The sequence below is a fragment of the Neofelis nebulosa genome, chromosome 2 (assembly GCF_028018385.1).
Source record: "Neofelis nebulosa isolate mNeoNeb1 chromosome 2, mNeoNeb1.pri, whole genome shotgun sequence".
NCBI classification, from domain to species: domain Eukaryota; kingdom Metazoa; phylum Chordata; class Mammalia; order Carnivora; family Felidae; genus Neofelis; species Neofelis nebulosa.
The window spans coordinates 98339089-98411177 of NC_080783.1; the positions used below are offsets into that span (position 1 = coordinate 98339089).

At 37.1% G+C, this 72089-nt stretch overlaps 1 protein-coding gene and 2 long non-coding RNA genes across 3 annotated transcripts; 2 read left to right on the top strand and 1 right to left on the bottom strand.

Annotated features, from left to right (window-relative positions):
* The first annotated feature begins 1350 nt into the window (after positions 1-1350).
* LOC131503793 (uncharacterized) lies at positions 1351-5811 on the top strand. Its single transcript, XR_009257609.1, has 2 exons — positions 1351-1465; positions 5573-5811. It is a non-coding gene; the product is annotated as an uncharacterized LOC131503793 (long non-coding RNA).
* A 2309-nt stretch (positions 5812-8120) lies between these two features.
* SLC35F5 (solute carrier family 35 member F5) lies at positions 8121-45167 on the bottom strand. Its single transcript, XM_058715475.1, has 16 exons — positions 44882-45167; positions 43909-43999; positions 43619-43760; positions 39827-39970; positions 36946-37008; positions 34490-34571; positions 33514-33704; positions 28285-28366; positions 27593-27680; positions 25785-25849; positions 23753-23857; positions 20449-20608; positions 15992-16082; positions 11823-11977; positions 11213-11306; positions 8121-8986 (listed from the first exon to the last, which is right to left on the bottom strand). The coding sequence occupies exons 1-15, from the start codon at positions 44919-44921 to the stop codon at positions 11231-11233; spliced, it is 1575 nt and encodes a 524-aa protein (XP_058571458.1). The 5' UTR covers positions 44922-45167; the 3' UTR covers positions 8121-8986; positions 11213-11230.
* A 19765-nt stretch (positions 45168-64932) lies between these two features.
* On the top strand, positions 64933-68435 carry LOC131503795 (uncharacterized). The gene is made up of 2 exons (XR_009257610.1): positions 64933-65055; positions 67740-68435. It is a non-coding gene; the product is annotated as an uncharacterized LOC131503795 (long non-coding RNA).
* Positions 68436-72089: the final 3654 nt, after the last annotated feature.

Below are 72089 nucleotides of genomic sequence, written 5' to 3' on the forward strand. Positions count from 1 at the left end.
AGCATCATGAGATCATGACCTGAGCCAAAATCAAGGTTCAGATGCTCAACCAACTGAGTGCCACCCAGGCTCCCCAGAAAACAGAAGTTTTAAGCACTGAGAGCAAGATTTTTTTCAATGTTTACTTTTGAGAGAGCATGTGTCCACCAGTGAGGGAAGGGCAGAGAGAGGAAGAGAGACCCTCAAGCAGGCTCCATGCTGTCAGCAGAGCCCAACATGGGGCTCCAACCCACGGACTGTGAGATCCTGACCTGAGCCCAAATCAAGAGTTTGGACACTTAACTGACTGAGCCATCCAGGTGCCCCCTAAGACCTAGAACACTATCTCCCTAAGATTCTATTTTTGTCTTTCATAAGTCTTCTAATAAATTAAGAAATTATTCTTCTTCTTTCCCAACACTTTCATGAATACACAGTCCTGAATGCTTTAGTTCTTCCTCTCAGGCACTACAAAATTTTTTCATGTGCTATTTTCATATTTGTTTTTTAAAAAAGCAAACCTGTTACTCGCCTTTCCTTTAGCCCAGTGTGAAGAGAGAGGGAAAAGGGAAAGGCAGGAAGTGGGAAGTAAGTGGAGGAAGAGGGAAGGGTATGAGAAATAAAAGATGCCAGGGCAGGCATCTTCCCTCAACTCCTCTTCATGGAGTGGACTTGAGATGGTAAAGCCAGCAGAGGCTCCCAGGTATTTCCTGTACTGTGCCATCTTCACGTGCTATTATTCTGTTGTTTAACAATAAGTGTTTTCCATAAAATCTGGCCTCCAAATCCAAGCTAACCACTCAATGCTTGCACCTATGAATGATCTCCTCTCCAACGCTGAGGCATGCACACCCAAAGGCTCCATTTCCCAGCTCTTTTGGTTGCTGGCTTCCAGTCACATCCTGCCCATGGGTGTGAATGGCATAAAGAAAAGAGAAGCCAGAGCATTTCTTTGCCTCCTTTGCCTTCAGTGGCATCACCTGTAAGGCCCCTGCTCTTTGCTGTGGTTTTGCTGTGATTGGGCTTCCTCTGGGCAGCCCTGGCCTCAGGCTTTGCCTCATCAGCCTAGGGCCAGCCTGGAATCCTGCTCTTGCTAATTTCTGAGTTACCTGGGTCTTTTGCTTGTCCTCTCAGCGCCTTTAATACCTGAGCTATCAATTCTGTTTTAAATTCTGTTTAAAATACTCAAGGGTAGTTTTTGTTTTATTGGTGGAACCCTGACTCTGTTACACTCAATAAAATAGCTGTTCTAACTATGGAAAAAAAAACTCACTGGAAGGGCTTATTCATGGGATGGAATGTAGATCTCTCCTACAGGGAACCTTCCTAAAAGTGATTTGATTAAAAAATTTCACCTTTTATGTTGGCTTTAGACCTCACCGTAAGATGCCACTCACTGTGCTTCATGTTTGGTCTCTCCACGCTGAACCGAGTTCCACAGGGAGATCTGCTTGATCAAATACCTGAGACACATTTAGAGATTCAGGTATGAAAGAATGATGGAGTGGAAATGTTTTAATAAAAGGAAGCTTTAGAAATCAAATGCTTGTTTGCACAAGACAGACCTGAACTTTTTATGTATTTTTACTGAAATAGAAAATAGATACTATAAGTGTAAATGATTTTACAAAAAAATGAATTAAAAGAAATCATTCATATTTTACATTAGACTATTTGTAGTCTATAATCTTCCCCAAATAATATAGCATAAAAATAAGCAGTGTTTCAAATGGCCTTCAAAACCAGGATAGTTTTGGCCCAAAATTATACCAGAATTAGTAACATAATAATTAGATTTGATTTTATAATTATGTTTAAATTTAAAAATACTCCAGGATCTTAAAATATTATTAAATAGATGAATAAAATTATCAAGTTTATAATAACAAATTTCAGGTAAAAATCTGCATTAAATTATCCGCACCAAGAAAAACATACCTACAAAAGTATGTCCTTAATTTATCATAAACATTTCATCTTTCTAAAGTACTCTTTCATTACATCTGGCCTTCCGGGTCTGGTAATTGAAGCTGACTTTTATAGAAAATTACTTCTATACTACTACTTCCCAGGGAGTATTTGAACACTGCTCCCGATTACTTAATACAGACCTATCATATAAAATTAAAACGCTGCCACTTTATCAGAATGATGCACTCTTGCCTTATATAAAAATATAAATCACAGTATGCTGACACTCAATAACTTCAGCTTTAATTTACCTGCCTAAGGGGATTAAGAATATACTATAAAATTTTAGTATGGGAAGTATCACGGATGTAAAACAAATCTGCACAAGAATTTGCCAGAATTACTATAAAGAAAACTAAATAAGTACACATACCTGGCTTCACACAAGAATCTGAATATTAACACCAATCTGAATATTAAGACCCACTTTAGAGTATACTAGTTGAACTTGACCTTACATTGTATCTTGACATCTTTTTGCCATTATCTCATATTTCATGTCATATAATAAAAGGCATTAGCATTTTCAATGCCATGTCTACATTCTGTCTAGCCTCTTTCACTCAGGTTTTCAAAAGTAGGTATTTCAAATGCAGCTGCAGTATCCACTGTGTGGGGAAAACCTCCCAACCCATGCCGCCCTTGGGGCTCATCCTGCAGACGCCCAGCAGTCAGTTGTTTAAGAAGACCATTCTGGACGGATGCAAATGCTTTATTCAAGTTCCACTGATGTCTCCAAACCCCAACCAATTAGTTACACAAGCTTTTTATTACATGTACTCATCTCCATATTTATGGTATAGCAGATTAAGATGGTGGGGAGAAAGCAAAAGGACCCTGGCTGTGATTATTTTAACAAGATGGAATTAAAAGATGCAAAAATCTAACAGTACCTTACGCTGGTATTATTAGCATCCCAATTTTTAAGATTATAAATTCACAATACTGAATACACTAGTGACTACTTTTAAATAAAACATTGAATAATTTCATGCTATAAAAATCATGTGCTCACAATTTTAGCTTGGATTTGTTTCGCAGCTTATTTAATGCCATCTAGAAGCCAAGCAAGTAATGAAAACTACATATTTTAAACATGTGTTAGAGGAGGCAATGTAGTGAGACTCTAATAAAGGCCGGTCACTTAGAAAAGTTAGCACATTTATCTGATATACTCAGGCTCCATAAAACAGTCTTGGATGCAGACTGTGCTGGAATTTAACTTCTGCAATGTTGCTTTATAAATCTGACTGAAAGCTTTTTAGAGTCCACTTGCTAAGCCCTAACAAAAGCAAAACAGAACTATGGTCTAAGCAGTATTACTGCTATTACTACTCCCTCAAGCACCACACACACTTACGTTGTTTGGCATTCTCGCTTGAACTAGAGAACTTTTAGAATCACAGGATTTGGGACCTGGGGAGGAACTTAGAGGGCATTGATGTCACTCCTCAGTGTTCACTTGAGAAGAGTGATGGGGCACTAATCAAGGAAGTCAGCATTTATGAAGCACCCAGGCACATGGGGCTGGGCACTTCTGACTTCACTATCATATTTCAGATTAAATAATTGCCCCCAAATTAGATTGCTAATAGGAACAGGGAGAATCCAACTTCAGAGTTAATGCCCTTTCCTCAGGGTATCTACAAAGTGTGGTCTTGGGACCAGTACCAGGGCATTCCTTGGAAACTTGTTAGAAATGCAAATTCCCAGGCCTTCTCCCAGACCTACTGAATGGGCCCTGGTGGGGGGAGGGGGGGCATCCAGCAAGCCCTGCAGGTGATGCTGATGCACGTGCAGTGAGAGCCACGGCTCTCTAGCATGTTGTCTCTTATAAGCTTTCCTTGTAGAATGTATATTAAAGTATAATCTTACACTAAGCTACCACACACAAAATGTATTACTATACTTTATACCAGAGTAAGACAAGGATAGCCTTCAATAAAATTCTGTTTTGATGTTACATGGTTTAACTGACACTGATTTTTTTCCTAAGAAAAAAATGTGAAAGCTATTTCAAATAAGCAAATACTGGTAGTAAGACTCTAAAGAACTGTTTTGACCTTGTGTCAAAAAGTAAGACTCTTGAAACAAATCTGCCTGCCTTTCAAGGACCCGCTGAAATTAATAAGTACTCTTGCCTGACTGATCTTATTTAATTACTTGCTCTCATTAAAACTAATTATAGAAAAGCCAAGTAAAGGGGTGACTGGATGGCTCAGTTGGTTAAGTGTCCAACTCTTGATCTTGGTTCAGGTCAGGATCTCACAGTTTGTGAGATGGAGCCCCCATCGGGCTCTGTACTGACAGTGTGGAGCCTACCTGGGATTCTCTCTCTTCCTCTCTCTCTCTCTCTCTCTCTCTGCCACTCCCCTGCTAGTGTTCTCTCTCTCTCTCTCTCTCTCTCTCTCTCTCTCTCTCTCTCTCAAAATAAATAAACACTTAAAAAAAATAAGAGAGAGAGAGAGAGAGAGAAACCAAGTAAAGAAATACTGAAGGCTTAGTATATAGGATCTAAGTTAAAGTTAATAAAAGTTAACTCTTAAAAATGAAACAATATGTAAAATTAAAAACTAAAAAGTTCATGATATTCCTTGTTAAAAGTTTCTTTAAAAGTTCCAATTTTGAAATATTTCTTTTCCAACTTTGAAATATCATGAAGGAAATGTCTTCATGTGAGTACTTCCCCACTGCAAATTCCCAACTCAAAAATAAATTCGCATTCATCTTACTGAAAACTCAAAATGTTCTCATTAGATATTTTTAGCATTTCAGCAAATATGCCTAACCAGAGGACTAGTTTCCCCACGTAACTTTTCCTTAAATATATGTCAATGATTTCATTGAGATTCTAATAACATATGTTGCACATGAACAATTTTACCAGAAAACACTGTTTTAAATGCAATGACATTAAAGTGGTGCTTAGTTTTTAAAATAGATAAACCACAATTTTTCTAGATAACCAAAAATCAGAATGAAAATAAGGTAATCTACATAAGACTTAAAGTTAAAATAAACATTTCAATTATCATGCAATCATTATGTCTGACAGCAAAACAGAAAAGCTTCATGTCAATGTAACAGTGAATTCCCAAGTCATTATTTGCTTCTAATTTATAATGAACTCATCTGTGTCCCCAGTTTATTTAAAGATTTAAAGGGAGATTACCTGTGTAAATACAGTACATGAACTACAAAACAAAATTTGTGTACACCGATAAAGCTGATAATATTGAAATAAGGAAATGGGGGGAGGGGAGTGTCTAAAAATTGCAAGTCTATGCAAAAAGTATATCTCAATTTATCTAAATGAAACTTTTGGTACATATTAAAATAGAACCCTAACTTCAAATTCTGTAAACTGAAAATCTCGTATTAGTCACATCACCATTATAAAATAGAAATTAAATCTGCAGATGTCACAAATACTAATTATTTCTGTGAATTCTTCCTAAAATATTATTCAGTAATAAAGAATATTTCAAAAGGAAAGTAGGGAGAAATGAAGAATTATAACAACTAGAATTGCTTAAAATAAAAATAACATTTCATTTATTTGCTAATATGATTCTGGAAAAAAATATTTTCTAATTAATTCCTACTTTATTCTTCTTTCCAGATACTTTGTTTCTTCAACCAGCACACTGAAGATTAGTGCTTACATACCTTACCACACTGACATCCGAAAACCCTTAGCTTCCAGAGAAGTAATACCTTGCAACCGCAAATCAGCTCTGCATGAACGACCATAATGGGATATTAGCATTCTTCGTGCAACAAGGCAGTATTCCTTTGAGAACATTAACATTTAACCTTGTGAGTTCACTTCTACAGAAACAATAAACTTTATTCATCAGCTACCAGAGGAAAATCAGTTTAATGTAAGGAATTAACTAGGCCAGGCTGATAGAAGCCAATATATCAACTTCTTAAAAATTCAAAATTTATTTCAAGTATAGGTGTATCACCTACAGCTAATGGCTTCTATGAGCTCCAACAAGCATTCATCGAAGCACTTGTATGGCTGCTTCATTTTTCAGTTTTGTTTCAATTCAGAGTCTGATGTTCATCAAACATAAGGTCATAATTTGAAACATTTAAGAGTGGGATTTAAATTACATATAGGAAGAAAAGTCCAAGACTGAAAGAAGGAATCAGAAATCCCTATTTTGTCTTTTACTTTAATTTTTCTTATTTTAGAGAGAGAGCATGTGAGCAGGGAAGGGGCGGGGGTGGGGGGGGGAGAAAGACAGAGAGAGATAGAGAGAGAGAGAAGAGAGGGAGAGAGGGAATGAATCCCAAGGAGGTTCCACACTCAGTGCAGAGCCGGGGACGAGGGGCTCAATCCCACAAACCTTGAGATAACAACTTGAGCTGAAATCTAGAGTCAAACATTCAACCGACTGAGCCATCCAGGCGCCCCTGCTCCATATGGTCTTTGGATTCAGAAAAATAGAACTGTGGACCAGTACTGCTCTAACAGAGGGAGAGCAGGAGCAGTTACTAGAATGTAACCCTGCCAACATTTGCAGAGGCCTGCAATTAGGCTGCTGCAACCTGAGGGCCTTGGACCTACATGTCTGGGAAATCACAGAATGGAAGTAATCCACAACTTTATTTTTTGAGCAGATGAACCCTTGACTACAAAGGTGCAGAAAGGAAGTCCCCAACTGCTCACTCTTTGTGGCTGCAGTATTCAAACAAAAAAATCATTCAGACAACACCTGAGAGAAAAGGTAATAGGTAGATGAGTGAAGCAGCAATAATTCGTACTTTCAGTTAACTGATTTAATGATGCTTCCTTCTAAAGAGGTTGTTCTTAAATTACAAAAAACAAAACAAAACAAAAAACAAAACATAGTAGCCTAGTGGAAGTCTAACCAGCATGCTAACTAAGGCTTATTACTGAGTCCTTGAGTGACAACACATGATCTGTAAGACATGTGAACACAGAGCATAAGAAAACCCAAAAAATTCTAAGTTCAACCTCATTTCCTACCATTTTTACAGAATAATTTAAATTTTGAATTCTGCCTTCACTGTTTCAATGATTTTACCCTGTAATTTGTTGAAGGTATTGGTGACAAAACAGAAAAAAACAGAAAGTAAAGGTATCTAGATAATAAACCTCAACTGAAGCTTGAGCAATTGAAATGTTACTTCATTAATTTCTTTTTAAGAAAAAACTCCTTAGCCTGGCTGGCTTGGTCAGTAAAGCATCCAACTCTTGATGTCAGGGTCATGAGTTCAAGCCCCATGTTGGGCATGGAGCCTACTTAAAAAAAATAGGCAGGGGCACCTGGGTGCCTCAGTTGGTTGAGTGTCCACCTTCGGCCATCTCAGGACACGATCTCGCAGTTCATGAGTTCGAGCCTACATCAGACTCACTGCTTGTCAGCCTGTCAGCACAAAGCCCACTTAGGATCCTCTGTCCCCCTCTCCCCGCCCTCCCCCACTTGCACTCTCCCAAAACTAAATAAATATTTTTTTCAAAAATTCATTATAGGTCCATATTCTTTACAATGCCTTTACCCTGGGTCACAGTAACAAAATCAATACTACTTTTAGCTTTACAAGAATTATTGGTGGCACTAAATAGGAGAACAACCATTTGTTTTTTAAATTTAACGTCATAAACAATCTTTTAAGCTAATATAAAAGATCTCAGGACAAGCAAAAAGATGGTTAAACTCCATTTTAGACTTATGGTAACACCAAAACAACTTTAAAAGTGTGAATAACACAAACTGAAGCCAAACACTGCAAAGAGAATTTTAAAAATCAGATCTGTTAGGAAATTTTGAAGAGAAATGAGCTATTTTCACAAAACTTGAAAAGGAAATGGGTGATTCATCAAAAGTCTAGATGAATCCTGAGACACCTGTTCATTCACTGACGTCTGCAGTGAACAGGGGCAGTTGCAAAGTAAGTACATATAAAACTCAAATTTAAGAGTTGTAATTAGGAGTATTTTATATTTAACTTAAGCTTGGTAGCGGAAAAATTCAAATGGAATTTTTAAAGTATTTTTTTTTTACCTTCTTAACAAACAAGGTAAAATGTTTAACCATTAAACATTTATTTCGGAAAACTAGAATTAATTAAGAGACATCCAGTTCTAGAGTAATTTGGCACATATATGAAAAAAAAAATCAGAAACCAATTCATAGATCTGTAGCACGCAAGTACATATATATAAACATTTTATTTCAATAATACTCTTCATCACTTCAATTTAAATCATTCCATTATGAAAATGTCTTAATTGAAGAGAGAATATTTCTTCAAAACTCTAAATTAAGCAGAGCTTTATCAATTAAATTTACAGCAATACAGCCTTTAGAAATACATAATTCTTCATTTTACAATAATACTTCCCCTTTAAAAATTTGTCATAGTTTGTCACAGATTTAAAATACAAGGCACCTAATGCTATGAAAGGGTAATACAGCATATGTAGTGTGAGTGAACCAGATTTTTCTCAGAGATTGATTCTCTTTAAAGTCCCACTAAATTTGCATGGACACACTTGCATAAAATTAAACATTTTTCTGTGTTGTTAATTTGCAATATTCTACGAAACTTAAAAGTATAATCCATACCTATTATAGGCAGCTTATTTTATCATTTTATCTGTAAGAAACACTGATCTATATACTTAAATGATTTCTTGAAAACATTTTCATAATATAGCCCAGTGTTTAACAAATAATGTGAAAATAAAGTCTCCAGAACATCAGAATTTTATTCCTTGATTAGTTTAAATTATCTCATCAGCTGAATTCCTTGAGATGTGTAAGGCAGGTTGGTCTTTTAGCGGGACTGTGGACTGGAACTTCCTATAACTGTGGTGATATGTACACAGCTACATAGCAAAGTACTTCATTATGAAATGAAGAAAACAGGTATGAGGAAAATATATTTTAGAGTTCCAAAGAACTGAAACTATTATTTTTCAGACTAGGCACTGAAACATTTTCTACAAAAACTTGCCAGGGATTGTCTCTTCGCTGCATAATGTTCCATTATCAAGCTAAAAATAAAAACAAACAAACACAAAATCATCATTAGATTATAACTGTCATAGCTTTAATTTTTACAGTTTATACTGTAAAAAGCAAATTATCTTAACATTGAAATATATAACAAACACAGTTTATTACACTTAACAACTGGATACTGGAACTGGAGGTGAGCACTAAAAGCGCATGGGAGTGAGTTCCACAGCAGTGTCTAAGGCCAACACTGCTTACAGATCATGTGGTGACAGTTTGACTCATGGCATACCCACCATTACCCCGATGCAACAAAGACTCCTGCCACACCTTTCCCTTACACTCTGCCGAGGTCCGTCTTCACTATCTCCTCTTACCCAGTTCTCACTCCCAAATTTACTGAGTCCTTGCCTGGGGTGGGGTGGGGGGGCATGAGTGTGACCTTGGGAATAATGCACACACAGTAGGGAAAGAGTGCATACGTTACAGCACTACAAAGCTTTAAAAAATAACTATATGTACTTTTTAAAATTTAAAGATGGTAAGTAAACATATTTGGTTCTACTTTGCTGCCAAAACCTCAGTAAAAAGAAAATAAAGGGATTTTTCTTAAGGAAAAAGTCACATGGACAAAGGGAAGAGCAGAGACTAGAAAACAACAGCGAAGCAGGTATCTCTAAAAGGAGGAGTGAAGAAACAGCTAAAACAGAAAGACTGGCACGGTTTATAGAAAAAGCAGTTAGACATTCAAATGTCCTGCCTTACTTTTTACAGCTGGTCAAGTGCCCCTTCTCTATCCCCAGAGAAAATGTGAGGTGTATTCTCTAAAAGTGTAACAAAGGGTCTCTGGACTGTGGAAATGCCAAGCACAATCCACCATGACTCAGGTAAAAGTAACATTTACATCACCATGACCATGCAAACGCTGCTTACAAATCTATCCATAATTATACAATAAGTACACTGGGATGGGGAGGTGGTGGAAAAGCAGGCAAGTGGGGTGGGGAGAGAGGAGGATGAAACTTGAATGTAATCTATCCTCATCTACCAAAGTGGGAACATCAACTGAAGATGCCTAAAACAGAGAAATCAAGAAACAGAAGTATAAGTGTGGTACTTGAAGACAGTGTGTGAGGTGGGGTGGGGGGAGGGGGGAAAGAGGGGGGTCAAAACAACTGACGAGTTTAACGTTGACTTCTTAGAGCTGGACGAGAGCAGAAGCAGGTGGGCAGGGCAGGCGGCAGCTGCTCTGTACGAGCAATCTCGTAGAACTAGAACTCGAACTCTCTCAACTATGTGCATGGGTGACCATCGTAACAGTAAAAGCTGGAATACAAAATGACCAAAGGAAAACACAAGACCAAGACACTTAGCCCTAGGTTAGAGGTGAATCTGCCACAAAGATGATGACACTTAACCTTCAAAGGCCAATTTGAGTGCAAGGAGTTGACAGGAGTTGTTAAATGTTCTAAGTGAGGAGGGGAAGCCCAGCTGAGTCAGGAAACATTTCAATATAAACTGCCTCAGGTTATCTTAAGAAGAAAGGGACCTGAATCTGCAGAATTTCAGTAATTTACTGTGATTTCTCATTCTAAATAAGTACATAACTACTTTTATAGCTGCCAAAAATATATGTTAGATGTATTTCAAGCATTGATGCAGCGAAAGATAAAAATACCACGTACTCATCTGTCTTGTCAGAAATATAAAAGATAGTATTTCTTACAATTTTTTAAAAATGGGGAAATGTTCTTGAAACATTAATTGAAAAAGCATAGTCAGAGAATCAGGATATACACTATGCCAGTTGTAGACAACACACACAGACATACAGAGAAAAGACTGGATATACACCAAATTAATATATTTTTTCTTACTTTTATACTAGAGGAAAAACATTTTTCTAACATGTATTATTAAATAAAATTATGATCCTTAGCGTGAATAAAAGTAATAGTTGAACTTGGGATCACTTAATTTGAGTCAGGCACTATTGCACACTTTAAATCTTACCAAGTATTTAATATTCCCAGTAATCTTATGAGAGAGGAGGGACTACCACAACCCCACTTCACAAATAAGAAAACTGAGGCACAGACAGGTGAAGAACCTTGTATAAGGTCACACAGCTAGTGCACAGAAAAGCTAGAATTGGAACCCAGGCAGTATGGGTCCAGAGCTTGACTCCCTTACCCTCTAGACAGTATTTGAGATTACAGGAATAAAGAACCTTATTCAGCACGAATACTAGCTAACATACAAACCTGGACTACAGACAACAGCTAACTAGCTCCGTCCTCCTGAGAAACACCGTGCATAGGAATGAGACTCTCGCACTGTTCACTGTCTTCTGGAACCCTTAAAAAAAATGTTTTTAAGGCAATAGTTAAGGAAAGCTTTTGAATGGAAAGGAGCCCTTAAAAATTATCTATTCTACTGGCTGAAGCTGTGAGGTCAACACTAAGACTAAGGCAAGACTTCCCAACAACATGCCCCAAGTTCTTTTTATAGTAGGATGTAAAAATCTTTCTCTCTTAAAAAAGAAAGATATTTGGAGCAGTGTTATCCTATTTTATTTAAATTTTGTTCACACCAATGAAAGTTTTCTACATTTAAATTCATCACAGCAAAACAGTAAGCACTTTGGTTTTACCTATAAATCAAAATATTTTTTAAAGTAGTTGTGAAGAAACTATCTTACCACACAAAGGATCTAAACAACTTATTTTAATTTTATGTGGCATAGTACATATAAAATTATAATCTTTCAGTAATTCTTCACAAAGTGTCTACAAATTAGTCCAGCATGATACGATTTCCAGTTTAATTAGCAAGGATTATATTTTCAAAAACTTATACTGGAACCAAATATACCTCTGAATACGATGTTTTCTGCATATAAAGGCAAAAATTCTTCTGATTCCCACCATCACAGGATCCCAATTATTATAATGGCAGAGGAGAGTTACAATAAAAAATGAAAAAAATACAGGGATCGCGCCTGCAAAAAATAACCAAGAAAACTGCACCTAAAAATAAAAGATAGAAAAATAAAAACAATCCACCATTATCATTAAGACAACTTTATTCTTTAAAATAAGTTTTCCATTTATGAAAATCTGCAGGAATAAGTCAAAACACCAAGAAGATAATACTTAGCATTAATAATATATTAAGTATATTATTAAATATGAGGATTCAGAACTTCAGCATATGATTCCACTTGCTTAAATTACCAACAAAAACATGTCTTGCTTGGAAAATGGCCTAGGAAAGGCAGAAGGCATGCTTTTCCTGTATTAGGCATAGCACATCTGAGAGCAGAATTACAAACCATTTAGCTTTGTCTTCCACAACACATTGCCCATTTTTTTCCTGTACTGATTACTGCCGATCCTCAAGTAGATCCTCCCTTCAGTTTTGAAGTCACCTTCAAAAACTCACATTTTTATTTTTACTTTTTTATTTTACAGATAGAGGGGGAGAGAGAGAGAGAGAGAGCGAGCACAAGCAGGGTAGAGTGGCACAGGGAGAAAGAGAATCCAGGTTCAGTGTGGAACCTGACATGGGGGGTCAATCCCATGACACTGGGATCATGACCTGAGCTGAAATCAAGAGTTAGACACTCAAGCGAGCCAGCCAGGTGCTCCAAAAACTCACATTTTAAAAAACTATGCTATAATATGTTGTGATACATTGTGCTATGTTACCATTCCTTCCCAAAGACAGCACCAAAAACCCTTAAGTGCAACTTGTGCAAACCTTTAATTAAGTTTGCAACAGGGGCACCTGGGTGGCTCTGTCAGTTAAGTGTCCGACTTCTGCTCAGGTCATCATCTCACAGCTCGTGGGTTCGAGCCCCACGTTGAGCTCTGTGCTAACAGCTCAGAGCCTGTAGCCTGTTTTGGATTCTATGTCTCCCTCTCTCTCTGTCCCTCTGCTGCTCACTCTCAGTCTCTCTCTCAAAATAAATAAACATTAAAAAATTTTTTTTAAAAATTTGCAACAAATTCTCCTGCTTACTCTTAAAATAATTTGATTATGTAGTAACAAATGAAAAAAATTCCAAAAGGAAATCATGGCTTAAGTACACTAAAGACAACAAACAAGAACACTTTTACTAAGAAAGTGAGCCAGAGAAGACAGCAGCAAGCAGGGCCTCAGGGGTGAAAAGCCCATCAGATATCATCAAGGTTGAGCCTCCAATCCATCATTTTATCAGGGTTGTCAAGAAAATTGAAGATAATGAGATGCCATAAAGTGAAGAAAAATCTTTCCCTTCATTAGTTTACCTCTATCATCTAGATTCAACTAAGAATCAAAACCAATTGTCAAAGAAGGCTGCACTGATTGAGACTCAGCTGCAACCCAGTGGTGTGATTTGCTTTCAACATATTGATGAAAATAGTAACTCCTATCTTTAAAATAAGAAAAACTGTGCTTGTTCTCTGTAAGTATTAAAAAAAAAAAAAGTGCAGTTTAGAATCATAAGCAAGACTCCCTCTGGTGGGAAACATATACTACTCCAGTTCACAGCACAATTAGAGCAAAGGGGTTTTGTGAGAATATTTTTTATGAGGGACTCACAATGCATAATGCAAGAATAATCACTGACAACTTTTAATATGCATGTCCTGCTTGCAGATACACACACAGGCTGTGAGCCTAAGAATACCCAGGAAAGAGCAGTCAGTAAGAGATACTAAAAAGCCTTCACAATGCTATCAAATTTTTGGCAAAACATATTCTTGGAATATTTGCCAGAATATTAATAATCTAGAAAAGCCACGACGTATTTAAATGACCCAAGACCAGAAAAAGTATGAAAACTTATGACTAATGAAAGTTAAAGATATAGATATAGTAGATAAGAGTGATTTCATGAATATTCAGCTAAAACCCTATTTTACAACTGAGTAAAAGTAAACTTTGTAAAGGTGGGTAGAACCCTACTTGACCTTTAAAAGCAAAGTTCACCTGTAACAATGCAGTTATTTATGTGTTGCCACATAATAAAAAAGTTCTGATTTTATTTCCAACAAGCTATGAAGACAGCATTTTAAAATGAAGACACTGAGGGGTGCCCGGGTGACTCAAGTCAGTTGAGTGTCCAACTTCGGCTCAGGTCATGATCTCGTGGTTTGTGAGTTCAAGCCCCACGTTGGGCTCTGTGCTGACAGCTCAGAGCCTGAAGCCTGCTTAGGATTCTGTGTTTCCCTCTCTCTCTGCTCCTCCCCTGCTTGCCCTCTCTCTTTCTCAAAAATAAATAACAACATTAAAAAATTAAAAATAAATAAAATAAAATGAAGACAATGACAAAAAATTGTCTACATTACTGTCTAAACCTGACCATATCTGGATATAAATGTGAATACTAGCAGAGATGCTTCCTATCATACAAAATATCAATTATAAATAGGTTTAAATAATTTATTTTAAGCACAATAAAAAATATTGATAAATGCTGAAATTTCAGAAACTATATATAAATAGTTGCTTATTAGAATTAAAAAAAAAAAAACATGAAAGTAGAGTTCTCCTGTTTCTATTACAGTTCTGGGACATCCTGCCACTTTTTCTAGAAAGTATCTTCCTACCCTTGATTCTCACTGGAGGCCCAGCCAACTCATTTAACTGGCTGTCCAATTCGAGATGTGAAGACAATCGAGAAAAGACTGGTTATGTTTTTCTAATCAATCAATCAATCATTTATCTTCATTTTCCTTATGTTTTGCCCTCATCTTAAAATATCTGAATCCATAAATTACATACTCATTAAATAAAATTAGATCCCCTGTGACAGTGTTTTAAAAATCCTAAAATTAACCTTCAATTTTTATTTTTCAAATCAGCAAAAGCTGATATTTTCAAAATATCAGTACAGAAAAGCTCATTTACATAGTAGTCTACCAAAATCCTCTTATACAGCACTCCCTTAGTTTCACTAGAGCAATTTTGGTTGATATTCAAGATCCTGAGATGTGGAAGGACCTGGATATTATTTAAACCTATAAAGAATCTAATGATGTATAACTTTAGTGTTATGTATGTTACAATATTCTTGCTCTTTGAAAATGCACGATATAGAAGATAACCTAAATTAAGGAGAAACTCTGTTAATAACCATGACAAATAAGCAAGAATTTACTGAGCCATGAAACAAAGTATCAGCAACAGAACCGTTTTTTAAATAAAGAAAATACATATCACTGAGAGTTTTTTGCCTTTATCCTAAAAACTGCACAAAGATCTAAAAAAAAAATATCTTTAAAACTTTGATTATAATTTCTACACATTATAAGCCTTAGGGCTTTCAAGTATTCCCTCTTCAAATTGTATTAAACCAAACCACACACACACACACACACACGCAATTTTGTTACTTAATACCTGGAGTTCAAAGTTTTACAAACACTGAACTGATAAATGACTACACTACACCTTTTAGTTGAATATATATGGCATGCCTTTCTCCCCCTTACCCCCAAAAGCACTAAAGAAACTCCTCCCTTCGGGCTGTTACAAGGTATTCTCTTTTCTGTGATGTTATCATTGCCAATGTTCATCATAAAAGTCCCTGCATCCAGACCAGGACATCACAGAAGAGGAACAGAGCACTTGCCCCTCCTGAACCAGACAGAAATGAGCATTTGCTGAGAAACATTATTCCTGTTGCTCAGACTGATAATAGTATCACACTATTAAAGAAACTTTGGAATTTATCTTAGAAATCAAAACACCACTAATTATATAATAAGATATATCCCATTTTCTATTCTATACCACTGACTTACCAAAGAAAACATGCAATAATCAGCTCTAAAACTGGAGAACTACATATAAAGATACTGTTTGTTCTTCACTAAGAAATTAAGAAAAAAAAAATTGAAAAGCTAAAAATGCAAGAGATTATCCATTTCTTTGGTACTTTTTATATATCTCTATGTAGTAAAGCACCTTGGGACATTTAATCATGTGCCCTAACTTTCACTGTCTCTGTTTTAAAACTACATCTAAAATATCTAATAAATAGTGTGTCTTACCTTTCGCATACACATGTCAGCTATTATGGACAGAGGTATTGTAAGGCTTAGTGCAAGTGTGCCTATCAACGATGAGGTAAGAAAGCAGCCCCTAAAAAGGAAAAAGAAGAAAATACATGTTTCCATATTAGAAAAGTAAAACAACCAAACGAAATATGGACGTGAGAGATCAGGAGCAAAAACAAAAGCTTAGGACAGACTCAGACACAATAAAGCAACTAGAAAGATTCTTAAAGTTTACCTTCAAATACTAAAAATCCAAATACGTAAGAATAAAACTTTCAAAGTACTTTATGGCGTTTTCCAGATCTGCTTACAGATATTATTCAATTTGGATGCATAGCTTCTATTTCATTAACATTTTTAATAAAATTGCTGAAAGAGTTCTCATAGTTTTGTAATGATGATACTTAGCTAACAAAGGAAACAGCTTTATTAAACTGCAGAACAGGGGGCGCCTGGGTGGCGCAGTCGGTTAAGCGTCCGACTTCAGCCAGGTCATTCATGATCTCGCGGTCCGTGAGTTCGAGCCCCGCGTCAGGCTCTGGGCTGATGGCTCAGAGCCTGGAGCCTGTTTCTGATTCTGTGTCTCCCTTTCTCTCTGCCCCTCCCCCGTTCATGCTATGTCTCTCTCTGTCCCAAAAATAAATAAAAAAAAAACAAAAAAAAACGTTGAAAAAAAACCTGCAGGACAACACTTCACACCACAGACTTCTAAGAAAGTGATAAGCCAACACGTGAGTCTTTCACCAAACCAAAAATATCTCACCCTCATGAAAACTAAAATAGTCTTCTGACCTGTGTTGTTCTTTTGGTTTGGCTCAGCATTGAAAAGGACTGGTTATTTTTTTTTTTTTAATTTTTTTTTTTTAACGTTTATTTATTTTTGGGACAGAGAGAGACCGAGCATGAACGGGGGAGGGGCAGAGAGAGAGGGAGACACAGAAGCGGAAACAGGCTCCAGGCTCTGAGCCATCAGCCCAGAGCCTGACGCAGGGCTCGAACTCACGGACCGCGAGATCGTGACCTGGCTGAAGTCGGACGCTTAACCGACTGCGCCACCCAGGCGCCCCTAGAGGCTATACCATTAGTTCTTAATGCAGGAAAGAGAACTCAAGTACTATTGGTTCCCACTACTTATGAGCTAGCTGCTCTGTGAAAAGACAGTTCAGGAGGTCAATTTTTTCTTTTTTAATGCAGCATATGTACTTAGAGATTTGTAACACAAAGTACCATCATAAAGAGTCTGAGATGAAGTATTAAAAAGGAAACTATTTGGGGTGCCTGGGTGGCTAAGTTGGTTAAACATCTGAATCTTGATTTCAGCTGATGTCATGACCTCACTGTCATGAGATCAAGCTTAGCACAGAGCACGGAGCCTGCTTAGGATTCTCTCTGTCTCCCACTGCCCCTCCACCGCCTGTGCTTGCATGTGTATGCTCTCTCTCTCAAAATAAATATAGAAAAAGAAAACTATTTGACTTATACTGCCTTTTCCTAATTTGGCTGATGGTTGAATCCTTTTATCATCTTTTATCATTTCAGGGGCACACTCTGGGAAATGCTGAGACAGAGAACTAGGTGCTACCATTCAACATCTAATACAAATGGTACAGTATATGCGCTTTACAGTACACCTCAATTTTTAAAAAATAAACAATGAGGGACAAGAACACATCTTTAATTTACAAAAAAAAGTTCACAACCATACTTTTAAATCTGTAGTTTACTACTCAGCCCTTGATTATGTACACTGAAGCTTACTGTTCCATTTAGAGTTAAACATACAATAACCCTGCTTCTCCCAAAGAAGGGAATCATTATACATGCAAATTATGACTTCTGAGAAATGTCTATTTTCTTATAATTTAAAAAAAGGTAAAATATAGAGAGATATGTTTCTTATACTTGTTTTGTTGCCAAGAACACCCAGAGTATAAGGGATATGTTTGTTTCTTCACTGACTGGTTTGCTGCTACTGAGTTATCATTAGTACTCTAAACACTCAAGTATTAGAGTGTATCTGAAAAATAAACCTTCTTGAGATCCTGAAAAATCCATTCTAGGTAAGGATAAATATAGCTTTTATCATAATATATGACTTTGTATAGTTTAACTATTCAACAATACTCATATATTCATATATCAATACTCATATATACACAGCTGGGAATATAAGTTGTGTTTCCTCTGTGGAGAATGACATTGCAATTCTCTATCAAAATCTAAAGTCCCTATAATTGACTCAGTCTTTTCCACTTACAGATATTTACCCTATAGAATGCTTACATATATACCCAAAGACATATAGGAGAATATTCAATGCTATTTTATTTACAAAGTAAAGGAATGGAAACTTAAAATGCCTCTCAATAAGGAACCAGTAACATACATTATATTCTACTTATTATGTTACATAATGGATTGAAACATAATGTATTAGAACTATACACAGGCTTTAAAAAATGAACTGAACCCAAGTGCTGATATGTGAAGATTTATAAGATAATCTGTGAAAAAAAACCAAAGTACAGAACACTATCTATAGTATGCTCCCATTTGTGTCTTAAAAATAAAACAATTTGTTGGACTGGGGGGTGGTAATTAGGAGACTGACACACCCTTCTGCATGTACAGAAAAAATTGTAGAAGGCTTAGAAGTTAACAGTGGTTGTCTATGAAAGAAAGGAATGGAGATTTGGAGTGAAAAAGAGATAATAGGATTTCCTTTTCATTGTACACCCTTTTGTATACCTTTGCATGAATTACTCTTTTCATTCTAAAAAAGTTATATTAAAAAAATTTCAAAACATGTTATTATTTATTTAAATGTAAAGTTTCTCCAAGGGAGCAACTAAAAAACTCACATAGAGAAATTACATGTCATGCTTGATCATCCTCCAGAACCTACATCAAATTCTGCTAAACATAATAAAACTCTATTGTATATGTTTATTAAAAATAAAGCTCTCAATAAAGAATGAGCATTTTAATACTTACAGGTGGCACAGTCCATGTTTACTATGAGTCTTAATGTAATAAGCATCATACTAAACGCTTTCTCTAGCCAACACCCAAAGAAAAATTTAATTATTGCTTTGAAATATATTCATTTGCTTTGAAATTTTCTAACTTAAACTAAACTTAAAGAACTAGAAAACATGAACTTGTATTGAAATATAGTTAAGTACACATAATTATTTAAATTGCAGTAAAAAATGGCTGAAGATCAACAATTCTTCACGACTCAACTGAGTTCAATCAAAACTCTACCAGAGTAAGTAATTCTACCTGTCCAGACCCAAGAGTAGAGAGAGGCAAGAGAAATGAGACAAAAGAAATACCAAAATTGATAGAAAAGAATAGGATGAAAGAGAGTATATGATATATAATCTAGGAAATAAAATACATAACTCTCTTTGATGCGCACCTAAAATACATGCAATGAAAGACGGAAGAATGAATGAGTAAATGGATTCTGATATCAAAGAGTTTTAGATCAGCAAAGGAATTTAAATACATAAATTACTACAAATGAAAGTTAATCTTTCAGTACTACAAATGAAAGGGAGTGTGGGAGACTATCAAGAAAACAGAGAAATTTCCTTAATTGAGGAAGGGGGAAAGTACAGGCAAAGCATTAAGGAAATCCATGGAAAAGGCTACTTTTGTTGTAGTCTTTTGCAAGGGAAAACTAGTTAGTAGTCTTAACTAGCATATAATAAAAAATTCCTTTTAGGAGTTTAGGTACAATTTGTGGTGTTGTGTTTTTTGTTTTTTTTTTCATTTCCTATTAGATGGAAACAGGACTAAGTGTCAAGCTCTATATCTGAAAGATTTCTTAAACACCACACATAATATTATCTTCAAACTATTTTAGGATCATTATGACATATCAACATACTTGGTATTATAACATTTCAAAGCATGTTATCATTCCAAGTTAATTGAGGTTTAGGGTTACACATCTGGCTCACTTACACGAAAAGCCTTAAGAATAAAAAAACAAAAAGCATCTATGAACAACCAGACATTCCAGTCTCCTAAATAAGCAAAGCTCCCTAGATTCTCACTCAGAACTCATGTTATTCATATTTAGAATATAAACCTCGTAAGTTTAGATGTCCATTAGGTAACGGCACCTTTCATTTATATAACATTCTACCTTTAAAACACTTTTACAAATGTAGATCATTTATGTTCATCAGAAATTTATTCAACAAATATTTGTTGAGCTCATTCTATGTGCAAGGTAATACTCTACACAATGGGTGCACAGAAGTTAAAAGACAAAGTTCTTGCTCTAGTAGAGTTACTTTATTAAATTGTGAAGTGTGCGGGGTGGGAAGGTGCACAGGAGGAACCATCAAAAGACAGAAGAAATATAAAATACTTAATCTATCCCAAAGTCCATAAACTGGTAACTAATAAATGATAGTGTAATAAATAGTACATACCACAACCACAGGAACTCTGAGAGAACCGTTCCAATAAGGCCATTAATGATAATGCACATTAATACTACTTTATTGGGAAACTCAAAGTCCTCAAATCCAGTATAATGAAGTAAAAAGAAACCTGGCCATAAGAGCAGCAGATTAAACAGACCTACAAAACCTAAATATGTATAAAAGAGACAAAAGTTAGTAATTGTGATTTATTTAAAATTTTCAAACTTATAACTCTATAATTAGAGAACATTAGATTTTACACAAAGAGTTCTAACTGGTTTTCTTAACTGGAACTTGTGTTTCTTTGGTTCATATCTATGGACAACTCAACACCAGAAAAAACTACACTAGCAGCTGGTGATCACTGAATCTTCAAGGTTCAACTATTCACTGCATGGAGCAATTCCTATGGAATAAACTACTTAATTCAGAAAGAAAGGTTGCTAACCTTAGCTACCAATAATTTAGTGTCTTCAAACTTAAAGAAGCAATTGGTATATGGTGTGTATATGGATATTCAGCCTAAATTATGAGGAAGTTGATGGCTGCTCCCTGATTCAACTCATATTTATGTATAAAACACCTGTGGCATGCTCGGAATAATGAAGGAAGTTTCCAAAACAATACATTCTTGGTTCTTGCCTATAAACTAGTTGGTGAGAGAACATACCTACATAAATAGCTACTCAACATATGAACTAAGGACAGACTGACTACTCATAAAGGAAGGCTGTAACATTTAGTGGTTGACTGTATGTGCTCTGCAGTCTAATTGCTCTGGGTTCCAATCCCAGCTCCACCATTCACTAGTAGTGTAAACTTTGTGCAAGATGCAGAACCTCTTTGAAGCCTCAGTTTTCCAATCCATGAGTATAAAATCATATCTAAATAGGTTAGTGGGAGAATTAGATTAACACTTACAAAATACAGCATAGTACTAGCATAAAGTAAAAAGTTAGTAAAAGGTGAGCTATTATTGTTATTATAGAAATGCAAGTTTATGAGTCCCTATGAATACAAAGACTGTAAAGAAAAAAATTACAATTTTATAGTAATTTTTATCGCACTTTCTATACAGTTTAACATTGCAGATCCACTATGAGATTCATTAGATAACTATAGAGCTTTCTTCAAAGTTAAGTTATAGTAAATATATATTTCATATTTGTTGCTAAATAATAGGCTAGTATTTCGGATGCCTAGTTAAATCTTTACAGGACTGGAGCACCTAGTCTCTATCTGCTCCTAAAGATTCACAGTTACCTGCCTCCTCTGAAGAATGGTCTCGGAGAGCAAACAAGCCAAATTTTCCCAAGAAGTGATCACCCCACACCGTCTGCATCCCACAACTAACCCATAGAGGATGCACAAGGCTCCTCTCATGGCTGAAATCCTACTGTCTGTGAGGACGCCTGTGAGGAGTACCTAGACATTACCGGCTCCTTTCCCCCTCCATCTCCTGACCCAACATGCCATGAACTGGGCCAAACCTCAATTATACTGAGACCATAACAGTTCTTTCCCCTACTCTATCCTGCTTTTCTTACTCCCTTGTCAGGTTTCCCTGCAGAGCATCCCTTCAATACATCACCCATAAGAAATTCCTGTCTCATATCCTGCTTTTAGAATACCCAATTTAAGACATCTAGTGATAAAAATAAAAACAAACAAAATGACACACATACAGAAGGGACTCATGATCTGAAAAGCTTACACAACATTAAGAAGTTGTTGTAATCAAAACACCAAAATTTGGCATTATCAAAAACCGAATCTACTTTGCCGTCCCTGGACTATCAAGTCTATGGAATCCCACATGTATTACCAACCTCTGAACCTAAAAACAAAGGTCCCAATTTCTTCCACCCTCCAGAATCTGGCCTGTATACCCTCCTGTTCTTCCCTAAAGTGGGCTTTCCAGCACAATCGCACAGATCCACTCACTGTTCCCTGTTATGCTCTGCTCACATCTCCATCCCTAAAGAACCCTCCACAACCCAATCCTAACTTCTTTCTGGTCCTGCCTATTATAAAGCCCAGATCAAATCAATATTGTGTTATAGATCATGTCATATATGATATATAAAAATCACATATGATTTTTTTTGTCTGTATGTAATAAGAATAAATTAAACAATTTTTCCTGAAAATTGCCAATCTTAAAAAAAAACACACACTCAAAAAATATTAGCATTTCATTCCATTCCAGGTGGAATTTTCTATGACCCTAAAATAAGACATTATTAAAGTTACCTTCATATTTAAGGCATATTTATTGAATTCCATACTTAAACTTGAGTGATCACCTGGTCTGGTAGCTTTCCAAATGTTTTGTTTCTGTTAAACTTTAGGTGAAGATATTCAAACATTTCTTAGCAGAAAAATATTTTCTACAAATCAAATTATAATGCAAAAGCCCAAGAAAACAGAGCTGTTCCAGCTGAAGCAACAAAGGGCTCTAAGAACCAGAACCATACATGCAACTCCACCTCCTCCCACCCATCCCAGGATCCTCTGCAAATCATTTTGAAAGCTACTCATCTGTCCAATCTCCTTATTTCTCAGATGAGTATGAAATAAATGAAATTATAACAACTATATTCCTGGTCTCCTAATTCCCCATAAGCTGTACTTTGAACTTTCATCACCAGGCTTTTTTTAATCTACTGATATTCAGATATCTTTTAGAAGATATCTACAGATATCTGACAGATAACACAACTATTTTACTCAGCTGATATCAGGCAAATGAGAACTTATAAGTTCTCATATTCAGTATTTTATTTACAAAAATTAAGAACTGATGCCAGAAAATACATTTTGGTAATTTGAAAAATCTATGTCATAAAAAAGCCTATATCTTAAAGAGCAGATGGAAAGCCTTTAAGTGTCCCATGAGTTTTAATGAAAAGTACATAGACTAGAATAGTATTCTTTGCTTCTAAAAAGTCAAAAATGGTAAAATGTGTAATACAACAGGTATTTTCTCACATGCTTGTAATAGCATAATTCTTTCCTATCAATGAGGAAAATATCTGATTCACAGGCTGAAACATGAATGCAAAAAAGGCATTAGGAAGAATTTCTTTCTTTACTTCACACTGAGGAAACTGGCCTTCTGTCAGAGGTACACAGTTATGCAGGGCAAGGTATGAGAAAAACACTGAGACTGGACTTCATGAGCCTTAAAATCTGACGGTTTTAAAGAATCATATGGAGGAAAAGAGAAAGGCTTCCTTATTCCCTCTAAAACAAAACCCTAAGCTAATCATTCAGAGTAAATAGCCTCACAGGTTAAACATATTCTTACCAAAGAACATTGGAATATCCAACTTATCTTCTCTGTCTACTTTTCTCTTAATCATAACAATATAGACAGCATAGAGCATGGCTCCAACAAGAGACCAAATGGAACCTGTAAAAATCAACATAATGAGTTCACGCATTTTTCATTAATTCATTCAACACACACTTATTTAAAATCTAATACGGTGTCAGATACTATTTCATGAAGTACACAAATATGAAAAGATAAAGTATAGCCCACCCCCTCCATGTCCTCCAGGAGTTCAGGAAGCAGTTTAAAGAGTGAACAAACACATGTGCAAACATCCAATGATCTATACAAACACACATAATGTTAAAACCATGGAAGTAACTATTTGTTTTTTTAATTTTGAAATGCTACTTCAGTTTGACACCTGACACTGTCTGGTGTAATATGGTTAAGCCATTGCTTATACAGTCCTCCCCACTGTCATGTATCATCTTTAGTATATATTGTACTACCATCTTCAAGGCCCTGTTCAAGTCCCACCTCTGCCACAAAGCATCCTCCTCCTACTCCACTGAATTTCCATCCTCCTGGTCTTCTATTTTAGACAATTTAATATTTACATGGTTAAATGTAATATTATTTTATTCTCTAGTGTTTTTATTTTGTAAGTCTAGGTAATGATTAAAGTCAAGAACTTGAAAAGTACAAACATACTTTTTAATGTTTTCTAAAATATCTAATACATGGCGTATACTACGGGCATAATAAATGCTGATTCTCTTTAATATTAACTCATTCTCAAAGACATTTAAGTAAGTTTTAAAAACAGCTAAATTAATGTGCTGTCTGCCAAGTGACCACATTTAATACTTCAATTAATTATCCCAAATTCCAATGTTTTATTGAATCTATTTTTTAAAAATTTAACTTTTTTAAGAAAGCAAAAAAAGTCTATCAATAAAACCTCACGCATGCACAACAAATACATGTATCGTTTTACATATACAAAGCTGCTCTGGGTGAGAAATGATATAGTTCAAGGCACAGCTATCAGTTCAAGGGTGAGAAAGACATAAGCAGTTCAAGGCATGAACTATGCCTGGGCAATAACCAGGGATAGTTTAGAAAGCAGTGTTCCATTCAATGAATTTCAAATATCTAAACAAAGTATCCAGAAGGAAGCCATAAAACTGGGTTCTACTATCTTTGTTTTTGTTCAGTCTAAACAATAGATCGAAACTGAGTGTTCACCATAGCACTAAATGTTTCAGGCAAGAATCATGAGTGAACCACAAAATTAGTGGGTGCAAGTATAATAGAAACATGGTATGTGCGTAGTCTCAAAGTATCTCCCTACAAGATGCTTACTAGTTGCAAAGAAAAAAGTTAGTAACTTGACACTGGAGCATCCTGGCAGGCACTACCTTAAAATTAGTCACTACTAATGGGACAACACCATGTGCCTTCTAATATGATTTACCGATCAGGACACTTCCAATATCACTTCCATGGCATTCTAATCAAAAATACACAACATAAATTTAACCATAAGGAAGTATCAGACAAACCAAGAGTGAGGAACATACCACAAAACAACTGGACAGTATCCTTTCAAAGTGTTAAGGTTATAAAAGAAAAAAAAAAAAAAAAAGACTGAGGTACAGTTCTAGATTAAAGGAAACTAAGGAGACATGACAACTAAGTGCAACAAGTGATGCTGGACCAGAAAAAGAACATTCATGGGAAACATGGTGAAATATGAAAAGGATATACAAATTTAACTAAATTATAATCAATGTTAATTCCTGATTTTTATAACTATACTGAAGCTATGTACACAGCGGAGAATCTGAGTGATGGCTATATGAGAATTCTATTAACTATTTTTTAATTTTTTTACATGATTTCCAAAAAAACGTTAAAAAAAAAAAGGCCCCATTAGTGCCCACCCTCTGTGTGTGTGTGTGCACATGCACATACATGCACACAAGGACATAAACACTGATATGTACAAACTGTCTTGTATACTGTAACAGAAAGAATGCAGAGTCAAGTACTTACTTACCTATTGTATCTCTTCCAGCAGATTTTTCAGACCCTGACAAATTAACCAGCACAACACCTCCAATGCTGTGAGAGTAAGAGCATTACTAATAAGCAAAATAATACATTCCTTAAAAGGGCTAGTAATGAAGATAAAAATTATTTACAAGTAATCAAGACTATGCTCAAAACTGAGCAAAACTTAAACTGTCAAAGAACTTAGTGATTTAATTAATAATATTTAACAATGATAACAGGACAGTGTAAATGCTATACTTGTATTTAAATCATTTAATTCTTGCAAAATGTACAAATTACTTTATAATAAAGGTATTACTGTTGTTACCATTACCATTTTACACATGAGAAAACTCACACACAAACATATGAAGTAACTTGACCAAAATCACACAGATAGGACTGAATCTATCGGTAGCCTGCTTCTAGGTAAGTATTCTTACCTCCTATGCTACCTACTGCTTTTGGTTAAGAAGTAACTAACTTTTCAGCCTCTTCCAGACTTGTTTTTGAAGATATGCATACAGTATACCCATACAAACCTAACGGTAGCACAAATGCTGCCTATTGGTAAAACCTAAATTAACAATAAAACCATACTTAAATATTTGAACGATTAAATTAATTATAAATTGACAAAAAATTCAACCGAATTAAACTTCATTTACTTCCCCAATACAAATATATTATATTCCCCTAACACAAGAATAGGTTTAGCTAAAACATTAGCTAATCATGCATGCAATATAATAAACTTCTAGTGGGCATAACATCTAAATAATAAATTATTTGGGTCAACCGGCCTACCCCTGAAAACTACCATGGTTATGGCTAAAAGAGAAAAACACACCGTAATAAGAGCTACCACGTATGTGACTACCAAGTACCTCAGTCCCTGTGATAATTGCTTTTTATATACACTGGCTCCAAACTTTCAAACGAGGCTAATACGATCATCATGTTCTCACCTAGGAAACTATCTCAGAGAGCTTAAGGAAACTGACAGGAAAAAAGAACAAAGCTCTGACTCAAACCCAGCTCTGACAGCTAAGAAACACTACTCTCTTCATTAAATCATTCAACTTTCTTCTCTGATTTCTGATTTTTTCTCATAAAGACAACAGCTTTTCAAACCAATACATCTTTGTTGAGTACTGTCAGTAAGCAAAGCCCTACGCTACACTGCAGGCGGCACAAATAAGCAGCAAACAAGGCTCTGGCCTTTAAAGGTTTATAACCCATAGAAAAGACAAGACAAACATACACAAAGTTACATAAAAGATTTAAATACAGTTATTGACAATACTGATGTTACACACTAATTCAAAACTGCCAGATGGTTTATACAGAAAACAACTGAAAGATCATGTGAGGATGAAATAATCAGAGAAGACTGCACGTTTGATTACTAGAAGTAGGAGATATAAAACCCAAACCCAAAACCAAAACAGAAAGAGGAACTTGTTTTAGGAGAAGGAAACAGGAACTTGGGAGGTGATGAGGATTAAGGTGCCACATTAAGTTAAATGTAAACATCAGTACAATACACAGCAGTATACTGTCTGTCCTCACTTGAATGGGAACCAAAGCTGCTTTGGGGTCCCTCCCTCCAGTTACTCTCCCCAGGACCATTTAGAAAACTAAAGAAGGACCTGATCCAAGGCTGCATAGCATGATATCCACATAAACCCTTCTTTCATCCTCATCTTGCTTTGCCATAGTATAATATAAACTATCCTAGGTCACTAACAGAAAAATTTTAAACATTATATTTTTAAGCAGAATTAACTAGCTGTTATGTTATATTCTTACCTTAAAATTACAGCTAGTAGTTTAGAAAGAGTAAATCTATCTCCACTGTTACTTGGAAACACTGCAGCAAGAATTAAGGTAAAAAGTCCTGCAGGGAAAAAAGATACCTCAGCTTTAATACTGTGGAAAGCAGCCTTTAAACTAAATCATGTTTATTTCAACAATACAGATTAAGTATAACCCTACTTATTTTAAACTAATAAGAGTTAAATTGAGCATTCAGAGTAACATTATGACCTCATCATAATCAAGCATGTGTGCTCAAGTTATTTTTACAGCTTCAAAAATACTTTTTCTCTCCCAGATTTGGAAGGTGATTCAATTTTTAAAATAAAACATCTTTCATTGGGTAAATTATGGTTCTGAAAAAAGCAATTACAGTTAGCCAAAGGGTCCAGAAAAAGATCTTCAGAAAGAATATGTGAAAGGAATGACAACTACAATACAAAAAAACAGCCCATCAAACTTTAATATGTTGTTATATAAAAAATGCCATAACATAGTCGAAGGAATGTAAACAGTACAAGGCCACAGCATAAAACTACAAACATTTATGTAGTTACAACACACTAATGTGCATTATTAGAATGAATGTAATTTGTAATAAGATAAAAATGTGTGTATATGTACATACACATATAACAGAAAAAGGTTTCAAGTTATAATGTAAATTTTGAAGACAAATTTCTTACCAGAGGTTGAGGACAAGATATTAACTATAGCAACCTGTGTGTCCGAAAGTGCTTCTTGATATGACAAATTTGCCAGAAACCACTAAAGACAAAGAAAACAAAGTGAACCCAATTGAATGACATGCTTACATCTGTCACAGTTTATAGGACCCTCCTTTTTTTTTTCTCCCCCTAAATATTTTATCATAAGAGCTTTTAAAAGTTGCTTTCTATTGAAAAATCACAAGCTCAAAAAAGAGGGCATTTACAATTAGATCTAAGATCGTTGCTATTCAACTTCCCTTAAGAAATTAACAATAGCTCATTAAAATTAGTATTCAAGTTTTTTTTTTTAATGAGGGTAAAACTGAGTATCAACTTAAAATTTGCTTTATCCAAACACTTCTAGCATTCTATTAAAGTTTATCTAAATCAAATTTGAATTTGGGGAAATTCTCCAATATTAAAATATGTACAGATAAATACAGCATGATGAGAAATCTACTCAACGAGATGATGCCTATGGGGATGGATCAAGGTAGCTACCAACTAGGTAGACTGATAGATAAAAAGACATTCATTTTGGAAATCTAAAAAAGTCCAATAAAAAATGTGAATTTGCTAGCTAATTATGATTATTTCTCTGATACTCAGTTTGGAGACACAATACAAAGAGTTCTCATAACTGGATATAATTTAAGGAAGTTTTCCAGTTTGAGGATTTTTTTTTTCTTCTCTTAGGCTCATCCAGGCTAGGATATTCTTATATCCTCAATACTGTGCCTAATTTAAGGAATAAGAAGTAAGACTTCTTTTTATGAAGCCTGATGTGTGTGTTGGGGGCAGGTGTTCCAAAATTCATTTATTTTCACTGCTATTAGATATCCTAGTGCCTATTATCACAACTCATCCATTTTTCTGTTAATGGATATTTTTTGACTATTTCAAGCAATGATACTATGAACATTCTAGTGCATGCCTCTGGGTACATATGTGCATGAGTGTCACTAATATATATACTAAGAAGCAGACTGCTGGATCAAAGTCAATTAACTCCTCTCTGTTTTTGGCATCACTGTTACTTAGACATTCATATTCCACTGAAGAATGAATGTCCTCTTAAGAAAGGTACATCTCTTGATCTCTCTCAGAACTTTTAGTTACGTGAGTACTATAATTATTAGCATACACATTTCAGCAAAGCAACAAAGGCATATCTTAGACCACTGCTAGAAGGCAGCAGATAGCTGAGTCTAGTAGATTCATGTAGTCTACACTGTACTCAAAGTGAAAGCCAGATTAAAACTATAGCAAAGTGATTCTGACACCATCTATAGTTCTCTGACTCCCTAGATAATTTCACTTGACTTTCTAAACGAGAAAATGAGGTAGCAATTGCTAAGATGAACAGTATCAAACATATATGGCAATAAAAGCCACAATCTGCTTGTGGTTCAATGCTAGAAAAGTAAGATTCTACTCTTAATTATCTTTTGGAGATCTGTCTGCAAGAACCTTGATAAAACTTACAGGGTGATCATTAGCTTTCTGGACCCAATTTCCTTACCACTTTAACACATAAATACTCATTTTCCAAACAATCTCACTGTCTCTGCTAATACAAGATACAGAAATAAAAACAGATCACTTAGGTAGCAGCCATTCAAAACTCCTAAGAATTCATCATGAGTTATACATAAACTCTTCCTAGAAAGACCTTCCTATTCTTCACCTCTCCCCATTCTCTGGCTTTCAAACCCAACGCACTCTTATCACAAAAGAAGATTCATCTCAATTACCCTCCAATAAAAATTAACCTTACAGTGTTTCACTTTATTATTCCAGAGTTGAGGACAACCACTTACTAATAATCTATCACAAATAAGTCATATATTTCATTATTTTCATGAGTGATAAGTTATTTTAAAATTATCATAAAAGGTACTCTAGATAAGTACTATATGACCCAAATTATATCCTACAGAGAAAAATTAAAACACCACAAGTCCTCATGAGACAAAAGACATTCAAGGTGGACTGGCAAATACAGTAATCACTAACTCCTTCTGTCCTGCACTGTACATTAGCCACTAGCCACATGTAGCTACTGAGGAACTGAAAAGTAGCTAGCCTGAACTGAAATGTTTTGCAACTAAAACTGAAAAACTGAAGTTGAAAAGAAATAGAAACTTAAATAAAAATAGAAATTTAAATGAAATTGAAATGCTTAGAAGATTTTAATACAGAAAAAGAATATAAACTATCTCAATTCTTACACTGATAACATGTTAAAATATTTTATACATGGTGCATTAAATAAAAATATAGTATTAAAATTAACTTTACTTGTTTCTCTTAACTTGATTTCTCTTTAAAAAATTTTTAAAATATCATTTAAAAAATTTGGGGGGTGCCTGGGTGGCTCAGTCAGTTAAGCATCCAACTTCAGCTCACGTCATGATCTCAGGGTTTGTAGGTTCAAGCCCCACATTGGGCTCTGTGCTAACAGGTGACAGCCTGGAGCCTGCTTCGGATTCTGTGTCTCCCTCTCTCTCTGCCCCTCCCCAGCTCATGCTTTGTCTGTCTGTCTCTCTCTTTCTCTCTCTCAAAAATAAATAAACATTTTAAATTTTTTTAAATTTTTTTCTAATTGTAGAAAATTCAAAAATACATAGGACAACCACATTTCAGGCTCGTATTATATTTGTATTGAATAGCACTGCTCTAAACCTTATCAAAGCTTATCACTCTCTTAAATAAGGTTTCCAAAAAGCTTTATTATTCTTTCTATAGAAGTGTCTTTATTAAATACTAACATAGCTTTCTAGGCTTGTAACTTATTTAGGTTTTGTTTTATTTTATTTTATTTTATTTTATTTTATTTTATTTTATTTTATTTTATTTTAATTTTATTTTAAAGACTACCAAAAGTGGAAACCACCCAAATGCAGATCAACGGATAAATAAACAAAACATGGTATATCCATACAATGAAATAGTATTCATCCTTTAAAAGGAAGAATGTTCTGGGGTACCTGGGTGGCTCAGTCAGTTAAGCATCCAACTCTTGATTTAGGCTCAGGTGATGATTTCATGGTTCCTGAGTTCAAACTCTGCCTTGGGCTCCACACTGACAGTGTGGAGGCCTGCTTGGGATCCTCTCTCTGCCCTTCTCTCTCTGCCCTTCCCCCAGGCGTGTGTGCATTCTCTCTCTCTCTCTCAAAACAAATAAACTTAAAAAAAAATTAAAAGGAAGAAAGTTCTGACACATGCTATGAGGATGAACCTTGAAGACTTTATGCTGAGGTAAGCCAGTCATAAAAGGAAAAACAGTATATGATTCCATTCATACAAGGTACTTAAGAGTGGTCAAATTCATAGTGACAGAAAGTAGAATGGTGGTTGTCAGAGGCTGGGGAAGATAATAAAGGGGACTTATTTAATGGATATAGAATTTCAGTTTTACACAATGAAAAATGTTCTGTTGATAGATGGTGGTGGTTGTACAACAATGTGAACGTACTTAATGCCACTAAAGCTATATACACTTAAAAATGGTTAAAATGAAAAAAAAAAAAGGTTAAAATGGCAAATGTATAGCACATATATTTCATCACCATTTTTAAAAGGCTTTTTATATGCACATATCTATCTGTATATAAACCTGCTACATGGAATAGTACCTATGTAATGTATTTAATCTATGTAATACATTCTCTCAGAGTCGTGAGTTGGAAAATTGCTTTATCCAAAGAAGGGAAATACAGTATTTCTTTTTAATAGGCAATAAGTTGTGTAATTCATGAGGTTTTCCTATTTGCCTTTCCTTTTACCAATTTGCCTAGGGATATACTGTGTGCTCATTTGAAGTAGCTTTCTTCCTTTAAATTGAAGTTCCTGATATAATCATCCTATTCCACAACCAGCTCCCCCCGCTAAACAGACACACACACACACACACTACCCATTTAATCTGGCTCTTATCTTTCCCTCTTTTTTTTTAAAGTTTATATATTTATTCTGAGAGAGACCATGAGCAAGGGAGGGGCAGAGAGGCAGAGAGGCAGAGAGAGAGAATCCCAAGCAGGCTCCATGATGTCAGCACAGAGCCCAGTGTGAGGCCCAGTCTCATGAAGTGTGAGATAGTGACCTGAGGCAAAATCAAGAGTTGGACATTTAACCAACTGAGCCACCCAGGTTTAACTTTTACTATATAGACACTTTTATTATTCTCCACCTCAAGTCTCATTTGAAAATTAGGTAACATATAATTAATAAATCTTACTCTTGCCTTACATTCTTTTAAAATAAGCAAACATTTGGAAATCCATATTAACAGCATAATCCAAATGTATGAGCTTTTTAGTATATATGTAATTATCATCACTCACAAAGATTTTCTGATTTGCACTGCTGAATATATTAATCAAAGTAACACTCAACTAGATGTTATCCAGGAAGAGGATAGAAAAAAGTGGGCTACGCAATGAGGCAAAACTGGGAAGTAAAAAAATCTTATAATCAGGCTAATGATATTGACATTAGCATGCATTATCTAGTGTTTAAAAAAGTTCAATATAAACTTAAATCTTATAGGCTCATACTAAAGAACCTTGGATTAGGCTGCTTCCAATGACATACACAGCAAAGAGCAATGAAATTCATTATTAAATTCTAAACTCCAGAGTTTTCACTAACTCAGACAAGTAATCCCAGCTTATTCAAAAAGAGTATTTGCTACACGATTGTTCTATCATGAAATCTTAAGCACATTTTTCAGTTTCTATATTAATATAATAAAGAAGCTATCAACAATACTACAAAAAATTCTGTAGAAATGTTTACTATGAGTAGTTGCTAAAATATTTGACCACATTTACATGAATTTATTATACAACCACCAAACCACTTTTTTGACAAAATCAATGCATACAGTAAACTCTTATCTGGGTATTTATTAGCCCTTGTATACATCATAGTATAAAATAACTATTAATTATTCTGACCCTGAAGCAATGTCAAATTCCAAATATATACAGAAGTAGCTATAATGTTATAGTAATTACCGAATTCTCTGAGGTATGGCAAGCAATTATTGACTCTGATACTCAAATTCCCCAATGATGTCAGATAGCTGAGTTTAAAGTCACGATTAAGCAAACTAACAGTATTACACTTAAATAGCACTCTGTTGGTATGTACACTGTCTTAAAATTCAAGTTCTAAACATATAATAAAGAGAAGACCTACCACAAAGCAAAAAAAAAAGCTAATTTTTGCTACTTGAGTTGCAGTAAGTTTCCCTACAGTTTTGAGTAAGGATTCTTGTTCTTTCACAGTAGGATGTGACATGCGGGACAGCTTGGCTTCCAATGCATGGCTTGATGGAAGCTGTCGAATCTCCATGATATTACTGAACCTTACACGAGACTTTTTGGGAGCTTAAAAGGAAAAGTATAATACAAAATCATTAAATGTCTCCCCTCACATCCAACAAAACCCATAAATTTTAATTTACTGATAAATGTGTATTCTTTAATCCATATATGATCAGACTTGAACAGCAAAGAAAACCAGTTATATTATTACCTGGAGCAGCTCTACTCAAAGAATTAACAGGAAAACGGTTTTCATCTATAAAAATGTTTTAAAGGCTTTAAAATGAGACCAAATATTCAAACAAGGGTTCTGCAATTATGTACATATATTGCCTGGCCAGGATTATAGTATGGTTATTATTTTAGCATTTATTGTATAACTTTTCTTGGATTTTTCCTCATAGATACCCAATTTACGAGAATTATTTTCCTGGTCAAGCATGCGGAACACTCCTCTAGAGGTTCACTCTTTGCAAGAGAGTATTATGGATAAACACTGTCTTACACTGAAGCTGACATTCTTTGCACCATTCACAGATACAAGAAACTCTTATAATTTGCTATTAGGGGTGTTTAGTGGCATGGCTGAAGAGGACACTGTCCATTTGAAAATATATATATAACAAAACCATACAGATTTCTGATATTTTTAAATTATTTCTAGTTGAATTAATAAAACCTTCTAGACAAAACTTCTGGAAGACTACAGGCCAAGCCAACACCACATGGAAAAGAAGAAATGCCAGGTGATCCTAGTCAACCCACAAAATCGCTAAGTTTGGGGATGGTTTAAATGAAACTAAAATTTCTTCCCATTTCTAAGTTATAAAATTCTAAATTTTGCTTACTTTTTTCAGTATCAATGTTTGTGTTCTCAGGTTTTTCACTTGGAATATCATGAAATTTCACAGGAACATACAAAGGTTCACTCTAGAATGCAAGAAAAACAGGAACAAATATAAACAGCAAATATAATAGTTGATATATTGTCTAAAATTTAAGATGAGAGTATATAGTCATATATACCACTCAAAACACAGCTGTTCACCACCATATTTACAGAGAATTTTCCAAAGTATATTGGAACAGCATTGGTACATTACGATATTTAGCCTTTAAATGTTATAAAAACAGACCCCTTTCTCAAGCTAACAGATTATCTCCTATTCCTTTTCATGTATTCTTTTAACAAATACATGCTAAATTTCTACTATGTCAGAAACTGTTATAGATCACGGGGCTATAAAAGTGAACGAAGACAAAGTCTCTGTCATCAATGATCATGTAGGTTAAAGGGGAAGGCAGACAATAAAGAGATAATCAAGTATATAATGTGTAAATATCTGCCAAATTATTTCCTCTTATTACTTAAAATTCAACTAAAGGTTAAGATTCCTGAAACTATTACAGGTTTAATGGACAGAAAAAAAAAATGGCTACCACTTATCAGTTCCTGCAATGCACTAGACACCAAGTCCAGAGCAGTTAAACATATATTTCCCATTAGTCCTCATAACAACCTCATAAAATGGTATTTAAAAAAACTTGGCGCACCTGGGTGGCTCAGGTGGTTGAGCATCTGATTCTTGATTTCAGCTCAGGGCATAATCTCACAGTTGTGGGATCAAACCCAGAGTTGGGCTCCAGGCTGAGCCTGCTCAGGATTCTTTCTCTCTAGCTCTCTCTCTGCCTCTCCCCACCCCACTCACTCCTCTCACTCACAAAATAAATAAATAAACATTAAAAAAATACTTTTATAGAAGCCGAGATATAAAATAATCAAGTGGTAGACAACAGAACTACCAGATTTATCTAACCATGCATTAAAGGTCTATGTTTTTAAATGGTTCTGAATTCTTCTGTTTTTACAAATGTTCTTTAAATGATCTATATTAAGGCACAATTCTTTAACTAGGCTGTTTCTTAAATTAACAGAAAATGTCTTAATTTAATTTCCCTTTAGCTCTTGGCATAGAACTCTGCCAATGAAAAATATTCAGTAAATGAAGAGGCAACAGGATCTTAAAAAAGACATAGTCTCTTCATTCACTAAACTTTTCATTACAGCATTTGGTCTAGAAAATTTTGACATATCCATCTCACAGATAACAGCAAAAATCAGTAGAAGAGTAGTTATAAGAATAGTCTGCAACCTCAACTCTTTCTTCTACGCTGATAGAGGCAACTGATACTAACCTTGCTGATTTTAAAGATCCCAGACAAAAGAAATGACATTTTCTCTAAGCTTCATAAATTCTTTAGAGCATCTGGTAGCCTATCCTGCATACAACTACAGTTCAAAAAGGCAAACAATAATAAAGTCACCACACTAGTACTTTATAAACTGGTGTTAAACTTTAGAGAAACATTAAAATTTTTATAAGATAGAATGCCACATTTGGACCAATACATCTTACAGAAAGGCCTTAACAATGATCTACAAAGACCCAGATTTCTACATACTTTCTCTCCAACTAGATTATAAATGCTTAAAATAAGTGGGCGCCTGGGTGGCGCAGTCGGTTAAGCGTCCAACTTCAGCCAGGTCACGATCTCGCGGTCCGTGAGTTCGAGCCCCGCGTCAGGCTCTGGGCTGATGGCTCGGAGCCTGGAGCCTGTTTCTGATTCTGTGTCTCCCTCTCTCTCTGCCCCTCCCCCGTTCATGCTCTGTCTCTCTCTGTCCCAAAAATAAATAAAAAACGTTGAAAAAAAAAAATTAAAAAAAAAAAAAAAAGATACTGGATAGAAAATGATTTAAAACAAAACAAAACAAAAAAAATAAATGCTTAAAATAAGTGAATATGTTAATTACTTTACTGGTTCACTTATTATCTCTTTCCCCCTCCCAAAACACACACTCTCACACACTAGAACATAAGCTGTATCTCTAGAGCCTAGAACAAGTGCTTAACAAATATTAAGTGCTCTTAAAATTTGTATAAAAATTTGTGGAATAAATAATCTGCTTATATATTGTCAGTGTCCAGCAACTATATTTGTTTCTAAGTGATAATAATAATAATGAACACAAAGTGACAAAGTTAGCAAGAAACAAAGGACAAAGGACTGTCCCTTAGTATTTTCACTCCATAACCAATATACTCTTCCCCTCTCTCTTTAGAAGGTGGAATTGCTTACTTCTAGGTCCCAGGAAACAAAGTACTAAGTTACAATTCTTATGGAAGGCACCCAGTTTTAAGATATATCTATATCTTAATATAGTGGTGCTATAAAGCTATTTCAGTCCTTCCTGTCATGGCTCAATTCCACCCATTCCACTTCTGATGAGAAAAAAAGCACTTACCAAAGAACTATTCATAGTTGTATCTGTTGTGCAAGCAGCAAAGTACCCTTCAGCATCTGCAAACTACAGATAATGGGACATAAAATATGATTAAACTCATGTTATAAAGTAAGGCTGCTGTCATTCACAGCTCAAAGGAACAGAATCAAGAATCCAGAGTAGACCTTTAAGAGTATAATTATTAATAAAAATAGCAGCTAATGCCAAGTATTCAATCATGCAAGGTAGGTATTATCAATTTCATTTTACTGATGAAGAAACTGAAGCTGAGAGATTTCATCTAAGTGACAGAGCCAGGATTAAAATTCAAGTCAGTCTAAATACAAAACTTACAACCTTTTCACAATACTATTATAACATTTCAGATTGGCAGGAAAAGGACAAGTGGGTTAGTGAAAAAGACAAAAAACATCTTAGTGTTACACTGATAACAGTATTAACACCAAGAACCCCCTAAATGGATCTCAGGGCCTGGACTGCACTTGGGAGAACTCTGGGCTACTGCTGCAGAAGCATGCTTTTATTCATACCCACAGCTACCCTATTATCTCTGCTTAAAGTCTGAAGAAGTTAAATAACTTGCTCAAGGTCAGCAATAAGCAAATGACGGAACAAGATTCAAACACCAAAGCCCAGGCTCTTAAAAGAATTCTTATAAGTCAATAAGAAGGAGTCAATGTAGAAAAATAAACAAGGTATAGACAACTCAAAAAGAATTCTATTACACAACAAATAAAAGAAAAAGCTACCAAAAGCAGGCATATTAAACAAAGTATCACTGTTCACCTGTCAAATTAATAAATGTTGGGGTTTGGTAAGGATTCAATCGCATGCATTGCTAACAGTGATATGAAATATAGACAGTAATTTAGTAGTAAGAAGCAAAAGCCTGAAAAATGGCATTAGTTTTTTATCCAGCAATTAGGCTTTGCAAAATTTATCCTAAGTAAATAACTACAGATGTGTATAAAAAATATTCCTATTTATTTACATCAAAAGAGAAAGTGAAAACAACCTAATTATCAAGGAACAGTTAAATAAAATAGAAAAGATAATAACAAATGTTTATTTATTGGCCTGGAAAAGTATTTATGATATATTGTTACATGAAAGGCAAAATCAGGTTAGACAATGATATTAAACTTATTTCTACTATAATTTTAAATATATGCACATAAATACACAGATCTAGAAAGTATCAAATATATATAGTGGTGTTAGAATGGTGAGATTATGGACAGACTATTCTTGTTCTTCTTATTACCATAATTTGTCTTCAACAATAAACATTCATCACTACTATAAAAAAAAACATTAAAAAATGTTCTAGGAATACTACATTATTGTTCATGATATACCACTAAGAACAGAAAGCCAGTTGTAAAACAGGACATAATGGTACAATTCCAATTTATAAAATATAAAATGAAAATACATGAAAAAGAATGGCAGGATACATGCCAAAATACTCTGGGGTTATTCTGTGAATGTTGGAATTACTTATTTTCTTCTTTTCGTCCCTCTGTATTTTCTAAATTTTCAATAATGTGCATGTATTATATACACATAACATATTCCTACATGTAATACTACAATGTATACACATTTCTATAATGTACATTACCTTTGCAAAGTAAAAAATAGAACGTGTTCATTAGAAAAGACAATAAATAATACTAGTCTAATGCACAAAAAATAATACACACCAAAAAAATAAAAGAGAAAGAAAGTATTTGGAAAGAGTGGGGAATGGGAGTTAGTTATTATTTAATGGATAGAGTTTCTGTTCGGGATAATGAAGAAGTTCTGGAGATGGATAGTGGTGATGGCTGCACAGCAAAGAGAATATATTTAATGCCACCGAGCATTTAAAATGTTCATTATATGACACTATACATTTATTTTTATTTTTTAATTTATTTTTGGGGGAGAGAGAGAGAAAGAGAATGAGGGGAGGGGCAGAGAGAGAGCAGGAACAGAGGATCTGAAGCAGACTGCGTGCTGACAGCAATGAGCCTGATGCAGGGCTCGAATCCACAAACTGAGATCATGACCTAAGCCAAAGTGGGACGTTCAACCAGCTGAGCCACCAAAGTGTCTCTATGCCACTATACATTTAAAAATGGTTAAAATTGTAAATTTTATGCCATCTATATCTAACTACAATAAAAAAGGGGGGGGGGGAGAAAAGGGGCTAAAATGGTAAATCTGATGTTATGCATATTCTATCACAATTTTAAAAGAAGAGAAAAGGAAAGATGGGAAAAAGAAGAGAATGTAAGAGGCAGTTTAATATTCTTCACTCTCAAAAATTCAGTGTCTACTTCTACAAGGAAGATACATCACTATATAAACTGCCATTTCTCTCAACTCTATGAATCAGCACATTATGTGCTGATTATCAATGAAAGAATATAATTTGGTTAGCCAAACATCTGAAACATGGTCTAAATATGCTATTCTCATTTCAATAAATGAAACCTTGAATTACTTCATTTCTACAATCAACTTTACCACTAATTAGATGCTATTCAACCAGTGTGCAAATGACCAAAGACTCCAGATATTCTTCTTACTCCTCACTTTCATCTTCATCTCCACATTAATTGATTTGGGCCAGCTCAATAATTTTTAACAACTCAAAGGATGTTATGAGGTAACAGCAAGAAAGTGATTATGCACCTTTGATTTCTCATAAGATATTTTGATACCAGGTTGATTAGAAGAAGAATTTAAAATTTTGGACAAAAGTCGGTTTCTCTTATGTTATCTTCATTCATTTTAACAACTTGAAATTTGACAGTCCTTTGAGACACTACTAACTTTACACTTTGAAAAAATAAATCCCCTCTCCAACAAGCACTTAAAATTTAAAACTTACAAAAGCAGCATGCTTTCCTCGAAATCCTCTTGTACACTGTTGTCTCCATGGCTTCCAAATAATAAAGCCCAAAAGGTATAGAACAAACATAGATGTTTTTGCAAAGGTGCTGAAGAACGGCTTGTTGTACTGAGTAAAAACATACTGTAGAGGAAAAATTTACAGAAACTATGAAATGACTTTAAACCTTATTACTTATCTCTAATAAAATAAGCCTATTACATGATTTTTAACTCTAGAAGTTCAAGTGAAACAGAAAATCAAAAAGGATTATGAAAATATTTTATACTCATTTCTAAATATTGTATTTGCTTGTATACAAAGAATATTCCCAAACAAAACAGCAACAACTTCCAAAAAAAATGTTCTGTTCAACATTCATCAAAAACCTACTATGCAAGAAAGAGTACTTGTGCTAAAGGCTAAGGAAAAATAAGACAGCCTTTCTTTTCATATATTTATGAAAAGAACAGCATAATGTGTTAAGTACCACAATAGGGGTAAACAGGTACCATGGAATTACCAAAGGGAGACAGACCATTTTGAGGATTATGGAAGTTTCCTAAGAGAAGCTATTCTTGAGCTGAGTGTGGGGGACTGAATAATAGCCCAGAGGAAACAGCATAAAGGAAGGTAATAAAGCAGAACAGTGTATGAATAAAATTGCATGAAGTTTAATATTGTTAGGAAATTATATAAAACCTGTCACCTTCATTTAACTTAGAACTCATGATTTTCTTGTTCCCTAAAAAAATATTCCTAGTTATGTATACTGAAAGGCCTGGAAAAAATGACCCAGGAGGAGTAAGCACCTATAGAATCCTGATGGTAATCTGTATTATCTTGCACTAAAAGAAACCATGGGTTCTTAAAGAAATGACCAAATCCAAGTATGGAGCAGGAAAAGTACCAGATGAGCCTGGGGCATCTTGCACCAGAAAACAGATAGGATGTTAAAGATTAATAGGATCATACTGAAAGGACAGTAGAGTCAATTTGAAGGGGCCCCCACTGGTCAAAGATAGGACAGTTTAAGCATAAAACGGAGTAACTACAATTGTCTGAAACACAGTAAATATACAAAAATCCATGAATGTATAATGATACTCTATGGTTACTAATGGAAGTTGCTAAGCAACATTACTCTAAAATGAACAAAAGAAAAGAATCAAGATTTATTCAACCCTTCCTATATGAACCATGTTTCAGGATAACCACATAGTAGTTACAGAAAGCTCTCCGTAAAGAATTCCAGCTAAGAAATGCAGAAGTAATGACCCTTAGAAAAATCATCATTTTACAACCCCTAAATGAAATAGTCCATCAAGAGAATAATCATATGGATAACTGACTACTACCTAGAGGTTGGTAAGAAATTTTATAGTGCCAAAGTTGGCATCACCCAAAGTAAGACTTGCAGCCATTTGTGACTCATGTGTTATCATGGGAAGTACCCAGTTCCACCAAGGTATTTTTCCCGAAAAACTGAACCTGAACCAAATCAAGACTTAACCTAAGTACCATTTTACAGGAAGTAAGAGAAAAGGAGGAGCAAGTTAAATGACACCTCAAGGAAACAATCAGCAAAATTTGGAATGTGTGTTATGAAGTGAATATGTATGTCTTCCCCAAGTTCATATGTTAAAATCCTAACCCCTAAATGTGATGGTATTTGGAGGTGAGGCTTTTGGAGATAACTAAGGACAAAACCCTCATGGATGGAATTAGTGCCTTATAAAGACACCACAGAATGCTGCCCTTTCTGCCTTGAGAGGACACAGTGAGAACACTGCCACCTAAGATCCAGGAAGCATATCCTCACCAGACACTGCATCTGCCAGTGCCTTGATCTTGAGCTCTCCAGGCCACAGATGTGAGAAATAAATGTTTGTTGTCTGAGTCACCCAGGCTAATGGCAGTCTTGTTGTGATACCCAGAATGTGATATATCCTATAGGAAAAATGATCCAGCTTTTCCGACAAATTTATAGCATGATTTTTAAAAAAGGCAGGGGTGGGAGAGTACAGTTAAGGAACAAAAGTGAATTAAAAGCAATTTGAATATGGATCAGGTACCAGATGATTGTAAGAAATTATAATTTTGTTAGATATGTTAATGGCAGAGTGATCATTTTTAAAAATTAGGACCTTTCAGTTTGAGGTGAATATGAAAAAATTTATAGGTGAAAGGATAAGTGGCTAGAATGTGCTTTAAAATAGTCCAGGAAAACATGTCTGGGAGGTTGATAAGAGAAGATTGGCAAAATTTGATAGTTGTTAGGTATATGAAGATCCATTATACCATTCTACTTTGTAGATGTTAGAAAATTTTTATAATACAAAGATTGATTTTCTTGTTGAAATACACAATATATCTCAAAAGTTTAATGAGCATATCTGGCTGAAAAATTAGACACATCATATATGCTCTTGGATAACAAAATTATAAAATATTCTTTATCAACAGATTGGAATTGCTTAAATTATAATTTGATCAGGTCCTCTTCTATCCTAAATTTTATTACCAGATAAATAAAAATAAAACCATTTATTTAAAACTAAAATAAATTTTTAAAGATAGGCTTATTTCCCTGTCAACATTAAAGAGATTTCTTTATGGTTAAACTACAGAATGTTAATCTAAAAAAAAAAAAAGTTAGAGAAGAGTGAAAAATAAATGGCTGTTGTATTCCAGAGCCTACTTCCAAAACAGCTAAAAATTTATTTATTCATTGGCTACAATGTCAATATCAATTATTTACTTAGCTATGATGTGAGATGACCAGCAGTATCAAACTGCTTTTTTTCACATTTAAGTTCATTTTATAAATGCTAGTTTCCTTTTGTATATTAGCCTTAAGACTGCAACATGTAAGTTGAAAAGTAATTTCTGAAAGTGAAACTTCTTTATAAAAAGCATGTCTTTTTATAGAGATTAACTAAACAAATAAAAATAACTACATATATAATTAGAAAGAAAAACTACTTTGTGCACTCAAAATAACACATTACTATCACGAGTACTCTGATAAAGGCAAAATAAAATTTAACTGAATGCGCTGTGTACCATGTATTTTACAATGTTTGAATCGGCAAATGTATAACTGCATGCACTCATGCATATGCACAATAATGAAAACTCTGATCACTTTCACTCATTTGTCCAAAAGCATTCTTACTATCCACTAAATGGTGACAAATGGTTTTGTATCCTAGATACTTGTTCCACTAGAAAATAGTATTTATAAACAACAGCAAAAACCCTGAATTTACAAGAAAACAGCAGATACATATTCAAATATTAAGAAAACATGCACATAGTCTCTTTTTTTTTAAAATAACTCTCTAGAAGACAGATGAAAACTCTAAGATACAAAAAAGAGTATCTTTTGTTTCAACTTGAATTGACACGAATTCACTTATCAAAGAATATAAGTAATTCAACGTTCAAAATACTGCTTTTTTTAAAAAAATATTTTTATATTTATTTTATTTTTGAAGGAGAGAGAGACAGAGCATGAGCAAGGCAGGGGCAGAGAAAGAGGGTGACCCCGAATCTGAAGCAGGCTCCAGGCTCCAAAATGTCAGCACAGAGCCGGAAGCGGGGCTGGAACTCCCAAACCGTGAGATCATGACCGGAGACAAAGTTGGATGCTTAAAGGACTGAGCCACCCAGGTTCCCCCAAAATACTGCTTGAAGTAAGCTCGAGAGATAGAAATGATTAGAGAGATACTGCAGATTGACAGCAGCATTACTAGAATGCAACATCATTCCTACACAAGAATTACATACCGAAGTAAGTTCTGAGGATGCGACCCATATCACATCAACAAGTAGGAGAATAACAATCCCAAGAGCCATTCTCCTGCGCTGAGTGAAACCACTGCTCTGGGAATTCATCCGGTTCATGATAAATACGCACACCATCTGCAGTCTGTTTTGTAGAAAATACAGATCCCATTAGAGAAGGTTTCGAAAAATAACCATAGAAAATGAGAAATTCGCGTAAGAGAAACATAAACATCACTGGTTAGCCAAGGTTCAGTTTGAAGGTCACACGGTAAATTAAAAGTTGGATTTACCTTACTTTGAAGGCCTTTCTGAGATTTTCAACAGCAATGCCTGAAAACTTGGCAGATCTGAGTCTAAAAGGAGGTAAAGAACTCAGCGCACCTAAAAACAACCATAAAATGATGATTACGAAAACATCAACGACTCAAAATAAGGTTCATCACATCTTTTTTACTCTTAAAATTCAAAATGAACAAATGAAAAGAAAAATACCTAAGTGTGTTAAATACAATTGACACTATTCTCTAGCCTCTAATGGTATTCACTGTATATTTCAAATTATATTCAGAAACGTACACAGTACAGAAAAAAAAAAAAAAAGGCCAGTATTCAACAAACGGCAGTATTTAACAATAGTTAACGACTGGTAAATAGCTCCTCCAAGTTTCGTAAATACACAACTCCATTCGCCTCTCCCTACAGAGGAATCCACCACAGGGGGCAATGTCTAGACTCGCGCCTGTTTCTGAGCGTCTTCTCGGTCCCCTGTCTCTTGGCAGGGGAGTTTGATTATTTGAGAGGAAGTGATTTGTTTTGAGTCTTGAGGGCACGTTTCCAAACGCCTCACGTGGTAGAAGGGGAGGATACTCCACGCTCCAGCACCCACCCCTGCCTGTCACCGCATCTAGTTTCTTTAGATCCAAAGAGAAATTCACGAGACGAGTGAGGAAACAGCTGTTAAAGGGAATCCCCTTCCTTTGAGGGAAAAAAAAAAAAAAAAAAAAAAAAGTTAAGCCGGTGACACCTCCTCAGGGAGTGAGAAAAAGCCCGGAGGCGGCGCTCGAGCAGCTCCCACTAGTGCCTGAGTCCTCACCAGGCTCACACGCCCCTGTCAGCCTTCCCCTCACGCCGCCCCTCAGAGACCAGTACCATTTCGGCCAGGGCGCTCCGACCGCCACCAACAGCTGGGGGTGGGGCCGTTCCTGGACACTCGGTGCCGGTTTGGGCGCAGGTTGATTTCGCGGCCCTCCCCTGCCTGCCTACCTGGCCTTCCTGCCCCGCGATGGTGTCGTGGCGGCACCATGAGCGGCCTCGGCCCGGACCCGCCGCCGCCCAGCGCCGCGGCCTCGGACTCACAGAGCTGTCGCGGCGCCAGACATTGCGCTGCGCTGGAGGCCCAGCACCTGAAGCCGCGGTGTCCCTCGGGGCGAGGCTGCGGACGCCACCGAGCCCCACTCGGCCCAGAAGGGCGGGAGTGGGCGAGGGGAAGGGACCGCGCAGGCAGCGATGGCCGCGGAGGCCCGAAGCTGGACCCCGGCCACGCCCCCAGCCGGCCAGCCTGCCCCTGCGCCCCGCCCCCCTCAGCCCGATGGGTGCGGCGCTGAGGTTACGTCACGGCGGCGCGACGGCCCACCGCGCGTGGGCGCGTCTCCAAGGTGACTTGGCTGCTTGGAGCGGAGTACTACGGGCTGCAAGGGCGCGGAGCTCGAAGACCGGTCCGTGACGCTGGGGAGGAGCGCAGATAGAAGAAGTAAAGCAGGGTGTGGTGGAAGAAGAGGGAAGCGGGCGTGGGTGGCTGGGGCAGAATAAAGGACGAGGGAGGTGGCCGAGGCTCCACATGGCCCCGCCCTAGAACCAAAGCTAGCAGCTCCGTTTCCTAGAGTTGGAGAGGACCTAAAAGCAAAGTTGCTTGGCAGAACTTTTGCTTTCTGGAACCTTTTGTGTGTAAAACTAGATCCCAGTTCTCGGAGGTAGAAGCTGTGTCCCTAGGGGAAAGCTACTTCACCTCCTTGGCTCTCAGTTTTCTCATATGATGAGAAAATGATGGCACCTGCCTCATCTGTTTATGTATATCTGCACACTTGTGTGTACACACACACACACACACACACACACACACATATACATATGCATGCCAGGATTACATTAGTTTACAAATGTGAAGGGCTTAGATCAATTCATGGCTCATGGAACTCCACAAATGTAAATAGTAAGCTGTATAGATTTTTTTCTTAACTATCTTTTGACTATCCCATAAAAAATGCTTGACCAATGTCCTAATTTGTATTTAGAAAAGAAAAACAAGACTAAAGGGTTCTGTGATTTAACTGGAGTTATCCACCACCAGTGCGTTTTTAACATCTTCAAGTGCTAATTGAAGAAGATATAAAGAAATGGAAAGACATTCCCTGCTCATGGACTGGAAGAATAAATATTGTCAAAATGTCAATACTACCCAAAGCTATCTACACATTCAATGCAATCCCAATCAAAATTGCACCAGCATTCTTCTCGAAACTAGAACAAGGAATCCTAAAATTCATATGGAACCACAAAAGGCCCCGAATAGCCAAAGTAATTTTGAAGAAGAAGACCAAAGCAGGAGGCATCACAATCCCTGACTTTAGCCTCTACTACAAAGCTGTCATCATCAAGACAGCATGGTATTGGCATAAAAACAGACACATAGACCAATGGAATCGAATAGAAACCCCAGAACTAGACCCACAAACGTATGGCCAACTCATCTTTGACAAAGCAGGAAAGAACATCCAATGGAAAAAAGACAGTCTCTTTAACAAATGGTGCTGGGAGAACTGGACAGCAACATGCAGAAGGTTGAAACTAGACCACTTTCTCACACCATTCACAAAAATAAACTCAAAATGGATAAAGGACCTGAATGTGAGACAGGAAACCATCAAAACCTTAGAGGAGAAAGCAGGAAAAGACCTCTCTGACCTCAGCCGTAGCAATCTCTTACTCGGCACATCCCCAAAGGCAAGGGAATTAAAAGCAAAAGTGAATTACTGGGACCTTATGAAGATAAAAAGCTTCTGCACAGCAAAGGAAACAACCAACAAAACTAAAAGGCAACCAACGGAATGGGAAAAGATATTTGCAAATGACATATCGGACAAAGGGCTAGTATCCAAAATCTATAAAGAGCTCACCAAACTCCACACCCGAAAAACAAATAACCCAGTGAAGAAATGGGCAGAAAACATGAATAGACACTTCTCTAAAGAAGACATCCGGATGGCCAACAGGCACATGAAAAGATGTTCAACGTCGCTCCTTATCAGGGAAATACAAATCAAAACCACACTCAGATATCACCTCACGCCAGTCAGAGTGGCCAAAATGAACAAATCAGGAGACTATAGATGCTGGAGAGGATGTGGAGAAACAGGAACCCTCTTGCACTGTTGGTGGGAATGCAAATTGGTGCAGCCGCTCTGGAAAGCAGTGTGGAGGTTCCTCAGAAAATTAAAAATAGACCTATCCTATGACCCAGCAATAGCACTGCTAGGAATTTATCCAAGGGATACAGGAGTACTGATGCATAGGGGCACTTGTACCCCAATGTTTATAGCAGCACTCTCAACAATAGCCAGATTATGGAAAGAGCCTAAATGTCCATCAACTGATGAATGGATTAAGAAATTGTGGTTTATATACACAATGGAATACTACGTGGCAATGAGAAAAAATGAAATATGGCCTTTTGTAGCAACGTGGATGGAACTGGAGAGTGTGATGCTAAGTGAAATAAGCCATACAGAGAAAGACAGATACCATATGGTTTCACTCTTATGTGGATCCTGAGAAACGTAACAGAAACCCATGGGGGAGGGGAAGGAAAAAAAAAAAAAAAGAGGTTAGAGTGGGAGAGAACCAAAGCATAAGAGACTGTTAAAAACTGAGAACAAACTGAGGGTTGATGGGGGGTGGGAGGGAGGGCAGGGTGGGTGATGGGTATTGAGGAGGGCACCTTTTGGGATGAGCACTGGGTGTTGTATGGAAACCAATTTGACAGTAAATTTCATATATTAAAAAATAAAAAAAAAAGTTTTTTTTAAAAATCTTCAAGTGCAATAGTAAGAAATAGGAAGAATTTAACTTTCTTGCCGTAGTGACAATATACTACATTTTTTAATTCTTTTAAATCTTTTGTTTCACTGAAATTACATATTCAGATGACTAATGAAACAATATCAATGGACATTTTTTGTGTTGCTCAACCAGTTTCTAATAAATGATCAGTATCAAGCACCTCTAATGAATTATTCAGAAACCTGGCATTGAGAGTTGGAAAAATCTTAACCATGTTCTTAAAATTACTACTTAGGGGAAATGTGGTTGCATATACTAAGTAATATAATCAGCACCCTTTTTATTCTTTTCTTTAACATTCTTTATGGTGTCAAGCTCATTATATGCTACATTTATAATATACAGACCGAAAAAATAATAATATAAACACCTCTGAGTATCTAAGGATCATGAAAACTTCTAATTCTTAATCTGACCACAATTTGTTTGCTAATCTTGAGGATGATTCTACTCTCAATTTGGCCTCAGTTCTCCATCTGTAAACATAGGGAGGCAGTTGGTTTTTTCTTAATTAAATAATGCAAATAATAGTACTTTGTAAATGTATGTAAATGCAGGTTACCATTATTACCACCTGTTTCCACAGCATCTGCTAAAGGACAATGCTGTGATACTCTTGTGATAGTGAAGATAAGGTTAATTCCAGACCAGCTGTCTTCAAGCAGTCTCCAACCCTAGGTTAATCGTCCATCAATGTATTTTCCCAGTTCCCTCTGAAGGAGATTCCACTGTATTGCTCTGTGACAACAGATTCTAGTGTGATTTCTGTGCTGTGATACCATCTTAATTTCAGGCATTGCTTTCTTTGGACCCCAAGTATATATATCTTGGATAATATATACTCAAGGATAAGTCCTCAGTAACTTCAAAATCTCACACCAAATACCAACTGTCTACATTTTCATATATAAGTTCCACAAGAGCAAGGATTTTTGTCAATATCATTCTCCATATATCCTATCATCTAGAACAATTCCTAGGACAGAGTTGGCAGTAATATTTGTTGAATGAACTTGAACTTCCTGCAGTCTCTTGACCTTTATACCCAATTTTCCCAAGTCTCCATTTCTGTCAGTTGGTACCACCTTTATTCTAGTCTCACAGGACTAAACGGTTAACTTATTAATTTCCTTTTTTACTCTTCAAAGTTGATCACTCTTCACTGAGATCTCACAAAAGTGGACCCTTAAAATTCATCAGGTATTAAGCCTGACACCTTCAAAAAACCCACCAGAAATGTAGAGTGTAATTTCTCCCGCAAAATACATATGTCACAATATGAGTACAAAAACAAAGTTGTGTATGTACAGAGCAGCCACTAGCTAACTCTCCTGTGCACCAGCCTCAAAGACTACAATTCAATTCAAGCTCTAGTAAAATTATACATGACTAGGAGTTACTGATCAAATCCTGGCCATTTTGGGCCAGCTGTCGCAGAGATTGTGGTTGGCTTTCTGGACTGGCTACTGCAATGGTTGTGGGTCAGAGTTCTATTTTTATATATGCTCTGGTCTTTGTCCCTTTGTATTTTCAATCTCACAAAAGTCTATGTATCATTCTATTCTCTGAAGTAGCTACCAGCATGCTGGGCATATAGCTCAATAAATATTTGATTTTATTTGCTTCCAAGACATAGTTTAATGGATTGAGGTTTGCAATTAAACAAATTGTGGTATAGAAAAGACTGCTTTTGAATGTGTCACTTACTGAATTTTATGGGGTAAATCATATGCTTCAGGGAAAGTCATAAACTTGGGAGGTTCTGAGGTATCTCAGGTACTGGGGTTTATTGAATACAACCAAGTCTTAGATTTTAAAGGGTTTAAAGGCAGGTTAGATGAGCAAAATATCAACGCAAATTTGACTAAAAGTTCCAAATGTACATAGAATAGGTATGCCAAGTCAGTGCTTGATTGATGATCATTCATTGCCATGTCTTTGAGGGCATGGACTAGAGTTCTGAAGGCATGATCACTTCAAACATCTAAGTAGAGAAGGCTTTAGGAACAGGTAGAATCTGAGCTTCATTTTAGTGATGTGTAGGATTTAATGAGGGAACAGGGAGAAGAATGATATTTTTTTTTCCTAAGAGAGTAAAAGTCTGAGTGTAAGGGAGGAAAAATTATTTTTCCTTTTATCCTCCTAGGTTCTCCTGCTAAGACGGTATAAAATTAGACTGATAAAAGACAGACTGATCAAATAAAAATAGTTTATTAACATGTACAATACTCATCATTCAGGAGAAACCTCAATGAAGAGTAACTCAAAGGGGTGGTTAGAACTTGGGCTAGTATAGGCTCTTAACAAAACAATAATTTGTAGAGAAATAACAAAACAACAGAGAAAGAGTTTTATTAAACTTTCAAGAGCACTAAACCAATGGAAGGTAAATATACGAGAGAAACTAACAATAAAATTTGTGTTGGTTCATTTTGACACTGACCTTCCACCTTCTTCATGGCCATGAAACTTCCTATTAATGACAGTCCTCATTTTTCACAAATTTCTCCTTTTAGTCAGATAAGGAAAGCCTTGGGAAGACTTCTTTCTACATCTATTGATTCTCTTTTGTCTCCAGCTCAAAATAATCCTTATGCCAAAGTAGCATATTTTGGGGTGGCATATTCTGGTCCCCTACGTGACCAACAGTAAAAGGTGTGTCCAGAGGCAAGTTATAAAACTGATTGGGCAGAGCACAGCATGTATGTAGAGAAACAGTGGGAAATGAGACAGATCAGATGAGTTCTGATGTTGCAGCATGCTCTGGAAACTAGGTTAGAGAGTTTGGACTTTTATTTTATATATGATGGAAACTAAGAATTTTAAATAAGAGAGAAACACTTTTAGTAAATCAGAAATTACTGACTACTCACTTGACACTTACCAGTGTGGTAGTACTGTGGGGACATTGCATACAATGAGGAGCCTGCCTTCAAGAAATTCATGTTATAGGCAAAACTGACTATGTTATTAGGGCAAGTATTTGCTAAGCTAGGAAATACTGAATCTAAATGTGCTTCTCTAGTATCCCTTTAGCACTCTATGCTAGCCACCAGATTGATGCTCATTTTGAAAAGGGTCTTACTTGAATATTACTTCCTTTTGTATCTTCCCGTTGAAAACATAATCGGCAAGGTACTAGACAAGAAACTAAAGGCCATCTAATTAATCGCGAGGAACTTAAAATGGCATTGCCCATGCCCACCCTGTGCCTTCAACCAGCTGACCAGGCCCCGGCCAGCTGAGTGGCCCATGCCAGCCGGCTAGAGCATGGTAATGAGTTCTCTGAGAGCCATATCCACTTCCCAACGTGATCTTGACCTCAGCTTCTAACTTATTCTCGTATCCCCCATCTTTGGCTTGTGCTCTGTTCCTGATACTTGATACCTGATAGCACTCATCCAGCACAGCGTTGGATCTCTCCTCTCTTATCATTTGCACCAACAGCTGAGCTCCCATCTGCTGCTAGGCACTAAGTAAACAACTCAGACTGAGCTTCATAGTCCCTGGAACCCTTCCTCAGCCCATGCAACCTATGAAGCCCATGTGGCCTTTGTACAGCCTGCGTTGCCTCAACTCCCAACTGAAAAGACTTGAAAGGAAAAACAGATTGAGGCTAAGACATGTGTAACAGGTTGTTAGATGTGACTATTCTTGTCTTCTCCTGCTTTGAGCACAGGCCCCAAAACACAGAATAAACAATAGGTAGCAAAGAGAGTCATTTTTTAAGGTGAGGTCTCAAACAGTCTGTGGGAGACTTATAAAGGGGGTGTCCAACTCCAGTTGTACCATTAGCACACCATTTGTATCCAAGCTGTATATGCAGACTAAGAATCCATGAAAGGATTCAAAATATGGGAAAATATTCACTTGAAGAGAGTTGTCATGTAATCTGAATATCCCCATAGGGAATTGGGAGGTGTGCTTCTCTTCAAGCCAACCAAGGGGGCAGGCACATCAAGAGAGCATTCAAACGTCGTGGCACATGTTATCTCAAGAGTAAGGAACACAAAGACTGGTGTCCAAATCTGAGAGTGACAGGATGCAGCTGCAGCCTGCAGAAGGCTTACAGCTCTGACCGCAAGATGAGCAAAGGGAATTCTGATGGGAACGGCCTGTACTTTCAGATGAGGCAAAAGAAGGTGAGTTCCTCCTGGGCCAGAAGGGAACCCCATAGGAAGGAGCAATTTGGATAACTCTCTACACTAGGGCTGCCTAGAGGAATGGGGTATTCCTAACAGAAAACTACTTGGGGGGAAAATTCTAAGTGGTCAAGTAGATGAGACAGCATATGCAAAGGCAACTATAGAAAACACATTTGGGGCGCCTGGGTGGCGCAGTCGGTTAAGCGTCCGACTTCAGCCAGGTCACGATCTCGCGGTCCGTGAGTTCGAGCCCCGCGTCAGGCTCTGGGCTGATGGCTCGGAGCCTGGAGCCTGTTTCCGATTCTGTGTCTCCCTCTCTCTCTGCCCCTCCCCCGTTCATGCTCTGTCTCTCTCTGTCCCAAAAATAAATAAAAAACGTTGAAAAAAAAAATTTAAAAAAAAAAAAAAAAAAAAAAAAAGAAAACACATTTTCCACCAGAGGCATTCCAGGAGAATGAAGATCTGCATTTAGAATATACCATAGCAGAGATGTTCTGGTAAAGGTTTAACAACTAGATCTTCAGGAAAAGGATCCAGACTTGTAGCATTTCTGATTTACAAGGTATAATTCCATGGCTCCAGACTCCCACCACAGCCAACTTCAGGCTACCCACATGACATCTGCGTGGCATTGGGAAAAGATGCAAGGTAGAACACCATTATAAATTACTTCCACCTTGGGGCGCCTGGGTGGCTCAGTCAGTTAAGCGTCCGACTTCAGCTCAGGTCACGATCTCACGGTCCGTGAGTTCGAGCCCCGCATCAGGCTCTGGGCTGATGGCTCAGAGCCTGGAGCCTGCTTCCGATTCTGTGTCTCCCTCTCTCTCTGCCCCTCCCCCATTCATGCTCTGTCTCTCTCTGTCTCAAAAATAAATAAAAACGTTAAAAAAAAAAAAGCACACAATAAAGTACTTCCACCTTGCAGATGCAGTAGACATGAGTAAACTCAGGAACATAGATTGCAGTCAAATGTAGTTAAGTAGGAAGTGATAAGAATTTATTATCTTTTATTTTAAAACAATTGTAAGTTTATGTATAATTTAATTTTTAATGATGGCTAGGTTTAACAACCACCTAATATCCCTGATAATTGAACAATGAGCTCTTGCAAGTTGGTACAGGCAAATGAGTGTACCACTGTGCCATTCCCAGAAGTCACAAATGTCATAATGCCACCAAACCAGTCAAGACCTTTTCTGTTCCTTACCTGGCTTCATTCCTCTACCCAACCCCCTACCTGCAGAGGCATTAGACACAGCCTATGGAGTGGGGGAGAGGAAGTAGAGAAAGATGGGAAATAAACCAACCACATTTCCCTCCCAACCACATGCTTTCAGGCCTGAAATATATATATCCCTGAGTTGGCAGAGGGATGAAACTTAAATTGTATACGAGCTCAAATTACAAGATTATTAGACAAAAAATGGGCTCTTTAATACCCAAAAATGTCCAGAAAAGCTAAACAACATGCCTATTATTTCATCCTGAGCAGCAAAAAACAGAGAAGGCGTATTTATTAGGTAAAAAAAGTGAGAAAGAATACTCTTATTACCTGTTTGCATCCTGCAAAGTCTAGCTCATTCAATAAATATACTAATTATATATTGCTTTATAACAAATTTTCAGTTTCTGTGGGTCAGGAATTTGGGAGTGGCTTGGCTTAGTGGTTCTGGCTCAAGGTTTCTTCATGAGGCTGCAATCAAGATGGCGGCTGGGCTGCCATCACCTGAAGGCTGGAACAGGGCTGAAGGCTCTGCTTTTAAGATGGGAAACTCCCATGGCTAAGGACAGGAGGCCTCAGTTCCTCCCTTAGTGAGCCTCTCTACAGACTACTTAAGTGTCTTCATGACATGGTGGCTTTCTGGCTTCCTCCAGAGCAAGCAGTATGAGGGAGAGCAAGGAAGAAACCACAGTGTCTTCTATGACCTAGCTCCTAGAGCAACTCCATCACTTTCACCATATTCTACTCATTAGAAACAGGTCACCAAGTCCAGCCCATATACTGGAGAGGTGGAAAGGATAGAGGGTGTGAGAATTAGGCTCCACCTTTGATAGAGGGAAGTATCAAATTCGTGGACATATTTTAAAACCACAACCAGTAAACATCTAAATAAACAACCACATGTATTTGCTATAGTCAAGTTAACCCAAACCATTATGTACCCATTATTGAAGGTTTAACCATGAATCCTTTTATCTATATGTAATAGGAGCTCTAGCTGGAGTCTAAGAGGCATTTGGAATTATCTGGGACTCATTGGCAGGCACATGAAGACCAAGGTTTTTCTTGAAAATGGCTCATCCTAAGAAAGAAAGAAGCCAGGAGCAAGTCTGTGGCCCTGTAAGAAAGTCTTGGTCCTCAGAGAAAAGGAGAAATGTTAAGTAAAAGCTTATATTATTCTCATTTCTAGCATATCAGCCTCACTGAACACTAGCAGAAAGAAGTAACAGAGAAAGGGCTCTTCCTTTCAAAATTCTGTAAGAAATTGAGAAACAAGCGGCATTCTAAAAGAATAGAACACAACACACAAAATGAGAACCACACAACCTTAATGCCATCAAAGTCATTGTTGAGGGTGCATAGCAGTGCAACAATGATGCTGAGAGGTAGAAGCCCTCTGTGGTGCCCCAAATGTAGTGGTTTCACCCAGTAAGAGAAAGCTCACTTACAGGTACACGCATGTTCATAGCAGCACTATTCACTGTGGCCCAAAGGGAGGCGACCTTAGTCCATTTAGGCTGCTATAACGAAATACCACAAACTGGGTAACTCATAAATAACAGAAATTTATTTCTCACAGTTCTGGAGGCTGGGAAGTTCAAAATGAAGGCACTGGCATGGTTGCATTTAAGTGAGGGCCCTTTTCCTAGTTCATAGACAGGACTGTGTCTCACTGCCCTCACATGGTCACTGATCTCACTGATCTCTCTCTGGAGCTGCTTTTGTAAGGCATGAATCCCATTCATTATGGTTTCATCCTCATGAATTAAGCACCATCCAAAAGAGAGAGAAGGCTCTTGTGTGAGCACATGTTTGGAGCATCTAGACTCCAGAAATCACTAGAGGGGTATAGGAGATCTTTCAGGGCATGAGGCCCAGCATTATGTATGTGTACGGATAAGAGTACAAGCCAGTGAAACGAGAGATCTAGCTGATACTGTGAACTTGTACCCACTTAAAAGCCTGGGTGAATTCAGGTTATAAACCAAAGGTACTAAAAATAGTGTCCTGCTACAAGTTGTCCATGCTGGGTAGTTCATGTAGTAGGAGTTCAATTTGTCCAGGCCCCATTTGAGTTTTGAGAGTCATCTGTCACATGGAGGCAGGCTTATGTTTTGCAATCGTGAAAGAGTTCCTCTCCCCTTTGAGATTAATTCATAAAAAGATTCAACTTACTAATACTAAGTCTAAACAGGGAGACTTTTATACTTAGTGACCTAAAATGACTGAGCCCATTCCTTAAAAGCACTGTTCTCCATCACCACTTTCATTCTCCTGGTTTGTACCCAAGAATGTGTGGGAGGCACAGAAAATGACCACATCACTAAGTTACCCCTAACCAAGTGAGAGGGTGTTTCCTAGGAAGTGATTCTATTGAAGGGGAGTTGCTTCTGTGGCCAGAGTTACATCCCTGAGAAATCCTAAGATGGCTCTGGGACCTTTGCTTCAGACAAGACTTCAAGGACCTGGTTTTGCTTCTGGAGCTCACAAAAAATACATGTTAGTAAGTGAAGTTTATTCATAATGTTATAATTTTTAAATATTTAAGTGTGCCATTTTATGCATAGGACATCCTTTAGAAAGTGTTGCAATACATGTTTGTACTAATGTATATGTGTATATATTATATATTATTATTATATATAATATATACATATACATATAATATATAATATATATGTATAATATATATCTCACTTACACTAAATATTTTATACCATAAGTTTATGATGTTATAATTCCTAGTAACTCTGAAGAACAAAATGTAGAACTATAACTCAAAACGTAATTCTGCCAAGGTATTGTTTTCTATCATAGGCCCTCATAGGGCAATTGATCAAAAAGTATTTATTGATGTTCTCTTGAATGACCATTGCTAGACAATATGGGGCAAATATCCATCAGCTCTACAAATATTTATTGAGTGCCAACTGTGTTCCATCCTCTATTCAAGATACTGGACCATCTAAGAATGACCTTAACCTCAAGGTACCTAGAGATATAGCAATAAACAAAACAAATAGGGCCCTTATATTATGAAGTTTATTTTCTAGAAGGGAGAGGTACATAGATAAGCAAATATGGATTGTGATAAATGCTCAGAAGGAAGTAAACATGGAGACATGTTACTAAGTAGGAAAGGCTCGTTTCTAATAGATCTGTCAGGGAAGGCCCTAAGCAGATGACTTTGGTTCTAAAGACTGAGACTGAGCCAGTAATGGAGAACTGCAGTCTGTGGGGAGAGCAACCCCATGGAGGAATCAGCAGGTGGGTTTAAGAAAAACTAGGTGTAATCAAGCATCCGATCTTGGTTTCAGCTCAAGTCCTGATATCATGGTTCATGGGTTCGAGGCTCCATAGTTCATGGAGCCTGCTTGGAATTCTCTCTCTCCTTCCTGTCTCTGCCCCTACCCTGCTCATTCTCTCTCTCTCTCAACATAAATAAATAAACTTAAAAAAAATCAAAACATTAAACAAAAAATAAAGAAGACCAGGTGTTCAACACGAACATGAGATGGGAGTGGCAAGTGGCAGCCCATGTGCAGAGTCCTGAGGCTCATAGTAAAAAGTTAAGATTCCCTTCTTAGTGTGATGGGAAGCCTTTGATCAGTTTTAAGCAAGGAAGCGACAACATTCTGGGTGATGTTAAAAAAAGAAATTGCTCTGGCTGCCATAGGAAGCACACATAGGGAGTGGGTTAAGAGGAAATGGAGAGATCAGAAGGTCACTGTGGGAGTCTTGAGACAATGGTGTCTCAGGCTTGATGAGAAGGCATGAAAATGTAGACAACTGGACAACCTTAAGATAGGTTTTAGAAACAGAACTTGCCGATGAATTGGATGTGGTATCGCCACCAAGAGTATTAAATATCTTCCCAACAGCACAATGTGCATATCTTCAGTGCCTCAGAGAGTCCCTGGAGCATATTCGCATATCTGTTGAGTGGGTAAAACTGGCTGAGCAGGTAGAAGCGTCGGAACTGAGCAAGAAATACAGAACAGTGTTGTCAAATCCTATCCTGTGCTATCTATGACAGCTGCTAGAAAATATCAAAGATAAAACCAGTGGTCAAGTGGGCAACTCCAAAGCATGAAATGGGATTAACAGGTGGCAAAGCAGAGTGCTGCTCCAAGCCAGGAAAAGGAGGGGAACCAACTAATGTAATGATAGGGTGTGGCAACCAGAACACTGTGTTGCAGGAGGTGGGGGGAGTATAAATCCTGCTGAAAATCTCCTTAATTTGCCTCCTAGAAGATGCATTTAAATCTTTGATCTCTCTCCTTTTTTTAAGTAGTGAGCTATCATTTATGTGGATATTGTTAGGCCAGATGTTAAAAGCTGAATCTTGCAAAATCTAAAATACCTGAAGTGTTGCTTCACCTTCCAAAAATCCTCTGTGTTGTGCTTTCAAGGGTTTTAAACTGCAGTTCAATTAGTATAAAATAGGTACTTTGAAAATCAGGGAGGTGCGGGTGGTGAAAAAAACCAGGCAGCCGAAGCTGTCAGAAAAGCCTCATCTTAGAATGACCTTCACTTCAGCTTCTCCCCCTGCCAGGTGTTTGCATCATTATCGTCTCCTTGGAGCAGCTGTTATCACTGAAACCGTATGATTTTTTTTTTAATTTTTTTTCAACGTTTTTTATTTATTTTTGGGACAGAGAGAGACAGAGCATGAATGGGGGAGGGGCAGAGAGAGAGGGAGACACAGAATCGGAAACAGGCTCCAGGCTCCGAGCCATCAGCCCAGGGCCTGACGCGGGGCTCGAACTCACGGACCGCGAGATCGTGACCTGGCTGAAGTCGGATGCTTAACCGACTGCGCCACCCAGGCGCCCCTGAAACTGTATGATTTTTGAGGTCATTAAGTATGAGAAGGACACATGAAATAGGAAAATTTGAAAAATGTAGTTTGAGTCCACTAAACTTAGCATTAATGTCTTAGCAAATGTTAAGACATTTCTTTTTTCCCCAAAGACTTTTTTTTTAAAAGCAGTTTTAGGTTCACTGCAAAACTGAGCAGAAAGTATATAGAGTTCCTGTGTACCCCTGCCCCCTACCTACCCAGCCTCCCCCTCTACTAGCATCCTGCGCAGATTAAGGTAGTATTTTAAATGCGGTGATTTAACATACACCCCATCTCTCCGTGCCTTTCCAGTCTGATGAAAATAAACAAAAGGTTCTTTTGCACATTGTGCATCTGTTACAGCTAAAAAGGAGTCTCTTGTAGTTTAGATGATTGACCCTTCAATTTTCCCAACAGACCAAGTTGATCATTCCCCCAAGGGCATTAAAACCCGCCCCTCTGTATATTCCACGCAGGAATTTTCAGTGAGAGATGTCAGCTGTCTTTGTCCCACCACCTTCCCTGCCCCCCCCTTAAACTGTCAATGATCTTTTCCTTTAATAAATGAAATGAATAGATCTGAATATACAGATGGTCCCCAGCTAAATATGGTTGGACTTAATGATTTTTCATATGTCAATTTTTAATTTTTCTTATGTTGATGTGAAAGTGATATGCATTCACTTGGAACTGTAGTTTGAAACTTGAAATTGGATCTTTTCCCAGGCTGGTGATACACGATAGGATCCTCTCTTGTGATCTGGGCAGCGGGCTGCAGCTCCCAGCCGGCCTTACAGTCACGAGGGCAAACAAGCAATACACTTACAACCGCCGTGGATCCATGTAGCCATTCGGATTTTCACTTTCAGTACAATAGTCAATCAGTTCCATGAGACAGTCATCACTTCATTATAAAATAGGCTTTGTGTTTGATGATACTGTCCTCCTGTGGGCTAAGGTAAGTGTTCTAAGCACATTTAAGATAGGCAAGGCTAAGCTATGATGTTTGGTAGGCTAGGTGTATTAAAAGCATTTTCGACTTAGAATAGTCTCAATTTATGATGGGCTTATCAGCCCGTAACTGTATCATCAGTTGAGGAAGATCAGTAATTGCATACTGGGTTGTATTTATTCATCTGCATTTGATGGGTCAACGAGGACTTTGATTATCAATTGAAATGTATTTTCATCATAAAGATTACATGGAGCCAAGCCAGCCCTTCCTTGTTCAATCCCTGAGAAAGTCTGTAGTGGAGACAACGGAGTACAAACATAATAGGGATACTGAGCAAATTAGCACAAATATAGCACTTTAATTCACTAGCTTGCTCTTTACCATGTACTTATTCTGTAGCAAACATGGTGCTTATCACACAATAATAAGTTAATCAGAAATGGCCCCATCCCTGAGGAGTTCCGTCTAATGTGGTTCTCAGTGGGCTGATTTTAACGCTGCAAAGGACGTGTGGCAACCTCTGGAGATATGGTTATCACAATGGGGTAGGTGCTACTGGTATCTAGTGAGTAGAGGCAAATAATGGTACTAAACACCTTTAAAACTTAGGATATCCCCTTAACAAAGAATGGCGGTAGTGCCAACAATGGTCCTATCCCAAAATGTCAATAGTGCTGAGGCTGAGATACCTTGGTGTAATGAATGGAAATATGTTACTCACAGATTTACTGAACAGTAAACTAAATTTTCCCTGGAGGATTGCCCCTACTGGGAATGCATATGTAGAATGATGTGTTTTGAGGTCAACATAGACGTCTCAAACCTGCAAACCAAAATAGATCCAACCAACATCAGAAGAATGCACAGGATGAACAGTTTGTTTGGCTTACCGTGATGTTTTCGGATTGTGTTACAATGACTCTCAACCTAAGGACCAAGGTAGAATTACATGAATTAAAACCTTTGGTGCAGGTTACACTCCTACTTTAGTATCCAGTAAAGAAATGCCCAGCCCACCTCAGAGAGTTGGGCTCTCTAAGTTGAAGGCTAACCCTGACCCTATGGTGCTTCTGCCTCTCTCTCTCTCTCTCTCCCCCTCTCTCCCTCTCCCTCTCTTTCCCTCTCTGTCTCTCCTTCTTCCTTTTCCTCCTTCCTTTTTCTCTTTCCTCCCTTATTCTCTAAATTCCTTGAGCTCTTACATATACCTTATTTCACACTTGAAGCTTTGAAGCTATAGTCTTGTCATGTCATGAATGGAAGTATTGTCTTCTCAAGAAATAACATAACGGGAAATTTCTTCTCTACTTTTTTGTCCTCCCCTAGCCTTGTCCTCCCCTCCCCTTAAATGGTTAATGGCTTAGTGACTTAAATAAAGAGGGAAAGACTTACAACATAAGTTATGACTATAGAGACAGGAAAAGAAGAACATCAAATATGTCATAAGGTGACAACTAAATACAGTGCAATGAATCAGAAGAAAAAAAGCTATAAAGGCCATTACTAGGACATCAAGTACAATTTGAATATGGACTGTGCATTAGATGGTAATGGGTATCAAAGTTAAATTTACTGGACCTGGTCATTGTCTGTGGTTATATAAGAGAATATCAGGAAATACATCAGGAAAAGATAAAGGGTTATGGTATCTGTAACTTACACTAAGTGGTTCCACAACACAAATAGCAGTAATAATAATACACGTGTATGTGTAGTTATATGAATATATACATCTAAAGAGATGGTGGTAAGGCAAATATAGCAGAATGCCAGCAATTAGTCTAGAGGAAGAGTATATGAGAGTTCATTGTAAAATTCTTGGCAATGTTCTGGAAATTTAAAGTTTTCAAAATAAAGAATTTTAAAATTACATATGTGCAAAATAAAATAAGGAAAATTAACTTACTCTTGGCAGTTGCTTGAATGCATACAGCTGAGAAGAGTGAAAGACAGTTTGCTCAAATGGAAACTACACCTCCGCCATCTGCTATAAGCATGGTTTACTTATGTGGCTACAGCAAGGTTCACGTGTGAGATGGAGTTAAGCCAATTCAGGAAGTGTTGTGCTTTTCTTATTAGGCAACATATGCCAATGCTAGATTTGGATGAAAGCCTGTAAAACTTGGATGGAGAGATACTCTAGCTCCCTGTTCCAGCTGAAGGGGCAGCTTATTCCTACACAATCAAGAAAAAAATTTACTTTCTTGAGCGTCTAAAATAGTAGATCAATGGAGGAACACGGTCAACGTAAAAGTTAGAGGCCTTAGGGGTAAATGCCTAATTCTTTCTCTTCCATCCCTTATTTCAAACCCTGAAAATGTTCTGAGCTTCAGTCCAGTGCTAACTACTAGCTAATTTTCTTTCTGCCACGGCACTTGTAAATTCTCTTTTTTCAAGGGTTTCTATACCCCAATGCCTGAAATTCTCTGATGATCTAGAATGATTCCCGGCCACTACATGCACTTATCATCTTACCTCACTCTGGACCATCATTGATTGTTGGATTTACTGGATCGTTCAGCAAATAATAAGTGCCAAACCTTCTCCTCCCCCGGCCTTTCACCATCTCAGTAAATGGGCGTACCATTCACCCTGGGGTAGGGGAGTGTTAGCCTTTATTCACCTTTTTCTCACACCCAAGTACATCAACAAGTTCTGCCAGCTCCACCTTCAAAAGTCTGGGCACTTTTCACAACCTCTCCCCCCACACCCTAGTCCAAACCGCTGTCACTTCTCACCTCGATTACCAACAGTGCATCTACAGACCTGCATCCACGGTTCCCCTATACAGTCTTTTTCTCCAGACTGTATTTAGAATGATCATCTAAAAATATAAATCAAGTCATATCATTCCCATTCTCAAAACCATCCACAGTTCTTATCACACTGAATAATCCAGTATTCCTACAGAACCTACAAGACCCTAGATACACTGGCCCCTACCTCCCTCTCCTGCCATGTATCCCCCTGCTCACAGGATTCCATCCACACTGCCTTCTTGCAGTACCTCCGCCATGCTTAGCCCTTCCTGCATTAGAGCCTTTGTATCTGCCATTCTTTCTCCTGGAACACTATTCCTGAAGTGTTCCATGTCATCTCCTCAGAGAGGTTTCTCTCCAATCCACCCAATCTAAAATTACTGCCTTCCCATCACTGCACCCACTCCCACCCCTGTCATTCTTCATCACCCTGCCTCGCTGTATACTTTTCTTCATAGCACTTACCACTATTCGTTTGTTTTCCACCAGATTATCAGCTCCATGGGTACAGGAAGGTTTTCAGTCTTGTTCACAACTGTATCCCCAGCATCTAGATCAGTGTCTAAAATATAAAAGGAGCTAAATTAATATTTACTGATGGAATGAGTGCATGATAAATGCTCTGACAAGTATTCCTAAATAAGGTCCCCGCTCCAGAGCAGCTAGCTTACGCTTAATGTTGTTGTCTTCAACTTTTCAGAACTCTTGCTTTACTGCTCCCTTGTCCTCCTGGGAGCTCTTAAAAGCCAAGAATACGAGAGTGTAGAGAATGAGATTAACAGTTTGGAGGAGTTCAATTCACTTTTCAAGTGTGGCATAACACATGGGTGTAGTGTAGGCGTGAGCATGTTGGATCACCTGAGATGACAGGAAAGGCAAGTATGACAAAAAACACCTCCTCTGTGGACTAGTACACAGCCTGAAATTCTACTGTTAGGAAATAAATTATTAAGTCATCTATATTAAGGTGTTGATTCTTCTTCAATTATTCAAACCATTAATAAGTTCTTAATGAATGGTACTCTTCTCCATTCTCAGTGCCTAGCCCATGATTTGCACATGTTTGTATTCAATAAATATTTGTTACATAAGTGAGTAGACTCTTCTCTTTGAGTTTACTACCTTATTTTCCTTACCATTCACTTAAGTCTCTACTCTGCAAACTCTATTACCACTTCAAACTCTGATAGTTTTTTCCTACTTTAATCATACACTTGGATTTTTTTCTGAAATAAATATGCTAGCTATTGGTTAACAGAAAAGACCTTGGCAGCTGAGACGAAGGGCAAATGCTTTTCTGAAATCTGAGCTCTTCAGCCTAGCATTCAAATTGCCAGGAGATTGATTCTGGCCCATGTATTCCAATGTATCTACTCAGCTTTCCAGCCTGTGCCCTCTGCTGCAAAGCAGCCAGCCACCCCCACTGTCCTGCAGGCCATTTTTACTCTCATCTTTATAAACTGCTCATGTTCCCCACTCCCTTTCTACTTCAACCCATGGAAATGACACTCATTTTTCAGTATTTGGATCAAGGAACAATCCTCCATAAATCCATCTCAGACCATCCTAAGCTAATTAATCTCTGTCCTCTGAAATCCCATAGCAATAAGTATTAGTGTCACTTGTTTGAACGTATAATAACATATTATCTGGGATCAAAATCTAATTCTTCCTGTATCTTGTCTCTCCAGCCTGACTGTATAAGCAGGGAATATATTTCACCTTTCTTATATATTTCTTCTGTATTTTACAGAGCCCAGTTGGTTGCTTTTTTTTTTTTAATGTTTATTTATTTTTGACAGAGAGAGAGAGACGGAGCATGAGCAGGGGAGGGGGCAGAGAGAGAGGGAGACACAGAATCCGAAGCAGGCTCCAGGCTCTGAGCTGTCAGCATACAGCCTGACGCGGGGCTCGAACTCACAGACCGCAAGATCATTACCTGAGCCGAAGTCGGATGCTCAACCGACTTAGCCACCCACATGCCCCAGTTGGTTGCTTTTATACAATGGTAGAGCTCAGTTAGTACTTGTTAGTACTTGATGAATTAAATACGTTTGACTACAGGAGAGATGTATGTGCCATCTAAAAGGTTTGGGTAAAGCCAAAGATGAATACTAGGTTTTAGCAATGATAGCAAGATGTCACATTCTGGGCCCTGGATTCAGTACTGACGGGAGGATGAAGCTGACATAAGACACAATGATGATTGTCCCCCTTATTCTCTCTGAAGTTAGCCCTCACCAGACATGGCTTGACTCTCCTGAAACATGGTGAAAACAATCTCACTACCACATTTAAAATTTTGAATTTTTAAAGCATATTTTATATACAATTTGTCCTGGTCACAAACTTACTTAATCTTCCAACTGAAAATAAACTCTCTTCAAATATATTAAAAATTAAGTTGACCCTCCATCCCTGGATCTGTCTATATATTATAAAATTAAGTGTTGAATGCCTGATGTGAAGTCTGAAGCATCCTGTCATACCAGAAACAATGAAGCTATCAAAGACTACTTGGTCATATAAGAAAGGTTCAGGTGTAACTTCATAAAGTTCTCACTAGCAAAAGATGGAATCATTTAAGCAAAATCAGATTAATAATTGCAATAGATTTTGAAGTAACAAATATGTTTGAAATCCATAGTTAATTTTTAAAACATCTTACAAGATTTATTTGTTAGCTTTTGAACATGCTAAGTATCAACCAACTATTTTGAAAAACTAGTAAGTTTCTTTTTATAGAAATATTCTGGGGGCGCTTGGGTGACTCAGCCAGCTAAGCATCTGACTCCTGATTTCGGCTCAGGTCATGATCTCACAGTCTGTGGATTTGAGCTGTGAGTTGGGCTCTGTGCTGACAGCAGGGAGCCTGCTTGGGATTCTCTCCCGATCTCTCTGGCCCTCCCCCTGTGAGCATGTGTGCCCTCTCTCTTTCAAAATAAGTAAATAAACATTTTGGCGGGGGGGCGCCTGGGTGGCTCAGTCAGTTAAGCGTCCAACTTCAGCTCTGGTCATGATCTCATGGTTCATGAGTTCGAGCCCCATGTTGGGCTCTGTGCTGACAGCTCAGAGCCTGGAGCCTGCTTCGGATTCTGTGTCTGCCTCACTCTCTGCCCGTCTCCCACTCATGCTCTGTCTCTCTCTATCTCACAAAAATGAATAATTGTTAAATAAAAATTTTAAAAATCTTTTAAAGGAAATATTCTAGCTAATTAATAAGGAAAGAATAATATTTGATACATTTGGCCCAATTCTTCACTGTCTCCAGGATCCACATCCTTTTTCATGCGACTTTGCAATGCTCCTTGTTGAACCACAGTTGTCAAGGTAGTCCATTAGGGCAACAGCCAAACTGACAGCAACAGTTCAGCCACATTTACTTACGGCAACAACGCAGGTAAGAGGCAAAAGAGAAAGGCACCAGCTCCCCCGTGTTCAGGTTTTCCCTAGGGAACTACACGGGCCCAGGGGCAAGTAGAAGCCCTAAAGATGGGGAGAATAGCTCACTCCAACAAGCCTGGACCCAAGGTTCCTGACTTTTTGTGGACCCAGGGACTGAGAGGAAGGAGAGAGGGAAGGGCTCAGAGAACAAAAGTACTAGTCCAAGTGGAGAAAAACGCCTCAACAAAGGTCCTGATGAGTCTTGGAGCCTATACCTGGGAAGGGCCTCACCTGAGTTTCCTGCAAAGTGAAGTCTGAATGGAGGCACCTGGGCTAAGAAAGCAGCCATGTGTGAGAGCATGGCTTCTGGGGGAGGGGCCTGAGTCCCTCTCTGCACCTCCAGACTGTGCCTTGTACCAAGTGTGGTGTGGGGAGGGCCAACTTCCCCCTATGAGGCTTTCCTGGCAAAGCCTTGTAATTGCCCATAGGTCTGAGAGGTCGCACACAGAGTTGTGGCCTGGGGCCTAACTCTTCACCTATTACTGCAGGCAGAACTGTGTTGCTACCTCCTAACTTTGGCTTTGGCCACATGACTTGCTTTGGAAACAAGATGAAGTGAAAGTCATGGCGCAGAGATACTTTGATCCTTTCTTATGTAGTGATGGCCGATAAAATCTCCATTTCACAATCCCACATTGACTAATGGATGGATCTAGGCACCGATTGTTAATGGCTGCTAACATCACAAAACAAGAGATAACCTGATGTAATGTGCCTCCTGACACAAGTATATAATGCGACCTGTGACACAGCCTTGCCAGAAATCCAACCTGAAATTAATTAAGTCTCTATATCTAAACCACAGGTGATAGAACTCATTAAATAACACTAAGTCCCTCATTGTAGGACACACTGAGGACAAATAATCCAATTTCTTAAACAAATGATTTGAGACGGAAAACAAAAAGGAAATCGAAACCAATAGATTGAGAAATTTAGAGATATAAAAATCAGTTGCCATGTGTGGACTTCATTTAGATCTTGGTTAAAACAAAATATTTAAGGAGTGCCCAGGTGGTTGAGTCAGTTAAGCGTCCAACTCTTGATCTTGGCTCAGGTCATGATCTCATGGTTTGTGAGTTCAAGCCCTGTGTCAGGCTCTGCACTGAACATGGAGCCAACTTAAAAAAAAAAAAAAAAAAAAGTTTAAAAAATATGCAACAAAAAGATGATTTATGCTTTGAATACTGGATATTTGATATTTTAGGGCATTGTTAATTATTTTAGGGGTGATAATGGTAATGTAATTGTTCCACTGTACCAATTGCAGCATAATAAACCCCAAATTTAGTGGCTCAAAACAACAAACATTTTATTAAATCTTAAAATTCTGTGGGTTAGGAATTTGAGCAAGTCTCAGCTGTGGGATTCTTCTACTCCATCTGAAGTCACTAGGTAGCATTTGATTAGCCCATGGTCAAGTTGAGAAGGTTCAAGATGATTTTATTTGTTTGTTTATTTCTTTGTTTGAGGATGAAACAAACATCCCTTGAAGAGACAGAATGGAAGCCAGGGCTCAACTGAGACTTTTGATCAGGGCACCTATATGTGTTCAGTGTAGTTTCATGGTTGTCAGACTTGACATAGCTGCTCAGGGCTCTCAGAGAATGTGTCCCAAGGGATCTAGATGGAAATTTGAAGGCTTATTAAGACTTCACCTTGGAAATAACCAGAAAGATACTTCTGCCACATTCTATGGTCAAACAGATCTCTATGATCAATCCACATTCAAGGTGAAGGGAATTAGGCTTCATCTCTCAATGGAAGGTATGGTAAAAAACGTGGAACCATCTATAATCTACCACAGGATAAGGGTAAAGATGAAACAGGGTAGCCATGAATTTATCACTTGTGGAACTGGATGATAAGTGTGTGAGGGTTCCCTGTATTATTATATTATTTCTATTTTCCATTATTCTGTTTGAAAATTATCCTTAATAAGAAAGCTATAAATATAGGGTAGAGTTTTCTTTTACCTGGAAGCTATGTAATATGAAAGAAAATACCACTATAAATACCTCTGGTAGTGTGTATTTGGTGTAACTTCAATGATATTACACATTGAGAGGGTCTAAATAAATTATTATTATGGATAGGAATTTGAAGGAGAACGTTTCATTTCCTCAGATTACTAGTATGCAATAGTATATATGGTGTGAATTTACAGACGTCTTCTATTTGAAATATTATCAGTAACTTTTGTGGTCTGTAAAGAGCTTTTATTTTTTAAATTATTTTTTTAATGTTTATTTATTTTTGAGAGAGAAAAAGAGACAGAGCACAAGCGAGGAAGAGTCAGAAAGAGAGGGAGACAGAATCCAAAGCAGGCTCCAGGCTCCAAGCTGCCAGCACAGAGCCAGATGCAGGGCTCGAACTCACAAACTGTGAGATCATGACCTGAGCTGAAGTTGGACACTTAACCCACTGAGCCACCCAGGCACCCCTGTAAAGAGCTTTTAATACCTAGTACAGCACAAGCTTTAACTGGGTGCTTTTATGTGGTTTTAAAAATTTACATTTAAATAGTTACAGTGGTAAAATCCAGGGAAACAATCATTTTTCAGTTAAAAATTAACATGGTTTAATAACTGCATTTTTCCTTTAGACGTAATATGACTGAATTCTTTTCCTTCCTTTCAGATCTGTCATAAAGTCTTTATGCAAGCACAGCTTAAGTGAACTAAATGAAAACAAGAATTGCAGGACATCTGAATGTGTAAAATGTATAAAGTATCTTCATTCTCCCTAAACTCCATGTAGCCACTTGTTTTCATATTCACTAAGTCTATTTTTGAACAATCTGCAACTCTTAATAATATTATTCTTGTTGATTTATCTTTATGTGTAAAAATATGGAGGACAGGCCACTAACATTTACATTACTAACTATATGGCCAAATGTCTATAACCACCAAGCTGGTTTTGTGCCTTATGGAGGATCTCAAAACTACACAATACCTGTACAACAGGATTTGATGTCAAGGCTTACTGCTATTGCTACACTACAGTGAAAGGGAGTCCTGAACAGCAGATAGGGGAATTCCAGACTTATTTGACAAATATGCAGTGATTCACAGGAAGAATAACTTGAGGAGAATGCAGATAACTTTGACAGTGGTGCCTTGTTTGTATTCGCCAACTTCTCTCCCCATCCCAACGCTACCACAGCCCTTCATGGAAGATTCTTCTCACAATGTTTCCACGTGATGCTGAAGTAGAAAAACTAGAGAATAAATTAGAACTCAAAGACATGTGACCCTGGGGAAGACATTTATTATTTCTGTGCCCCATTTTCATATCTATATAATAAAGATTATAATCTCTGTCCCACCTACACATGGGACTGGTAGGATCATCAACTTATATAATGTTCTTTGAAACAACTTTGAAAGCTTATAACTCTCTATAAGCATATTACTAGAAGTAGTGTTCAACATACATAAAAATATTTTTCTTAGAGGATAGCTAGAGCTATTCTGTTCAAAAAGGACTCTTCATTTTCAATCCCTTTAGTATTCTCCACCATTTTTCTTTAGAAAATCAGAAGCCATAATTTTTTTTTAAAATTTTTTTTTCAACGTTTTTTATTTATTTTTGGGACAGAGAGACAGAGCATGAACGGGGGAGGGGCAGAGAGAGAGGGAGACACAGAATCGGAAACAGGCTCCAGGCTCCGAGCCACCAGCCCAGATGCCTGACGCGGGGCTCGAACTCACGGACCGCGAGATCGTGACCTGGCTGAAGTCGGATGCTTAACCGACTGCGCCACCCAGGCGCCCCAGAAGCCATAATTTTTAAAAACAGGAAAAATATTTTTAATCACATGAACATGGAAGTGACTACTCATTGCCTACTCAGTAGGTGCTCTCTCTTCTCCCACTGCATTAGAACTAAGATGGTATTCGCTGTGCCCAGCTAAGACACAGTACTTCCTGTCCCATATTACAGCTCATTATAATCTTTGACTATGTCTAAAATTGTGATAGCTTACTTAGAAATTTGACTGTAAACATCAAAACAATCAGATAAGAGAGTAGAATCACCACATTTTCCTCTCTCTTCACCGTGTCTCTCTGCTAGGCTTATTTTTCTGCCTAGATGGTAAACATTTTCCGAAGTTCTCTGAGCAAAGCCATCAAATATGGAAAAACTTGAAGGGCTTTTTATTCACATTAAAGTGTTAATGGTTTAAAGTAGTTAATATATTCAATGGTTAAATTTAATATAATTCCCCGATCAAAAGTAAGGCTAGGAAAATTCAATCTCCATGAACCACGATAAAAACCTGTAATGTCTAAAACCGATAGATCAGAAACAGCTCTATGAACAGTAACAAACAAAGGGAACACCTAAAAGATTACAAGTGCAGGATAAAGAGTGCTGGGATGGGGGTTGGGGGAGAGTCCTACCATTTTTCTTAAGGGACAGATCATTTCTATGCTTTTCTAAACCTTTACGACTTTTGTTTCTTTTGGTACCATTCCAAAAAAGTCATGTGTCTATATTAAATTGATTTTAAAAATGTTTCTGGGTAGTTATTGATCCATAGTAATATCACCAGATATTTCCAGTGGTTTCATTTTATGTCACATATACCCAAGCCTTACTATTCATTAATAAAATTCAGAGCTGTCAACCAAGGAAAGAAAATGAGAAAACCTTTTTTTTTTTTTTCTTTAACATCTCAGCACATACTTTTGGATAGGGTTTTTTATTTTAACCTCATTTATCCCTTAAAATACATTAAATATTTTAATATATTCTATCTCACCTCGTTTCCATTTGTCTTTGTTTATCTTCCTTATTCTGACTACTATCTATTTATAGTTACTGAGCCTTTTGGTCCATGGCTGCTCAGCGTATTTGTTGAAGATTTGAAAGCAATGATTTGACTGTTGGTCCATTGTTCATATTATAATTTTGGTGCCACATCTTCCAACTGTGCTCAACTTGGCTTTCTCTTGTTTGGGCAGTATCCCTACTGAATGTTTTATCAGAGACTCCTTTGATTTCAAGGAAGAAAATCTTTCATTGTCTATTTCACATCTTCTGTAGAGCACTTGTTGCTCAAAGATGGTAAATGTAACAAAACATTCAATGAACAAATGGTCTTTAATGCATATATATTGCTGCTTGCCACAAAATAACTCAAAACTACACTGTAAACTTATGTAGCTTCTTCCCTTTAACAAACTTAAAGGTTGGAAGGAAGGCTAAGTTGTCTTTTCTCTGTCTACCACAGTTCAACTTGGGTGGACAAAATGGCATAATCAGTGAAGCAAGAGAATTGTTCGGGGAAAAAAATCAATGTTTTGTCTCTTGGAATTGTACTTCACTCTTCCTAAATCTTCCTATGTTACCAGATGTACTGAAGCTAGTATCTAGGGAGAGAAGGCATAGTGTTGCAAGTTCTATGAAAATTTTACTGGCTCTCCCAAAAGGACATTTCTGAGATTATATAATGATCATCTTGGCAGACCACTTAACTTTCATTTAATGTGAAAGGAGAAAAAAATATAAAGCAATTCATATGTTTACAGTTGACCTTAAATATATCATTGTTAAGCCATGGGTTGTCTTCTAGAAGAGGACAAAAGGGAACACATCAATGAAATCTAAGGCCAGCCTGCATAGACATTCAATGAACCTGCAAATTTATTGCCTGAGTGTTATACCAAGCACCATAGCAGATAAGTGAATTGAATGTTATTGAATGAAGTCATGCTTTGTGTATGATTAATTACTTGACTTGGCATTTAACATCTTTTCATTACCACATAAGCCTATTGTATTGAAAAACTAACAGTATAATATTGAATGGAAGACCTTCTTAAAATTGGTATAAAAAAGCCCTATCATATATTTATAAATATGCAGGTGGAAAACCTTTAGAGAGCTGAAATTGCCCTAATAAAATTTTTTTAAAAATTCAACCTCAGGGGCACCTGGGTGGCTCAGTTGGTTGACTCTTGATTTTAATTCAGGTCATGTTGTCTCTGTTCATGAGATAGAGCACCATGTCAGGCTCTGCACAAACAGCAGAGAACCTGCTTGGGATTCTCTCTTTCCCTCTCTCCCTGCCTCTCTCTCTCTCTCAAAATAAATAAAGTTTTAAAAATTCAACCTCAGTGTATACATGGTTATGTCATTGCTAATAATTCGTAAACCTGTAATTGACCTTTTCTGTCAATATAGTGATCATTAGGATTTTTATTCCATAAACCTGCTCTATTGTCCTACCTAGGTTTATCCTTTTGGGCCCCTGTGGCAGCAATCTCTGACCATATTTCCCATATTCTCTTGCAGTTAGGTTGACCATGTGACTAAGTTCTAACTAATGGACTATGAAGTTGTACATCCATCATGCTTTATCCCCACCTGATGGATACAACAATGATAAGGCACTAAATAATTCCTAGTTACAAGATGGAAGAGCCTGAATCCCTAAATCATGCCACAGAGGAAAGCCACCCCCACCAGGAACCACTCATTGGACAGCCACATGAGCAAAAATAAATTTCTATTATGTTAAGCATTGAAATTTTAGATTTTATGTACTTTAGCAGCTAGTTACTCCCATACAGTCACCTAAGCTAAATAGTATTCTACCTTACTAGAAGAAATACACACACCTGTATACACAAACACAAACAAATATACACAAATATACATACATACTTTTCTTTTTTTATATTGCTAATTCTTTTTTAGATTGCTTTTTTTATATTTTTTTATATTGCTTTTTCTTTTTTTATATTGCTATATTGCTTTTTTTATATTGCTAACAATTTCACAACTGTTCTGGAATGTAATTTGGAAGTATTTATCAAAACCTTTAATTATGTACTCCCTATTCATATCTAATAATGTGATTACCTTTGACCTATTTCTAGGAATTTATCCTGAGTAAACAATCGCCACTGATGTGTGCAAAGATTTAGCACCAATGATGTTCAGGGTAGCATTTTTTTATATTAGCAAGAAATGGTA

Coding starts and splice junctions, on each gene's coding strand:
- SLC35F5 (XM_058715475.1), bottom strand. CDS start 44,921: ATGGTGCCGCCACGACACCATCGCGGGGCAGGAAGGCCAG. Junction 23,858..25,784: donor TGCTGGAAGAGATACAATAG/GTAAGTAAGTAC, acceptor TGATTTTTACAG/GTTCCATTTGGTCTCTTGTT. Junction 11,307..11,822: donor AGAAAACATCGTATTCAGAG/GTATATTTGGTT, acceptor ATTTTTTTTAAG/GGTTCCAGAAGACAGTGAAC.